General features: G+C 50.2%; 2 protein-coding genes across 2 annotated transcripts in view; one reads left to right on the top strand and one right to left on the bottom strand.

Moving 5' to 3' along the window:
- Window positions 1-13,914: 13,914 nt before the first annotated feature.
- On the top strand, window positions 13,915-19,871 carry IRX4 (iroquois homeobox 4). The gene is made up of 5 exons (XM_090276246.1): window positions 13,915-15,025; window positions 15,544-15,795; window positions 16,583-16,707; window positions 17,697-18,025; window positions 18,486-19,871. The coding sequence occupies exons 1-5, from the start codon at window positions 14,981-14,983 to the stop codon at window positions 19,316-19,318; spliced, it is 1,584 nt and encodes a 527-aa protein (XP_090132372.1). The 5' UTR covers window positions 13,915-14,980; the 3' UTR covers window positions 19,319-19,871.
- Window positions 19,872-66,979: 47,108 nt separating this feature from the next.
- NDUFS6 (NADH:ubiquinone oxidoreductase subunit S6) overlaps window positions 66,980-71,276 on the bottom strand; it is a 10,519-nt gene continuing 6,222 nt past the window's right edge. The window contains exons 3-4 of the mRNA XM_090276247.1: window positions 67,972-68,094; window positions 66,980-67,170 (exon numbers count right to left, since the gene is read on the bottom strand). Of these exons, the coding sequence (XP_090132373.1) occupies window positions 67,105-67,170; window positions 67,972-68,094 (189 nt within the window). The 3' untranslated portion in view covers window positions 66,980-67,104. The remainder of the gene's footprint in view (window positions 67,171-67,971; window positions 68,095-71,276) is intronic.

The following is a 71,276-nucleotide window of genomic DNA, read 5'->3' on the forward strand; positions in this document are numbered from 1 at the left end:
TTCTAACTGTCAATGTCCATGAAATGCAGGAATAAAGGAACACAATAACTATTTCCATGAGGGGATAAAACAAAATAGGAACACAGGAAACTTTAAAAGACAAAGCCCAGTTTCTTCTTCAACAACAAAATGGCAGACAGAAGGATAAAGTACACATGGGGAACCTAAAGACTTGAAAAGACTTAACAAATGTGTCCACTGACCACAACTTCTGACCTCCACTGAGTACTAAGCTTCAGAATAAACTGGACAAAAATAAGGAAATGGGAACATTGCCTACATATTTGAGGCTATCAAAGAATTATTGATTTTTTTTAGGTCTGACATTTATGCTGGGATTTTTTTTTATATGTCCCTGTCTTTTAGAGACACATAATGAAGTATTTATAGATATGATGCCCCAAATTAGCTCAAAGCAATTAGGTTTGGAAAATGGGTAGGATTGCACATGAGTTATTATGTGTGGAAACTGGTTGGCGGATGCCTGCTTATTCTTTATGTTCTATAAATATGTGAAATTTTCCATGAGAAATAGTCTTAAGATGTGGAGTTGGGACCAGGAGAAGCTACCATCTTCATGTTCTACACTTCTGTTTTCTAGTTTAAGTGCCAAAGTCATGGACCTAGATGAGAGGCCTGCACACCATCAAACCATATGGTGCCCTTGCTTCGGTGCAACAACCACTCCTAATAGCTTGGTCCTCTCTCATGGGTAGGATGCTGGAAATCCCCCTGCATCTCAGTGATTGGGTCCCTTGAGCCCTATGGAAAGAAGAGCAGATCTGGCCAAGCTCAGCACAACCTGAGAGCAGACTGTCACCATGACATCACAAGCCTCTGACCTCATTGAGGCTACACTGGATTCCCATGACATCAGTCTGTTGTCCACCCAAGTTCAACTAACTACGAAGAGGGGAAGAAGACAAAACTGCAATCACAGGTAAGTATCAAGATTCTCAAAGGCCACCACGGTCTGGCAGCATGCATGCTGATAGTGCCAGCAGCCATCCAGGAGCAGCTGAATGCATGCCACCCTCGGAGTGTGGGTAGAGCCAAGGGGGGATTGAACAACGCTGTTGTTGAAAGGTAAAAGCAGGCTGTCAGGTGGCAACACCAGACCCAAAAGCAAGTCAGAGGAGAACACAGACAACTGAAAAACGAGCTGCAGGGGCAGCAAGGCTGGGAAGATGTGTATTGATTTCCCGTTGAGCATGTCTTCCAATAAAGAGATCTGGTTCCTCAATCTAACAACAGTGCTTAGCCCTGCCTCACCATCCAGGACTCATGATACTGAACCAAGTGATCAGGATGAACAGAAAAACACATCAACTCATGATCAAATTGAACACAGACATCCACTCCTGAGCTTCTCATAGGAACATTCTGTCCTGTACAGCTCACCTGCTGTTTTTCAGGCAGTGTTTGAGGTGAAGGGGGGAGATTCCATCTCCTTTATGCACTTCAATGCCTCATAGGAGCTGTGAAGGGAGATTCTGGCAAAGTTCAAGTTTCTAAACTACCAATTCAATGCTTTTTGAAATGTTTAGTCCATATAAAAGTTCTCAGAGTTCATGATCCTTCAGATGAATGAGCCCGTCTTACTGGTCCTGGAGAAACTCGTTAAGAATTAAAGAAAAAAACAGCAACCTTTCCCTCATGTAGTTGCAGACCCTCACCTACATTGTGAGGATAGGAAAACCCAAAATGAGCACCCTCCGCTGCCAACTGGTGGCCAATGCCCACAGCCAGATTGCTGGTGTTTGAAGGGCTTTCATTCTGACCAAAACAACCACTCCGCCTGATCCTCCCCCTCAAAAAGAAAATCCGCAGCCTGGTGTCTAAGATCAGGCAGCAGGTCCCACCAGGACCTTGGACACCAACATGGAAGTCATCTCTCACCCACACAACACGACTCATGGGTGCAAGCTAGAATTCAGCCAGGTTTTGAGCCTGATCCTCTAGAGAGCCAAGTCTTTGATCGGGGTCTCAACAATTCAAAGGACCTGCAACTTGGAAAGCCAAATCTCTAATGACTTCATTTCTAATGTTCTTCCAATAATATAAAATCCTACAAACAAGGTATTGGGTAGTTTATTTACAAGGAAGCAAGAAAGCCCTATCTGGAAAGTTGGCAGTGTGATTTTGAGATGTGCATGTTGGCCAGGACTGGATTCCCAGGCCACAGAGTCAAGTCAAGGAGACAGGCTAGCTGAAAGCTGAGCTTTTGTTTGACTGTGAAGTAAAGCAATTCACCCAGCTCTCAGTCTCATGCAGGCTCCAGAAGTAATTTTCACAGATGATGCCTGGGCATACATGGAAGCCCATTTATCACATATAATAAAAACTGAACAAATCCTCGGAAATATGGCTGCTACACCTTATGGAATGGACAGAGTCTGCACACTCTGAGATCAAAGTTCAGGGGATAGGTAATCAGGAGCTTCTGCCATCTGAAGGCGAATCAGCTGGCTTCAAGAGGCCTTTGAAGACCACCTTTCTGATGTTTATCTGTGGTATCACAGCTACTGTGGAACTCTAGGCACAAAGATGCCAAGGTTCAGAGAAATGCTTTATAAAAGAGAAAATGGATGGAGAATAGGAACCCCCACCTCCAGAAGGTCTGACATTTTTACCATTAAATCTCGTGTTACCAGATATTAAAATGAAAAAAAAAAAATCTGCTTGGAAATATCTAATAACTTTATTGGGTTTCCATTACAAACTTTTTATTCTTTCACCAAGCAGAGTCCTCACCACCACCTTTCTATGTAAAGTTGTTGCATAAGAAATCAACATGCAGAATACATAACAGTGAAAAATGTTTGGTTAAATATACCTGAGGGCTCCCAGTGTCCTGGGGCCCTTAGAAGCACACTGCTTCAAATGATCTCCTTCTTCCTTGAACCTCAGTTACAGTGGCACCATCTCTACCCCACCGTTCAGCTGAACCCAAGAATCCTCTCTGATGCTTCCCAAATACCACATATACCCAACCAGCATGACATTCACTCCAGGCATCCTCCTTAGCACCACTTGATCAGTCCTACTGTGCTGCGTTAAGTCAAGCCTCTGTCAGTCATTAAGTACAAATATGGAAAACAGACATACAGCAGCTTAAATGACACACATGCTATTCTCTGTCATTTCAGAGACTGAAAGCAGGTGGTGGTCCAGCAGGGGCAGTCCTGCAAGCTCAAGACCTGGCTGCTATTTCTGGGTCCTGGGAAGTTGCTGTAACTTCTACCATTTCCCAAATAGTGGGGGATGGGAAACAGAAAGAAGAGGGTAGGTGTTTCTTTTAAAACTTGTCCCATGGCAGCCACATGCATCATATATATTCCAAAGGCAGAAACTTTATTCATGATTCACACTTAGCTGCAAGGGAGGCTGGAAAGGTGGCCACTGACTGGGCAGCTATTTCTTGGCTACAACACCAAGCTTAGAGGGGAAGTGTGTCACCAAAAGGAGAAATGTACAGGGGTTCATCAGCAGATCTGCCCCCATTGGACTGCCGGAAGCCCTGAGAGTACCTTCTGCCTCCAACTTTATCACATGCCCCATCAGGCATCCACTGGGCCATCTGTGCTGAATCTCATCACACCTGTCACTGAAGTCAGTATGCAATATGGAGCCTTTGATAATTCTGCTGACCAATGACAGGATTAATACTCCTATGTATGGGGCTATCATTTTACACAGTCACTTTTATTATTAGAGTTATATTCAAAGAACATAAAAATGATTTTAAATCTATGTAGTAAAAATATTTTTAATATATTTTAATATTTTTAATAGGAAGGTTGTTACCACTACAGAGAGGGGAAAAACTGCCTCATACCATATAATAACAAACAAACTTTACATGGATCAAAGGCCTAAATGTGAAAACTGAAATTATAAATATAGAACAACTATAAAACATAAATAAATAGGTAAATAAATAAAGGAAAATTGATATATTTGACTGTGTCAAAATAGAATATCTCTGTTAGACAAAAGACAAGTAAATAATATTAAGTATTAGTTAACATTAATATTAAATTAATTATTGAATTGTTAAAAATTAGATAAAATACACAATGGGTATTTATAATAATTTCAAATGTACTTATCTACTTTAAACTATAAGAAATAATGTTGAAGTTTTTTTAGAACCATACTAGAATTTCTCTCATTCTTTGTACATTTGGACTGCTAGATTAAAATACTAAGTTTCATCATTATTTTTCTATTAGTTCTTCAGAGCTATCAAATCAATCCTCTTTCCCCCACAGTATTTGTAATTCTTGGAACTGGTAGACAATGTGGTAGCCAGTTTGTCTCCCAGAACCCTGCCTTTGATAGACACCATAGTCCAAGCTACCAACTGCCACACTATGTGGATGTTCAAGCAGCCCTGTGGAGAGGCCCACAGGGCCAGAGGGTTTATCTCCTTGTGCAAGGACATAAGATACTAGAAATGTTCATAAATAGAAGATGTTCATTTGTAAGTCAAGAAACTTTCTTGAAAATATCTATTTGTTCTTGACCATGGCAGTAATGAAAGAGAACATAATTTTTACTTTCAGCTTAAGAGAGCATTTTGGTCTGGTTGTTTTCTCTGTATTGAAATTCAGATTATAACATATAATTACATGATAATAAACCATTATGATTATATAACTATTATCTAATCACATAATAATATTGTTATAACATAACATTATTAATATGACTTTTAAAACAATCACACTATATCAGTCAGATAGGATAGGTTGTGTCGCTATAACACACAATCCCAACATCTCAGTGGCTTAACGCTGTGGGTGGTTCCAGCTCCCCTGGTCTGTTCACCAGACACATCGCTGTCAAAGAGCCTCCACCATCTGACATGATGCTGTTGCCCATGGCAGGGGGAAGAGAACAGGGTGGAGTGCTCACTGCTCTGAAGGTTTCTGTTCACATCTCACTGGCTGAAGACAGTCACAGGATCACACTTGACTCCAAGGTGTCAGGAAAGTGCCATCCACCCAGTGTGCAGCGAGAAGGGGCCTCCAGCATGGGCCAGCAGCACTGACTCCCATCAGCTTGTCACCGAAACACCACAGTTCCCTGGCCAGAGACTACCAAATGGAGCAGGCTGGGAACAAGAAAAATCTAGAGAAAGCATGACCAGGGAGAGTCCAGCATGGGTACCATGGCTGTATCTACAGCCTCATGTAAAAACCTCAGGAAGATCCAAGGTCACAGAATTCAGTGGCCAAGGATCTGCTGGTTCTCAGTCATCTCAGTAGGAGGCCAGGAGTGAGAAGAATTATCTGGAAAAAATGCAATGCAGTAAATCCCTGTGAAACCCAAAGAAGGCCCCAAAGTTCTTGGAAAAGGTATTCCAGCAAAAATAATGGCAGCTCAGACCAGAAATGACAGAAAGAGAATAAAATGAAAGAAGATTGTTGGGCCCCCAGGATGTTCCAGCAGGAAGCAGGCTGAGTCTGTGGTGATTCCATTATGATGTAGTAGATACCCCACCACCACCACCACCAAATAGTGGTGATGAGGCAGAGGTGAAAGGAAGGGTCGATCTAAAGAGAAAAAACAAGGCCAATGTATGGTATTTCAGGGTACCTTGCTGGGTTGAATTGTGTCCTCCCTAAATTCATATGTTGAAACTCTTATTTGGAAACAGGGACATGGCAGGGATAATTGTTTAAGATAAGGTCATTAGGATAGTTCCTAACCAAATATGATTGGTGTCTTTATAACAAGGGGAAGTTTGGGCCTGGGGACAGATGTACACAGGAGACACCTGCATGAAGATGGAGGCAGAGGTCAGGGTGATGTGTCTACATGAGACACCAGCAATAGCTGGGAACACCAGAAGCTGGGAGAGGCCTGGAGCATGTTCTCCCTCATGGGCTCAGAGGGACCAGCCTGCTGACACCCTGATCCTGGACTTCCCACTTCCCGACCTGGGAAGAGACTAACCTACTGTGGTTTAAGCCAAACACACAATCTCAGGACACTTCTACATCCTCTTCCATTGAAAAGAGATGCCACCCGCTTCCCTGAGCCCCATGCCTGAGCCAGGACCCAAACCAAGAGCTGAGGTCTCTTTGGTAAGTGTGGGAACCGCGGTTCCTTTCCAGGCCAGGCGCTGTTGTATCACAGGCAGTGAGAGCATCTCTTTCTGTCATTTTCAAACAGAAAATGGAAAGGTTGCTAAATGTATAAGTAATTTTGACTGAGTCATTGATCTGGATACTTTTAAAGTAAAACAGTGAGTATTTCTGTCACACTTTGAAGTTGGCTCTGCACTCCCTCTGCTCCCCCAGGGCTATTTTAAAGCCATTAAGAATGTGTTCCTTTTATCTGGAGCCTTCAATTAATTGAATTTCAAAAATACTCTGAAATGGTTTTTTTATATTAAAAAAAAAAAATCAGCTAACTCCCCAGGGACATTCCTGTGTGATTTACTGCCACAGTAATTAAAAGCTGGTGGTTATGCCGGTCACTGCCCGGGCATCACTGCCTCCAGCTACATTGAGGCTTAACATGGAACATGTAACCTTCCACAGACATCCGAAGATGGGAGGAATATTCTGATTTTCAGGACTGCTTTGGATTGCCTCACACTCTCCTGAATCACCCCTTCAAGGGGACACACCAGTATTCACAGGACAACTAAATGCAAGCGTGAGTCAGCATCTCAATGGCAGACAATGAAACCGCAATCAGCCATGTTGGTCAATGTCCCACAACTTCTGTGCTCCTGCTGAGCAGAGTTTCCCACAGACCTTTGCAAACCCAACCCTTCACAATGCCCACTTGCCAAGGGCTGCTCAGCCTGAGAGCAGGTACCCAGTGGTCAGGTAAGGGTCCAAACTAACAGTTGACCTCACATGCACTCCACTCCAACCCCAATCTCTCCCATTTACTTACTGACCTATGAAGATGCCATCTGGTAGCTTGTCACCTGCTACTTATACAACAATTTTTTGCACACAATTGCAGAAGAACACATGTGAGAGAGGTCAGGAAGCAGGACCATGGGCTTCTTTTCACTATAGTGATTATATTCTTTGTGTAAATTCCAGGCCAGACACCCAGTGAGATTCCTAAGTTGAGGACCCATCCCATAGCAGCTATTTAATATTTTTGAGGTCCTTTACAGGAATACTAGCTCTTGCATTTAGGGTACATGTTTACATTTCTTTATTCCTTACTGAAGATTTCCCTTTTTAATACTATGTCAGAGAATTCAAAAGGATATTTGAACAACAGGGCAATGATGTATACTGTTACCTTTCTCTACAATTTAAAATAACTTCATCTCATTTGAATAGATTTTCTAGCCAGGACGTTTGTGATCTGAAGTTGTGCTGGATAAACATTTCAAGTTTAAACATACAGACTATAGACACTGTCTGAATTAACAACCCTTCACTTTTAATAATAAAAATCTACCTAAAATCCACTGGCACATGTCAGCATTATAGACACAACACCATATTTATTCCTGAACTAAGGAGAAAGAAAAAATTGTCTAACCATTGCTCACTCAGCCTCCTTCCAACTTCACAAGGATGAAACAGCAGCGAGGAATGAAAATGAGACTGGGAGCATGAGGCTCCCTGCCCCTCAGTCTACTCAAGGTCACCCTGTGCAGTGACCCTAAGCACCTCTGACCTGTGGCCAGGCCACATGTTGCTGTCTCTACGCCAACACAGCTCTGCTTTAGATACTTCCATGTTTGGCATTGCACTATGAAGGGAGAAAGGCCCCTCCCTGCAGCCTGATGGCCAGGTGGGCTAAGAGGTTGGGAACCGAACAAAAGCCAGGAGCCTCAGGGAAATATGCCACTTCCCACTCTACACCCCTCATATCCTGGCTCTGAAACACTATTCTGCTCCTCAGTCAAGTGAAGGAGTTCTTTCCAAAGACAGACCCTTCCAAGGTCAAGGGCATCTTCAGGACACCAGTGCCAGGGTTTCTCTGAAGCTGTCTTCACTCAGGACAAGTTCCTGCATTTTCTTCTTTGACCCAGATAAGTGCTTGTTGACCCTCTCGGGTCCCCAGGAGCGGTGAGAATGAGGCCCTGGGCCCCTTGGCCACAGCAGGCACAGGGCAGTGTCAAAGCCAGCCCAGTCAGCTTCAGCACAGCAGTTTCCACCAGCAAATGCCTCTACAAGTTGCAGCAAAGTCCAGGCCAGGGGGAGGTGCAGCAGCAGGGCCAGGCCCTGGGGCACGGAGACTCTTTTGTCAGATTGCACTCTTCAGCTCTGCCAGCAGGAGAAACAAAGGAGGGACTGAGAGAAGATGGATCCCCCAGGGGAACAAGTGCTGGCCAGAAGTGCGGCATGACAGGGAGAGGGGAGGGGGCGCTGTTGGCCTGTTACAGCACAGGCCCATGCCTGGGAGGACTGCTGTCCTTCAGAGGCAACGGAGGCTGCTGTCCTGCTTTCCGGATTAATCACTCACGGATGCCAAAGTGGGATTTTCCCTGCCAGGCCCCCTCGCCAAGACATAGGGTATTTCCATCATTGCCCCAGAGCAGCAGCTTGGGAGGGACTGTGATGACTGGTGGGAAGGATGGGGCAGTTCCCTACCAGAAGTCCAGGGCACAGGGGCAGAGGATGGCTGCAGATGCTCCTGTCACATGATTACGAATCCAGGGTAAGGTCAGGCCTTCAGGAGTGTCAGTGAAGGAGAGGCCACCCTCCCAAGGAAGGATGAGAGAGCTCCCATGATACCTGGTGTTGTTGGGTTATGGATATCCTGGAAGACAGAGACTGTGGTGCTGCTGGCTGCCCTGGGCTCCTTTCTTTCGACAGCCCTGTGGTTCGCTGTCACTGGGAGGCCTGAGTGAAGTTGCAGTTTATCTCCAAATCAAGACTGTAAGCACAAACTGCCTTGCTTATCTCCAGCTATGAAAAGAATCTAAGTCCCAGGTGAGCTCTGCAGGGAGGGAGGGTCAACCTTGTCCTCATCAGCCGGGAGTATCCTACATGGCCTGAAGTAAGAGATAAAGACAAGGAAGGAGAGCTGAGCAGCAGGATCAAGACTTAAGCAAGGCCCTCCCACCTTAGGGTGCCAGGTGCCAAGGGACATTTCCTTCACTTCCTTCCAGGCAGAATCAAATGAACCTTCCACCCCACTCCCCCCAAAGGCACCCCCTCCCAGAACCTCTTCTGTCAGCTCAGGAAGTTAACCTGTGGGCTACACTGGCATGCACCTCTGGGTGGATGTCTGTAGGTCTGTAGCCCAGACAAAGCCCACCTTTGTGTTTCCAGAGACCAAAGCTGTGTCCTTCCCAGAGAAGCCACCAGAAGCTCCAGGCTCTGCACAGGGCAGCAAGCCAAGGCAGCTGGCTCTCCTCTTCCCAGAGAAACTGGAAGGATGGGCGAAGCCTGTTAGCAAACACCTTCCTAGCCTGCTGTTGGTGAAGTAAGCAGACCTGCATTGCCTTTCCAGTGACTGGAGACAGCTTTGAGGAAGAAAGGGAGTGAAAAAAACAGCAAATGACTTTTTCCAGACATTATTCATAACAACAAGCCTCAAGTGTCACTGCACCACTGCAGAGCATGAGGAGAAAGTGTGTGGTTCTTTGAATAAAAATGATGGAGGTGCAGGGGGTGGGGGGGTGACCAGAGAAGCAAGTTCTGGAATGGCTGAGTGAGGGTCAGGGAGGCATGGACCTGTGACCTGGGACACTGTCTTCCTTCCTGGGCACTGCCACAGGCTGTCTCCATTTGGAGGTATATTCCCAGGCCAGAGGTCCAGCCCAAGAGGGCTCTGGACAGTGCTAAAAAGTTCCCCTGTCAAGCTTCCCAGTCCTGGGAAGGCCTGAGCACCCACCCCCACTCTTCCATCCCCAGCAATTTCTGTTACCTTAGTAACACCCAGACCAAGACTTCCCAGAACTGCCCTGGCTGCAGCCCCCAAGAGCCCAGTGGATGGAAACCAGCATGGATACTGCCAAGTGGACTCACCTAATGCAATGAGATTTATTGGGGGTGGGCTACTGAAGGGGAGCAGGAAAGAAAGGGAAGGGCCTGACAGCGAGGACAGGACTCCCAACCTATTCAGAGGAGAAGCAGGCCACATGAGACCTCAACCAGACCTCCAGGGCGGGAATATCACAGTCAAGGGGAACTCTGGGACACTGAGTCCAAGAAGGAAGGACGCTGTGTGGGGGTGCGGCTCCTCGGACCGAACAGCCTTTGGCCTGGCAACCAGGGCACCAGAAAGAACTTCCTGAGGGCTCTGGAGAAGCCCAAGGCCCCCTGGAGTAGTACAGCTGGCAAAGCGTTTGGCTAAGTCAAGGGGGCGCGCCTTCCTGCCGTGCTGTTCTGCTCAGTGTCCTCTCTGAGCTGGGTGTCCCTGCCACCCCATCCCCCGGGCGCCCTTCATCCCAGGTCCTACACCTCGTGTACCCGGAGCTCAGGCCGCGGAGGGGAAAGTTGGCAAGTGCGCGGCGCCCGCGGGGGAAAGCGTTAATGGGCGGCCGGGTGGGAGCAGCTCGCTCGCTCGCCCACGTCACGCCGGTGCGGGCTCGACTGACGACCGCGGCGCCTGGGGACGCCGGCGCGCTCTGCTCGCCAGGTGCTGCGCCTGGAAATGTCTCCATTAGTTGTCGCCTGCTCCCCGCCGGAGCGCGCGCGCCGAGTGGCTGCGCAGAGCTCTCTCGGGCCGCCGGTAGTGTCCGGGCGCCACCGCAGGTAGGCGAGGTCCCGGCGCCCGCCCCCGCTCCGGGGCTCCGAGACCCCTCCCCCCTAACGGGGAGGCGGAGGCTCCGACCGGCCGCCGAAGGGCGCGGGCGGCTGCGACGGTGGCGACTCCCGGGTGCGTCCCGGGCTGCGGGCTGCGCGCTGCTCCCCGTGGGCCCAGCGCCTGAGCGGTGAGGGCGGGCGCGTTCCCAGCGCAGGTAGGGAGAGGGCTCGGCAGCACAAACTTTGCGAGGATCGCTCCTGCTCTGGAGAGTACAAAGTTTGCTGCCTGCCGGTGGGGTCTCTGGAGGCAGCCGCGTTCGCTGCAAGTTGCAAAAACCGGGGCGCGGGGGGACGGCGCGGGGATAGGGAGCCAGCGCGGGCCAGCGGGGCCTGCGCCGGGACACCCAGACCGCGCGCCTTCCCGGCTCGGGCTGGCCCAGCGGGGGCGCGGCGGGGGCGCGGCAGGAGAGCAGGAGGGAGCCGGCTGGAATGGAGGGCGTTTCGGGGAGGAGGACTCAACGTGTGTGCCTGCAGCTCGCCCCATTGGCTTTGCGGGAGACCCCAGAAGATGGGCTGCGAAGGAGTGAGCTGTCAACTTCAGGGTTCGAGAGTGTGGCGCCACCGACAACCAGAACGCCTCTTAGCTCCTCACCCCGCCCGGGTGTCCGAGAACAGTGGGCGGGCACAGGCGCCCCAAGCCTTGGCCCTCAGCCTCGGAAAAGAAGGCCCTTGCCTAGTGCTGCGTGCTCCTGCCTGCGGCCTCTTCCGGGGGTCAACTTCGCTGGACTGGAGAGAGTCCCCCTCCATACACACCCACCCCACCCCCACCCCCGCTCTCGGCGCAGGAGAGGCTGGGTGGTCTCGGAGACGACTTCAGGAACCAGGAGTGCCTGGGCTCAGCTGATGACAGGGAAGAAAATCCCACCCGAGCGGAAGAAGGTCAGGGCGGGGCCTATCTCCCCAGAGGCCCTCCAAGGTTCCGACAGCCTGCATCTACCCCGGGCAAGAGCGACCGGGCCTGTAACATTTGGGACTAACCTTACACAGGCACCCTCATCCTTGGCTGCTTCGGAATACAGCAAGCCAGTGGAGGCACCTCACCCAAGCCCAGCTGCTGCCCTGACCGTGGGGAACTGCGCGTTTCCAAAGGGTCTTGTTCAGGGGTGTATTTAGAACCGGAGGTCCTTTGAGGTACATGGGCTCAGCACTCCCGCCTAGGCAGGTGCATTTAGCAGATGATACCTGAAATGCTGAGGCTCCTGTTCTGTCTGCTCTTGGAGGAAAACCCGGGTGCCTCATCTCAAGGTTTGGCCTTTTAATGAAGGGCACTTGACAGTTATTCTGGTATTATCTATGGGACAAAGATGGCACAGGAAGTACTCCAGTTTGGACAGGCAGGCCTCATTCTGACACAGGTTGTCAGGGGGATGTCATGGCGAGCGCAGGTCTGGAGACAGACTGTGCTGACCCTGCCTCCAGAATTGGTTCGTAGGACCTGGGTGAGCGGCCAGCAGCTCCAACCTTCCCCAAACAGGGTGGCAGGCAGGAAGCAGAGAATCAGTGGTCATGCCACCTGGGAAAGTAGAGCAGGAGAGCTGGGTTTAAGGATCAGGGAGTTGATTGCCCCCGAGAACAGGCCAGGCCAGTGGGGCTGGGAATGTCTATTTATACACTCATCCTGGAAAGGAAATCGGAACGCTGCAGTGATGGGCAAAGGGGGGCCCTAAAAGCCCTCCCCCAGGTCCTCCCACAGAAGGTATGTTCCTGCCAGGCTCCCAGGGTCGGCATCTAGCTCAGAAGATGAATGGTCCAGTGTTCAGAGAGCCCCCGTTTTCAGAGAGCTGGGGCCAAGTCTGGGGAAAGGAACTGCGGCTCTCAGGTCTGGATATGCTGTGCTGCCAGGCTTGGTGGCTTACTCCCCAGTCCGCTGAGCTCCCACAACCTCCAGGCTGGGGCCACGGGGCTAGGGTGACGAAAGGATGCTGAATGCCAGCCTCGCGTGGGGATTCCTGCTCCATGATCCCTCAGCCACCCTCTCCTGGTGCCCCTCCCTCGGCCAGCCTGGTCTCATTACTGGGAGAGAGCGAGTTGTTTGTAAACAATAAATAATGGAAAGTAAGAGGACGTTCAGGAAAAGCCTGAGCGGAAGCCAGAAAACTGGAAGGAGTTGGGAGGAGGGACGATGGGGGAAGGGAGGAGTGAGTGGAGGAGGAAGACGGAGATTGAGAGATTCATTTCTGCCAAGAAGCCCCGGTGGCTAGTTTCTTATTATTTACAGGAAGGTGATATTAGCAATTCAGGTGAGAAAGAAATAAACACGGCCGCCACGAATCAATACAGAATTCAAAAAACAATTATTAATGTCATTTGACTCGTGTTCTTTATATATCTCTCCCGGCTACAGACGCTAAACTGTCTGAATAATTTGCATGGAGCGGCTATTCATTATTTCCGATGTTTTCCCCTTGCAAGCAGTTCGGACGTGGCCGGATGCGGTCCAACGCGATCCGAGAATTCGTATTTTCATCTGTAAATTAAAGCAATTACGCAGCAGATATTATATGATGCGTACTGTGGTCTCTAGATAGTCATCAATCACCTTCAACCGAGCTGTCAGAGTGGGCAGATTTCGTTTCTGGGAGCCAGGCTTTGCAGCTGGGGAGAGAGTGAGAACGTCATCATTAATTAGAGGGTGACCCTGGGGCAATTCACAGGTCTGAACCCAGGAATCTCTCTCAGCAAGTCTGCACAGCGCCGCCGAGCGCGGCTTCCTCCGAGAGCTGGAGGCCTAGCGGGGCGAGAGCAGCGGGGACGAGCCGGGACCCAGAGGGCGGCGGGCGCAGGAGGCTGGGAGCGAGTTCGGAGTGGCCCGGATGCTCCCTTGCCATTTGGGTGCTGGCCTCTGCTTTGGATTCCGGCAAGGTCCTGGGGCCGGGACTGGCTGTGGAAGTCCTGGGGTGGGCACTCGGCCCCCTCCCCAAACCGTTCAGCGTGCCGCGGGCATGGAAATATGCAAAACGGGCTGGGAAGAACGCCTGTCTGACGCCCAGAACCCCTCCCTCGTGCCTATCCCGGAAGATCGCCGGGAGGAGCGAGGGCAGCCGGAGGGGCCCCAAAGTTGAATGTCGAAACCTGCTCTTCGGAGCGCGCAGGATTTTGGGCAGTCCGGGGTTTAGCCGCGAGGGTAGGGGGTGGGGGTGGCTGAGGCAGTGCACCCGCGGGAAGAGTGGGAGGAGGAAAAGGAGAGCCGTGCGTTTAGCAGGAACTCTCAGGAGAAGAGGGTGCGGGGTGGGGGTTGCCTTCCCGGGGGATACATCGGCCAAGTGTGGTGAGCCCCGCAGCCCTTGGGCGACCGAGCCCTGGAGTGGTGGGCTCTGGGGAAGGCCCCGGGACCCTCACACCTGAGGGCATTTTGACCTCCAGATGCAGACACTGTTGTTGCCGCATCTGGTTCTGGAGTCGCATCCCGGAGCGAGGTTCATACTGATGGGAGGCGTTGCGGACTCCGGGTTAAACAATAGTCGGGCTGGCGCCGCCACACGCCTGGCCCGCAGAGCCTCTCTCCCTCCACCTGGAGAGGCACGGAGAGCCGAGGCCGGGAGGCCGCCTGCGCTCGCGCGGGTCTAATTTTAACTGTTGATTACATCTTCATGAAGACTCACTCGTGTGTCCCTCATACGTCTTATTTGTAATTGAGACTAATGATTACAGTGGCGCGGGGAGGAGCAGCTGCTCATTAATTAAATTCTAATTAAAAGTGCCTCCCGTCCTCAGTGACTAAGGAGAAGCGTTGTTCGTCGGGACGATCTTGACTCCTCGGATGAAATTCATTTGTTAGAGCGGGTTGGACCCTCTGCCTGCCCCGCCCGGCCGGACCTCGGACAAGTGACCCGCGCCTTTGCGGCCAGGCCAGGCAGAGGCGGGGGCTGACGTCAGAGCCTCCGCCGCTTAAAACCGCGCACATCTGACTTGACGGGTTCGCGAGACTGTTGTTTTTTTTTTTTTCCTTTTTTGCAAAATATGTATTTGTGTCGCCGCTGTGAGGCCGGTCGGTCCCAAAGCCCCCTCGAGGCTCTGGATTGCGAAGCTAAAAGGATCGCGGCCCCTGCCGCGGCTCACTCTCCTACCGGGTTAGAAAAGTTTGCTGAGCGTGTGGATGAATTAACCAGGTATCCTGCTTCGATCCCCCCAGCGCCTAGGAGCGGGCGGCCCCGGAGCAGTGGCCGCGCCACGCCGGCCCCCAGAGCACAGGACCCCACCAGCCCGCCTGCCGGCCCCGGGCCGCGCTCGACATGTCCTACCCGCAGTTTGGATACCCCTACTCCTCGGCACCACAGGTAAGGAGTCCCTGCGAGTCTGGAAACACTGGCTGGGCGGGCAATCCGGCGATCCGATGTCACTTCTCAGCGAGCGGAGCCTGTGCCACGTGCCCCTTGTACCCAGCACCGGGAAGGGTAAGAATGCTGCGAAATCCTAGCAGGCTGGGGGGCCCCAGTTCCCGCTTAGTTTGACCTTCACACCCTACCCCACCCCCCACCCTGGGCTCTAAGGCTGAGCCTCAGGGGGCCCCCAAGGACTCCGGAGAGATCTGGCGCTTGAGGGAGTGCCTGGCCTTGGAAACCCCTCTGGGAGGGTGTGAACACTCCTGGGCAGGACTGGCTGAAACCCACGTGGCTAGAGGGGGGCCTGGGCGCGCAGGCTTCCCACGGGAAGAAGCGCGCAGTGGGGCGTGGACTGCTGTAGACCCAGAGAACATGGAGCACAGCCTCCAGGGCAGTGTGGGGCAGATGGAGACCTAGGGCCCCAGCCTTGCGCTCAGTGGCCCGCCCTTCCTCGGGGCTCTTCTCTCCCCCAGTTCCTGATGACTACCAACTCTCTGAGCACATGCTGCGAGTCAGGAGGCCGCACGCTGGCGGACTCCGGGCCCGCTGCCTCGGCCCAAGCACCAGTTTACTGCCCGGTCTATGAGAGCCGGCTGCTAGCCACTGCGCGACACGAGCTCAACTCCGCAGCGGCGCTGGGTGTCTACGGGGGCCCCTATGGCGGCTCACAGGGCTATGGCAACTACGTGACCTACGGCTCCGAGGCCTCTGCCTTCTACTCGCTGGTAAGGGTGGAGAAGGGTGTATCTCCAACCTTCCCCACCACACCAGGCCACTCCACGGGCCTACCCCTCGATTTGCCAACTTCACTTTCCCCAACTCCTGAGGAAGAGGCATGAGGCCCCTGGACTCAGGACTGTAGGGGGTGGGAGAAGCTTCCTTCAACTTCACAACTCCAAGGCTGGTCTCTGGGAATACCACCAGCTCCTCCCCCCACCCCTCACCCCCACCCCCGTTGGGGCAACCGGGCAGGTGGGCCGCAGTATTTAATGTATTGATTGTTCTCCATCGCTATTAAGTTCTGATCAGATTTCTGGTTCTGTCCGAGAGGACTCTCTACCCCCCCACACCCCAGTTCCCCTATCCTCCTCCCTTCTCCTGACCTCCTTCTACCTCTCTCCTCTCCTCCCAGCACCCCCACTGACCCCTTCCTTTCACCTCCCTCCCTCGCCCCTTTCCAAGTCCCCTTGGCTCCTCCCATTTCTTTTCTTTCTTCCCCACCTTTTATTTCTGGTCCCTCCTTGCCACCCTCTTTTCTGTTGCACCCCCAGCCTCCACTCCATTCCTTCCTCCAATGCCACTCTCCAGTCTCTGGGTCCTCTACACTCATTTCCTATTCCTGCAACAAAGCCCAGCAGTCTCCTCATTCCAAGTCTTAGGGTCCCTTTGCTGCCTAGACACTAGGGACCCTCTGGGGAAGGGAGTGAAGCATGCACACCCGGGGCCTAGGGGAGGAGCTTGAGCTGGGTGGCGTCCTGGAAGCCGCGACCCTAGGCTGCTGGGCTCCCACAGAACAGCTTCGACTCCAAGGACACCCCGGGATCTGCGCATGCGGGCCTCGCACCTGCCGCCGCTGCCGCTGCTGCTGCTGCCTACTACCCATACGAGCCAGCACTGGGCCAGTACGCTTATGACAGGTGAGGGACCGAACCTCTTCACTACCACCAGGCTTTTCACTGCCACCGGGGTCCTTGTGCTCTGATCAGCCGTCAACCCCCGCTCCCCCAGTATCCCCACACCCCCTCTGAAAGATTAGGAGGCAGGACAAACGGCATTCCTCTCTTCAAGTCCTGCCGAACTGACTAGGCCTTGGTCCCAGCCTGCCACCTGGCAAGCCCCTGCTGCCGGGGTTTTAAGTGTCTCCAGTCTCCCACCCCACCACTTAATCCCAGCTGTCTAGACTCCCAAAGTCCTCACTGTACTGTGGTTTGAGAGAGTCGCATCTTGCTGCCCAGGCATGGGATGCTTCCCTCCACCACCACAAGTGTGGCCTGTGTGGCGTGTCTGAGCCCAGCCTACTGCCCCTACAGTGGGAACCAGGGTGCAGGAAGTCCTTGCCCACTTGCAGATAGCATTCCCCATCTTCCAATGGGCAACAGTTATGTATTTAACCACAGAAAGGCCATGTAGACCCTCTGGGTGCTTTTCCTCCACTGGCACTGATGACCAGTTTTGCCCGTGGGCACTACATAGTCTGGCTCACAGCTCTGCAACATACTTACCTGGTTTGGAATCAAAACGGTAGGAGAGAGGTCCAGTAACGGAACTCACTGGAAGAGACATATATATATATATATATATATATAGAGAGAGAGAGAGAGAGAGAGAGAGAGAGAGAGAGAGAGAGAGAGAGAGAGAGAGAGAGAGAGAGAAACAGACATCTGGCTGGGCCTTGTGCCCATGCACCGCCTCTGACCTCCCTGGCTCAGGAAGAAGCCCAGGCTCATATAATCAGATATAAACATTCTCTTTGCTCTTGAGTCAAAAACAGCAGCCCCCACAGGAAGCAGCCTGAGCCAGGACCTGGGTGCAACCCAGGTCTTACCACCATAGCCACACCCCCACGATGGGGACTGAAAGCCTGCGCATGCTTTGCCCTGGTGCCCCATTGCCCATCTGTCTCCAGATACGGCACCATGGACAGCGGCACACGGCGCAAGAACGCCACGCGAGAGACCACCAGCACGCTCAAGGCCTGGCTGCAGGAGCACCGCAAGAACCCTTATCCCACTAAAGGCGAGAAGATCATGCTGGCCATCATCACCAAGATGACCCTCACGCAGGTCTCCACCTGGTTCGCCAATGCGCGCCGGCGCCTCAAAAAGGAGAACAAAATGACATGGCCACCCAGGAACAAGTGTTCGGATGAGAAGCGGCCCTATGGGGAGGGTGAGGAGGAAGAGGGAGCTGAAGAGGACTCCAGAGAGGAGCGTGTCAAGAGCACCAAGAATGAAGGTGAGTTAGAAGTTGCTGATGTTGGGGCTGGGATTTAAGGCCAGGATTCCCTGAAGTTTCTCTGTGGGTTCTAGGATGGCTAAAGGCATTGAACCCTTGGGGCCCTGGGCAGCAATGAATAAACTAACCCAAGCGAAGCTGCGGCGGGCGGGGGAGGGGGTTGCTTTGGTGGTAAGCTGAGAGCATGTTTAAAGAAATCCAACATTACATTCATACATTTAAAACATTAGACAATCCTCCACCATTGATTTGAGGCTGCAATCCACTCACAGGTGTTGCCAGTTTGAGAACTGGACGCCTCTGGAGGAGATGAGAAATAGGAAGAAAGGTGTGGTTGTATTTCCTAGCTCCAGGGTCAGGTCCCATAACCATGGACACAGAGTTAGGAAGAAGGAGGTAGGGGGCTGGTTCACCCACCACCCTTCCTCCCTACACTGGCTACTCTTTCTATCCTGGGCAGAGCCAATAGGCAAAGAAGAAAACGATCCTGAGCTCAGCGACTTGGAGGACTTCGACCCGCTTGAGGCGGAGCCCGCAGATTGCGAGCTGAAACCTCCCTTCCAGCCCCTGGACAGTGGCCTGGAACGCATCCCCACTGCACCTGATGGCCCCAGTGCCCCTGGAAAAGAGGCCTCCAATGCCCACCGGATGCCCCTGGCCGCCGATGGCCGGGCTGCCCTGGACCAGGAACTGGAGAGGGCACGGAGCTGCCTCCGAAGTGTGGTGGCAGTGGCGGGGTCGGAGCAGCAGCCGGGTGCCGGGGGCGGCCCGCAGGCCTGTGAGGCCAAGCTGGGCTTTGTGCAGGCTGGGACGACTGCGGGCCTCGAGGGCAAGCCACGCATCTGGTCCCTGGCACACACAGCTACCGCAGCCGCCGCCACCAACCTGAGCCAGACTGAGTTTCCTTCGTGCATGCTCAAGCGCCAAGGCCCCACTGCCTCTGCGGCTATCTCGCTGGTGCCCCCCTCCTCCTCACCTGCGGCCCCGGCAGCCGCTGGTGCCCTGGACAGGCACCAGGACTCCCCGGTAACCAGTCTCAGAAACTGGGTGGATGGAGTCTTCCACGATCCCGTCCTCAGGCACAGCACTTTGAACCAGGCCTGGGCCACTGCCAAGGGTGCACTCCTGGACCCGGGGCCCCTGGGCCGCTCGCTAGGGTCGGGAGCCAACGTGCTGACGTCACCCCTGGCGCGCACCTTTGCGCCCGCCGGGCCCCACGACGCTCCCGCCGCCAGCACCACGAAGGAGCTGCTGGCCGTGCCGAAGGCCAGCGGGAAGCCCTTCTGCGCTTAATTCGGTGGGTCCCCTGGGTCCAGGAGGAAACCGGTGCTCAGGCCGCAGCTTGCACGTCGAAGTCTTTTTCTAACGAGTTTCCAAAGCTAGGCAAAAGCGCAACGAAGCTCAGGCCACCTACCCACCCTGGAGGGAGGGTCTGAGCTCGATCTCCTGGAGCCACAGACAAACCTCTGGATCTGTTGCGCCAGGTCCACCGACCACCCTGGTCATTCCCAGATGCAGGAACCGGTGGGATCAGGCTGCGCCCAAAGCAGAAGGCAACTGCCCTGAAGCATAAAGTTTACGTCAAAAGTTTACATGGAGAAGACATTTTGGTTCCAGGCTTTGTTTGTGTAGCTGTCTTCTGGGTGTGAGGCATGCCGGTTTTCATACTGAGGACCCCTCAGCCTGTTGACCTTCTGACTTCATCCTCAGCACATCTCACCCGAAGCACTTCCCCGAATTAACACTATTGCACACTCTTAACTCGACAAAATTATGTTTTTTGAATGTATGTTCACACCAGTAATTGCCTGCTTCAGAGGCTGGTATAACAAAACCAATAAAACCGAGTGATGTTTGCATTGCAAAATGAACATATTTCCAAGGTAGAGATTTGAGAACTTGCTGGAGAATGGGTGCTGATCACCACAGGGAGGAGTGGGAAACCGTACTGACCCAGATTCCCCAGGAAGTTGCCTGCAGAGCCTAAGACAGGGTTTGGTAAGGCTATTTTTAAAAAGAAAGAAAAAAAAGTAAACTTTCAGGATTCTGTTGAACTCCTTAATGGAAGTGGATGAGAGACCCAAACTTTTAAACTCTCCTCCATTACCAGGCTCCAGAATTTTGAGTCAATGGGAGTTTCTTTGGCTAGATTAATTTTAGAAACTTTTGAACTTTCTAAATTCCCTGGGACTGTGCCTTGCTGGGGGAGGAACCCGGACATCACAGCCCTGAGATCTTTCTGCTACCGGTCCTTGTACCGTGCTCTGAGGGAGTGGATGGCCTTTAAGGGCCCCACCAGGCTCCTAATCCAGCCTCCCTCCTGGGACCCCAGACTTTGCTGGCCAAGATCCCCCACTGCTAGCTGCAGCTCCAGGAGGGGGAAGCACACTGTAGGCAGCAGACCAGAGGCTGGGCTAGGTAGGAATTAAGGACAGAATCCGAACAACAATTTGGGGTGGGAGGATGGGGCCCTTGCCCCACCTCCACAAGGATCCTGGGGGGTGCAGAACCTTGGCTTCGCTCAGAAACCGGGTTCTCCCACCCTACCCCCACAGGCATCTGTAACTGCGTCAGGGCCCCTGGAGAGCGTCCTTCAAGCACAGTGAGCATCAGGGCTGGCCCCTGACCTGCAAGCCCTCTGCTTAAGGCCCTACTGAGTCTCATTCCCCAACTCCCAGATGTCCGAGGAAGGACGGATCCTCAAGCCAGAGAGCCTGGAAAGGTGGAGAGGCTCTTAGATGCAGCGACAAGTAGATGGCGGCCCTTGCCTGGGACTCAGACAGATTGGCAACCGCGGAGACCCCAGGTGGAGAAGCGGGTCCTCTCGCGGCGGGGGGTGGGAGGCGGCAGGCAGCTTTTGAGGAACAAGCGAGGCCTGGGCTTTTTCTACTAGGGGCTCAGAGGGACCGACCCCGGGCCCTGTGGGGTAGGGACCAGAAGAGCAGGAAAGCTGGCCTGATTGGCGGGCAGGACACGGCCCTGGGGAAAGTTTGTGCCCTGAGAGAGGGAAACCTCGCTACCAGATGCTGGTCACCCAGGCTGCCGGGGCACCCTGAGTGGTGAGACCCTGATGGCCGGACCTCAGGCAGACCCCCAACTCTGAATAGTGTGTTCTCCAAACCCAGACCTTGAGCGGAGGGAGCAGTCCCCCGTACCCTGCATGGGGACTCACTCTGCACTGAGGCCGCCCGGGCGGTGAGCAGTAATTGGATTGTATCCGCCCGCGCGCTGTCACCGTATTGACTTTCGCTCTCTTGGATGATATTATCCAGATTCGGAAGCTCGCCGCTGATGTGCCTGTCAAAAGGCTGCGGCGAGAGCCCCCGGCCTGGCGAGCGAGCATCAGCCAAGATAATTTGAAGTGAAAATTTCATTTTGACAGTAAACCCCTCAATTTCTAAAGGCTCGGCGTTCCGAGAGCCCGCTGGCAGGGGGAGGCTTTGCGGAAAGCCACGTCTTAGACTGAAAAGGGCAAAAGAACTCGAATTAGTTGTAATAGATAAAAGGGCAAAAATAAAGAGTCAAGGGTACTTGACAGTAATAGCGAAAGTGGAGTCTCAGGGGAGACGCTGCGGCCGAGGCTGGGGCGCCAAGAATTTTAATGTGGATGCCCGAGCGCCCCCATTCCAGCCCAAGACAAAGCCAGGCATTTTTAGCGAAAACAAGGCTTCGAGGACGCGGGCGGCGCGGTGAGGCGGGACCCTGGCGGAGGATAAGGATGCAGCTGTCGCGGGCTGGACCTGCCTGGCCCCGGCTGTGGGCTCCTGGCTGCGGGGGGCGCGGGACTCGCAGCGCTGGCTTGGCGCACGGGCCGGTGGGAGCGGCGGCCCATCCCTCCCTGTACTATCGCCCAGGCTTGTGGTCCTAAGGGTCGTGGTGGCTGCGGACCCCGCGTGTCCCCGAGACCCAAGCCAGGGCGATCCCACACTGCAGGAGCACCCAGTTCTTAGTGGAACTGGCTGACTGAAAAAGGTTTATTTGATTACGCTGCAAAATTCTGTGAAATAAAGACATCAAGTGTGGAAGTGGGGTTCAGTCACATCCCAGGGCGACTAACCCAAAAGGATGCCTGAAGCTATGGCTGTCACTTCGCTCCACACCCGAATCTTTGGGGGTGCGTTCTGAAAGGTTCGCTTTGTGCACCTGACCAGCCCTCAGGCCGATTTTTTGCGGGGCTGGGGGTAGTGGGGCAGGCGGGGAAGGCCCCGCAGTGGGAGGGAGGCGGGCGGTGAATAGGAGGGGATGCTGCGGGGAAAGGTCGCTGTCCCTGGGCAGGGCCCCACTTCACTCCCATGGCGGCTGTCAGGCAAGGAGCTGGGGACCGACGCTCAGCCACTCAGGCGTGGCGAATTCAAACACACCGAGGAGGGTGCTAAATTAACGGCGCTCTTTACATAGAGCCCAAATAAAACTGCAATCAGCGGCGCGTTACTTTTCATTAAGCGAGTCTGACAGCAGCAGATCCAAAGCCGACAGGGGAACAGGCGCGGGAAATATACGGCGCCGGCGCGGATCTAAGATAATTCCTTAAGCTCCATTAACAACTCTTCGCCGCAGGAAATGGGCTCGCGGAAACCGTCTAAAAATCTAAAAGCTTTATCGACCCTCGAACCGCTGCTGATGGTTCCATTTTATTCTTTTTCCCCCTCCCTCCCCACCTTCTTTTTTTTTTTTTTTTTTTTAACTTAAGGAAGAGACGCCCAGCAAGGTAATAGAGTTTGACACGACACCTTCTTAACTAGAGAGAGAGAGGCAGGGAAGCAGGCCCTTAAATGATATTTAAAAGGCAACCAATTAAGATTTAAAGTGGTCGTCTACAGAGACTGTGAATGCGATTTATGCCACCTACTTTATCCTGGGTGTGCCTGCCTGCAGGGTGCCCCTGCAGACCTCCTGATGTCTCTCTGCCTCTCTCCCTCCTTCCTATTTCTCTCTCCTCTCTCTCTCTCTCTCTCTCTCTCTCCACTCTGTCTCAATTTCTCTCCCCACCCCCACCCACGATAAAGAGAATAACAGAAGGAGAAAGGCAGCAAGTTGTCTCAGTGCTCCATTCCTTCCCACTGGTCACTTGTTGGAATGGGAAAGTGTCTCCCAAGACAGATTAAGGGAAAGTAAGCCTGGCCCCTCCTCCAGACATCTAGCTGACCAAATGGTGTCCTCTGTGCCTGGGTGCTGAGACACAGGCTCTCTAGTGGGGTCAGGGTGCCCAGGTGACAGGGACTGGTGCAATGGAGGTGGAGGTATTCCCCACATGTCGCCTCCTCCCTACTGGATGCTGTCTTCTCTATCAGTGTTCCAGGAAGGAACCTTCTCCTTCCTGCAGCTCTATGGAAGCCCTTCATCTGGGGTCACCTGCTTTCTCTTTCACCCTCTCACCACTCTTAAGGTGATGGTGGCCACCGCATTTGTTTCCATGGGTGCCACTGAGTTGAAGAAGCCAGAAAGCCCCTTAACCAGGGTCATGTCATAGGAAGGCAGCAAAGCCCAAGAAAGGAAAAGCAGAAATCTTTCCATTTTATCCTATCTCAGGTGCTGTTGGAAGGGCACAGGAACAATGGGGCCCTGGAGTGGGGGGTGGGGTGAGAAGGGAGGGGAAACCTAGCAGAGGGTGGGAAGACCACTTTCCAACCTGTCTGGCATCAACTTTATGAGAAATACTTGTGGAAAAAGAAAAAAACCTTTTCCCCAAAGGACTGACTCCTGGGGTGAAGGCAGGGGTTGATTGGAAGTCCAGGGACAGACAGGCTCCCTTCGCATTGTGCCTGAGTGAGCCCTGTGCTCCAACTCTCTCCACTTTACCGTTGGAGGAGAGATAGGCATCTCCTCAGGGTCTCAGGCGTCAGCCAAAGCCCACTGTGGACTTTAAGAAGCGAGAGTCCTGTCCCGAAGTCTGGGCAGAGAAGGCTCCAGGACCTCCTTCTAGGATGCCTCACTCCAAGAGTAGAATTCAGGGAGCAGAAACCCGACTCACTCAGTGCCCTGTTATCTCAAACTGAACCCAAAAGTCAAGAAGATGCCCAATGCCCAAAGTGAGAATTAGACTAAGGCAGATTTTCTCAGCTCTGCAGGAACACTCGCCTGCAGAGGGTAGCTAAGACAGCTGTTCCCAGGACCCATGGTGATTTTGCTATTGTCACAGTGACTCGGTCATTCGGGGACCTCCCAGAGAAGATGAATTTCTGCATGATTGTCTAATTCCCAATGCTATTCTTGTTGACTCGACTGAGCAGAATGGCCCATGTGATTAGAGACTCCCAATCTCATGGAGAAATAATAATAATAAAGAAACAGAGAGATGGGTCCATGCAAGGGGAGGAGCAAACTGGCAGGAAGGTTATCAGCCAGTGTCTACCCCTTTGCTTCTCAAGGCATTACATTATTTGAAGTGCATAATCAGTGTGTTCATCATCTCATCAAACCAATGAAGGACACGCTGATAAAGTCATATGTACAACACTGTGTGAAACCCCATGTTCCAGGGCTTGCCGCTATCTGTGCTGGGCACAAGAGGTGCTGAGCGACTGCCTGCTCCGGGCCCCACTGATGGCACAACTGGTGAGACCAGGCTTGGGATGGGGGTGGGGGCAGAGCAAGAGAGGCCTGTGGGAGATTCTGGAAGCCTTTCCGGAAGGTTTAGCAAGTTCTCTGTCTTCATCCCTCTCCATGCTTCACTAGTTCTCTATGGAATGAACCCCACACCCTCCCACACACACCCTGCGGTGAGCAGGGAGGGCCCACAGCTGGCGCAGCTGGGATCATGGTGTGCAGATGGGAAAAGAGGAGTTGCTAGAAGCCAGGGCATTCACTGGAAAGGACAAAGCTCATTTTAACAGGGAGCACAGGGGGTGGGGGTGAGGGGTTGAAGCAGGGAGAGCAACACCAAGGGAGTCTCACAGGAGGCTGGATTGGGAAAAGCTGCGGTGACAGTGAGCAGTGGGGGTAACATCAAGTCATTTGCTGCAACTCCCTTCCCTTGGGGTGGGAAGTCCATGGTGGCCAGGTGCATGCAGGCAGGGGCTACTATCTCAAATTTTGCTTGAGTTGGCCAGGGACAGAAATAAAATACCCCAAACCTACAGGAATGAAGGCAGCGAGCACATGCCACCGGACAAGAGGAAAGGTGATTTTCATGTGATGATTTAACATCTTAGTAATCTAACTGGATGTGTCAGGAAGCAATCTTGTGTCAGGAAGACTCAGAGATAAACTAATAAAATTAAAACATTTGGGGGAACAGAAATACAGGGAACCATGAGTGTACATGACATGTGAGGGCCACAGGGTGCTCTCGCTCTGCTGCTGATTCAGTAGAATGCATGGCACAGCCTGCGGCCACATCTACCAGGCATGGACCCTTAGCTTGACTGTGTCCTGACCTTACCCTGGGCACCTTCCCTGAAGGCCTATGGGCACAGAGCTTCTTATCACAGGTAGCAAGATGGGCAGAGGCGGAACTCGAGTAGAGGAGAATGAAAGGTTCCAGAGACTTAGTCTGAGAAGCCCTCACTGAGAAGAGTGTCCCCTGGAAAATGTTTGGGCTACTGTGACTGGCTCTCATGGGAAATTTCCTGAGGAGGGGACTTCCCACTGTACATGAGCATGCATACAGTCATACCCACACACAAGTCCACATGTGCATACACAGCTCACATGTATGTACATACAGGCACATACATTCCCACATGCACCTGCATGCCTACATATATGAACACTCACACACAAGCATATTTACTCACTAAGAGGCACACGGGCACACTTGAACATGCTCACTCACATACTGTGAAGGGAGAGCTCCCGCTGCTGCAAAATTGTCCAGGTTGTGACACTCTCCCCCTGGAGCACAGGTAGCAGGACAGGTGAGGCAGAGGCAAGGGAAGAAGGGGCATACAGGGCCTCTCTTGGCACAGAGCTAGCCTAGAAGGGACCAGGACATGCAGGTAGCTAAAGAGGGTTTTGTTTGCAGTGATGATGCAGGAGAGATCTTGTGGAGTCAGGGTGCCCTTACTGACCCCCTCTAGAGTGGGATTTCACCCTCAAAGCGGAATGGGATGATTGAGGTCAGCACAGGAGGGGAAGAGGAGACAGAGGAGCAGTGACCAGTGTACCAGGGAGATGACCAGTGAGGCAGCCTGAGCCCCTGAGGGTCTGTGGCCTGGGCCATGCCCAAGTGCCAAGTGAGCCCTCTTGTGTATCCGATGGCATTGCACTGAACACTCGGACCTGGGGTGGGAGAAATGCCTTCCTGGACCTCCTGGCCCTGGACCCTCCAGCCTAAGAGTGTCTAAGTGCAACACTTGCGACCCTGCCTGACCTGGAATCGGAGAACAGATGACAGATTTCCCTGCTCTGTTCCACCCTGCGTCTTTTCATGTTCATGGAGGCCTCACCAGCAGGGAGCAGGGCCTGTCCCTCACACAAGTGACTCCCATTCACAATCAGGCTGCAAATTGAACATTAATTAATGCATTAATGATAAAGACTCTCTCTTCATGGAACATTAGTGCAAGTTCACAATAATCAGCCTTAACACCAACTCCAGATTTGCAAAAGCACTGGCCTGGGGCAAGAGCATAATTGACATTTTGCAAGTAGGTAGGTATGCCACAAGTGTGATGGTGGCTCACAGAGCCTTCAGGCAAAGGGCTGTCCTAGCATTAGGGACAGATCCTTCTGTGGTGGGTGGTCAACTCCAGTGCATGCACATGTTCTTATCTGCACTTATGGGTCATGAGAGTCCACTATCAGTGGCAGCAGTCTCACCTCCGCTTCCAGTGGTCTGTGGGCCTCTAATGGCTGCTTCCTTTCTGCTGTGGCCCCATCTCTGTGACCATGTAGTCAGAAAGGGGGAGGTAGAACACCAAGGACAGTGACAAACAACTTCGAAATTTAGGGTTCATACCTTGCCCTTTCTACCTGACATTTGCCTAGTAAAAATCAGTTGTGTGTGTGTGGGTGGTCATAGGGCAGGGCCCAGGGGATTGTTCCAGAGACAGATGTCAGGCCACCAGGGACAACTGGCCTTGGAGGGTGGGGGGCGGGGGGTGTTCTGCACTGTCAGCAGTTTGGGGGGAACAGGATCTATACATGTACACAGGACTCAGGTAAGCAACTACAGCCCTGGTGGAAAGTGGTGACCTGGCCAAGCATTTTCTCCTTCCCTCTTGCCCTCAGGACAGCTCACCGGCCATCTGCAGAGCTGGCTGCCTGGGGCATGGTGTGGTGCAGGCAGCCGAAGATCAGAGGGGAGTAAACAGGTGAGTGTGGCCACGCCAAGATGCACTGTGGAGACCTGTGAGACCCGTGCCGGCAGGATTTGGAAACCTGCCTACAGCTCTAACTTCATCCTGCTCAGGCTTTGCAGGGGTGAGGAGTGGAAGGCTGGAGACCACCTGTTAAGTACTCATACTCCTGCTCTGGCCTCCTTTGTTTTCTCAATAGTATTGTAGCCTAGAGTGTCTGCTGCAGGAGGACTTGGGAACAGAGTCCTCCGGGAAGCATCGCACAACTGCAGACGTGGGCCAGGCAGGCAGGCGCTGTGTGGTTTGAGGACACCTCCCAGCAAGATTGCACTCCACTGGAAGGGACCACAGCCCCTGGCTCAGGTATTCATGCCACCCCAAACGGAGGCCTGCAGCTCCCACTCCCAGTCCAGTTTTCTGTTCTTATCTGGTTTCATTCCTAAACTGCTCCTTCACCCACTGCTGCAGGCAGAGGAGGCTGATTGGGGGTTATCAGGAGATTTGTAACTTTTCACCTGTTTCTGCTGTTCAGACAACATCAGGCTGCCAAGAGAGATAGCACTCACGGGTGGAAGCAGGGAAGGCAGCCTTCTGACTCTTGCCCTCCATTCCAAAGTGCCCCCTCCACTTCTTCCTAATGATATAAGCCATGTTGTTACATTTCCCTTCACCTGCTTTGGGAAATGAGAGAGCATTCATTTGATTCTTCTGGTTCCAAGTACAAAATAAGTTATTATCCTTATATTTTACATTATCTTCCCTCAATTAAGGCAATACCTTTTGAATACCTTTGATATAGACATGCCTGCTTGAGGAAATCTGTGAACTAAAGAGACTGAAGAAGAGGCAAATTCTCTTGATGCCCGATGCATCCTACTTGCCATTAAGTTCATTTCAAAATGTTATTCTTGTATTTAAAATAGATTTTTGTTTCCCAAAACCTGATTCACAGAGAAATCCCCAGACGGTGGGCACATGTCATTATCCATCACTGAACAAGTACAGCAATTCATAGCCCTCATACTTCCCAGGAACCAAACCTGCTCATGGCTTTTGGTGAATCTTGGCAAGCAGGGTGATTGCAGGATGGTGAGATCATATTCCTTTGAGAAGGCATGAGATACAAATAAACAGATATTTAAAAATAAAAGCAGTGTGTCATTTAAATGTAGGGGGTACATGCAGATAAGAGAGAAGTATGGAGAACACCCCTCATTGTTTCTCCGGGGTCCCTGCCCTCTCTGGTCCCCTGTTACCCCCGCTGCCTTCCCTGATCCCTCCTGGCCTCCCACTGCCCTCGCTGACCACCTGAAGCTCCAATACCCAGGAATGGTTCATGAACCTGCATTTTCTCTTCTCCCTTCTTGGGTTTCCAGTGTCTCCCCTTCATCAAGAGTGCTGTGAAAAGGGACATAATTAATGTCCTTACTGTAAAGTGACAATAGTCTACAGCATCAGATATCACCCTCCCCAGGTCCTTAGGTTTAATGAGACAAGTGCATAAAGGAAGGGAGAACAGCAGTCAGATCAGGATGAGGGGTCCAGCCCCATGTGTTATGGTCCCACAGGGCCTGTTAAGGCCACCCTGTGTTCATGGCTGAGCAACAACAACCTCCGAGTTAGGCAGGGCTTGGCAGCAAGGCCTCATTGGGTGTTAAAGGCTTTAGGTTCTGTTCAGGTGTTAGAACCTTTAGGACAAAAGGTCCTTGTCCAGACAATGTGTCATGCAAACCACATACAGTGCTATGGTTAGATTTTGGGGGTCCACCATGCGCATGCTGCAAGGGAAAGGGGAGTGAAGGAAGCAGGGCCTCAGACGGGTGTTGGCCATGCCACCCCCTCCTCAGGGCTGGAAGGAACATTGCCCTACACACCTTCACACCCCTCGCCATAGTCCCCTGCAGGGCCCAGGTGGAGATGTCATTCCAGGGGCTCTGAGAAGCTGGGGAAGCAAAAACAGAGGAAGCCTCGTCTTTTTTTTTTTTTTAATGTTTTTTATTGATTATATTGTTACAACAGTTCCAATTTTCTCCCCCTCGCTCCCCTCCACCCAGCACCCACCTCCCCCAGCAATCCCCCCCAAGTCCATACCCCTGGTTCGTAAAAATTAACTATCCCCCCCCCCTCAAATATTAGGACCCTTTGTAATCTTGTAAGGGAGAGAGCCAGCAAGCTGCAGGACACCAAGAGAAATCAAGACCACAGTGGTCTGCAAACATCGGGCTCAGGAGCTTTTCCCTTCTGCTCTGGGACATGAGGCTGACATCCCCAGGCTGTTTCCCTGGTCCTATGACCACAGCCTTCCAGAACCCCCTGAACCTGGCTCCTCCCACTTCTGTATAAGCACAGATTCCTCTGCTATGTCCTGTGACTAAGCAATAATCAACAGCTGCTCATCTCAGGCAATAGATCCTCTAGGATAGAAATCTGGAATCAGCTTTCTTCATCTGATTAGATCAAAAGGTATTAATGACCCTGTCACCATGGTGACTGGAGCAGTGTGGTCTTTAGGCCACATAACAAAATACTTACTCACTGTCACCTGTGGTCATCCAGAACTGGTGCTCATGTAGGGCAAGGCTCTGCTGACCATGTGGTTGCTGCACACACAGGGGTGCTGACAGCTCTAGGCACTGAATTTCCAATGAGGTCATGCAATCAGAGAGCTTCTATGCTGGCCTGAAGGAAGACCTTATCCCCAGTAGCTGGAGGATTACAATTTCTGAAAACCAGATTCTCGAGCTGTATATGCCGCAAGTTGACTGGCCATGCAAGTCAATTCATAGCCTACAGGGTTGAAAACATTGGGCCCTCCAATTAATCTGGCATTTCCCACCACCCTTCCCATGTGACCCTCTTTTCATCAGAAAGAATCTGTAGCCTCTCACCTCTCATGGCTATGAAACCCAGAACCAACCTTAAGTCCCAGGGCCCCAGGCTCAGGTGCAGACCATGTCCCAAGAGGAGAGGCCATGTGCACAAAAGAAACCACAAGATCTTATAATTTTTATCAACAGAAACCTGGAGAAATTGTACAGTAGTGATCTTAAGGGCCATAGGCCAGGCCGAAAGGTGTCTCTGTTGGTTCAAGGCAAATGCATGGATTTGGCTGCCATGATGCTGGGTCCTGGCCTCTCAGTATTGGTTTGGGCAGTAAGAGCAGTTCTTGGTTTTTAATTGGTAGATGAAAACATGGACTCAATGGTTGCCGCATGAAATGAAGTCAGAATAGTGGAAGGAAAGGACACCAGCATGGAGACATGGGATTGCTGTGGTGACTGGATGCACTGGGCACAGTCTGTCCCACTACTGCCTGTGTCCCTTGGGAGGTGCAGAGCACACCCCTTTCCCAAGGCTAGAGAACTGGTGGATGAAAAGAGAAGCTCCATTCTCAATGACTCTGCCACAGCTGTGACTATGAAAGATGCTCCCTCAGCATGGCCTCAATCCAATGGGGAACAGGCTCCCAGATTGGCAGGACCAAGGCATAGGTCTTGACCACCAGAGACAAGGTGTTGGATCCAGAAGGTATCAGGGCTACCCAAGCATGGCTGGGCCTACAGAGATCCTTCAGGTGACCTGCCAATCATGACATTTCTAACACTCAAGTAGACAGGCAGTTCAAATCTTACTTTATTTGTATAATAAAAAGGACAAAAACAAACCAACAAACAAAAACACATTAAAAACAACACAGAACAACCACCGCGTCTGATAAACAGAGGTTGAACTTGAATCAGAGCCTCTTACACAGCACCCAGCTTGAGCGGTTCAGAGGACCAGATTTCCTGAGTGAAGGCACACTACACTACCAGAAACTTACATGGCAAACCTCCTTCCCTGGGCATGATTCAGGGCTTATTCAACAGGGGAACTGTGACCAATGGGAGGATATACCCAGGCCTCTGGATGACTTCTAAACAGTGGCTCAAAATTGACACTAATCCCTGGAAACCCCAAATGCCACAGTCAGTGCAGGAACTCATGGAGGCAGACAGAGGGGCACCTGGGCTATGGGGCCATCTCACAGTGGTCTTGTGTGTCCCTGGATCCAGTCTCAGTTATCTCCTTGGCTCCAGGAGGCAAGGAAGGCGTAGACTCTGGGATGAGGGCCTTGAAGACTTTCCTGCCAATTGGGAGAATTAGAGCTGCTCTTCTCACAAAATGGTACCTGAGGTTGTTCTATTTTAGAGGGACTGCATGGACTAGCCATCATCAAAATCCTGAGAGACGCAGGGGCAGTTATCACTACTCAATACTGGCACCTCCCCTGTGACCTGTGCAGAGGACAGCTGAGTCTTGAGGAAGAACAGTGAATTATCACAAATTCACAAGGGCAATGAATATTCCTCAGATGATGTCCCAGCTGTAGTTTCTTCAGCGCAAGAAGTCAGCACATTCCTTGTTACCAATATATGCTAATGACCTTGGAGCAGATTGTCCCTACATCAGTTATTAAAGACATTCCATAGGTTGTTTTACCCAGAGGAACAATGCTGTGACAAACCCCCATGGGTTACCTGATAGTCATAGACACCCACCAGCCTTTGGGTGTAACCTAGTTGGCCTGTGAGGGCCCTGGACACACAGGCTTCTCACTTGTTGACTCAGGGACACAGAATGACTAGTCTTGGTTACAAAGGGGAAAGTGGGTCGCTACCACACATGGTCTGGAAGAGAAGCCTGGAATCCAGACTCCCTTGTTCTGTGGCTGAAGAAAAGCTACAGCAACCCAAACGGGGAGTGACCTTATTTGGAGACAGAGTCTTTAAAGAAGTGATTAAGTTAAAACAAATCCTTAAAGGTGGGCCCTAATCTCATGTGACCACTGTCCTTAGAAGCAGAGAAGATTAGGCCAGACACACAGAGAGATGTCTGTATGAGGACCCAGGGAGAAGGCTGCCACCTATAAGTCAAGGAGAGAGGCCTCAGAAGGAACCAGCCCTGCTGACACCTTGAGCTGGGACTTTTGGCCTCCAGGACAGGGAAAAAATGGATTTCTAGTGTTTTAAGCCACCCAGCATGTAGCAATTTATTATGGCAGCTCTAGGAGACCGACGCCAAGGGTCCTCGACAGAACCTTGTGGATCCCACCACAGAGAGTTACAGGGCCCCAGATGTCAAGAGGGATGAAGTGAGGCACCTGGGTTCAAGCAAACCAACTAGTTGAAGTGTGGAGCTTACGAACATATTGTATTAAGAAGCAGTTAGGCATTTTGTAGGCAGGTATTTCATTTTACGACAAGATTTGTCCTAGAATTCCACTGAGGTGGGCAGCTCCCTAGGAACAGTTCAGATGATCCCATTTGGGAAGTTCTGTCTGTGCATGTGTCTCCTTGGATGCACTTGTGGAAAGCAGAGAGCTCTGAGCAAAACTGGCAAAGATGCCATAGGGCATCAGCTGACCTGCCACATGAGCTGCCCATGCCAAATCACTTTTGCATGAGCCCCAGTGAGCAGAGCTGCAACCTGTCAACAAGTGCAAGAGGCATATGGGAGAGGGAGCCCAGGCCGGCTGAGAGGTACAGTCAGGCTAGGAGGTACAGCCAGATCTCAGAGGTACAATCAGGCTGAGAAGCCCAGTCAGGCCAGAAGGTACAGTCAGATCTGGAAGGTATAGTCAGGTATGGGAGGTACCATAAGGCAGAGAAGTTCTGGGTAAATGGCATGAACAGGTGGTGGGGACCCACTAACACCTGCTGCAGAACTGCCTCCTCACACCCAGAAGATGCCTTGAAACCACCTCCGAACAACCTGTGTCATTGTTTCACTGAAATGTAATCAGGTCAAGGGGTTCCTTCACAAGTGCGCAGGCAATTCTCTGATCATGAGGCTCACCATGGGGACAGGGTTTCTGCACAAGTGGAAGGTGTTTGTCAATGTTTACAACCCCATGTGGTCATTTGGAACCCACAACTTCCTGAAGTTCTTGCTCTTCCTGTTGTGTACATATGGACCTGACCATGGGGTTTAGTGGGGAGAGGCATGACCCACATCCATCCCACTCTCTGAATCCTGGGTTCAACACTCATGTACCTGAGAAATCAGGACAACAGCACAGAGGAGCACATAAGGAAACTGCACCTTTGGGACACAGTGCAGATCTGGCAGTAACTTCACTCTCCAGCTGTCAAGTTCAGGGGCGAATGTGTCCCTTTTCCAAGAATTCTGACACAAGCATGGCTCTGTGTCCTTTCAGCAAACAATGGAAGCAGGGATTGGAGAGGACGTTCTTCCTAAATTAGTCAAGGCAGAGAATAACCCAGACAATTCCTGGGCATGTTCTCTTCAGACCTGCAAGGCTATAAACTGACATCACGATTTTGCATTCACATGTCTGACTGGGCAACAAAGTCTGGCACATATGCATCCCTCTGCTCACCTTGCTCAGAGGTGTCCTGTTAGGTGGCATTGCCTCAACAGGGGCGGCATAACAATGCCTTTCCAAGGGTCCTCACCACTGGGGACACGGCGTCCACACACACAGTTATTAAGGCCAAGCCCAGAGGGGCTAGTTAACTTTGCATCTCGCCCAGAAACACTAGGGAAATGTCACCAGAAGGGAGACACTGTTCAATGAAGCAGCAGTGATGAATTGTCTAGTTATTACAGTGGGAAGTGACCCTGGGACCAGAGGGGATGAGACACAGGTTCCTGTGACTTGTGAACATTAGACAAGTCATGCAGAGTCTTTCAGTCAGGGTCAGTGGTCCCCCAAGTCTCCTCCAGAACACAGCACTGTCCCCCCAGACAACAGCAGAGTTCCAAGGTCATAGGATTCAGGTGGCATAACCAATATCAAAGGCTCTAAATAAAAGGCATGACCTTGGAAGGGAAGTCTTAGCAAAAGCAGCTCCTCATGAGAGAAGCAAGTGTGCAGTGCGGGCTCTGCATCTAGGGTTCCACGGAGAGAGGCGGTGAATTCTTCCTCTGAGGTTAGTCCCCGGATGGACGAACTCATAGTCCCACCATGGGCAAGCCCCCTTTCTGCCTGTCTGAGACACCCCTGCCTTTAGCCATGCCAGCTGTGCACAGAGCCGACCTGTGTGGTGCCCCTGGTCTGGGAGGTGGGGGCTCTTATCAGTAAGGCAACCCCCTTCTTCCTTCAATCTGCACTGAAGCTCATCAGTTCCACCAAGGACAGATGGCCCACTAAGTCATTCTGCACAAGTCAAATTGTCCTTTGACTTTGCCCACAGGACCACCTCTATACTTTTTTGTGTGAAAAAAGAAATAGTGAATGAATTCCCCCACTCCATGTTCTTCCCCATTACTAGCTATGAGGGAAGGACCTATGAAACTGATGTGTGACCCATGTCCAACAATCACTGCGGGCCGTGTCCTTCTGGTGACTGCCAGCCCTCTCCTTCCTTTATATCCTTCTACAGAGAATTTGGAAAGCACAAAGGAGTTGAAGAAAAAATAAAAGTCATGTCTGATGCCTCACTCGAAGCATAATCTTGATGGATTTTCCCTAATTGTTCTCTTTACCTATGTCTTTGCAATTACCTCTTGTGTGACGCTCTACTGACAATGGAGGGTTTTCCAGAAGCACTGAATTCAAGAGACCTTGAAGTACTGGATTAGAACTATGAGAATTCTTGTGAAGTCTGAGTAGAGATTGTGGAGGTGGGGGTCCTTGCTTGCCTCATCCCACCCACTCTCTTCCAGGAACCTGGGTGGCTGAGTGCCACGAGGGCCTCACTTCCCAGGCCCTCTGGCTGTCTGTGGATTTCAGACCATTTCAGGTGCTCCTCAGTGCTAGGAACTGTTAACACTATGGTGGCGAGAGGCCCAGGTGGGAGCTGCTCTTCACAAGGGGTCTCAGTGGCCAGACCACTCAAGGGAGTGACAAGAGGAGTGGGTTCCATCCAGCCAACTGCTTGTCTCTCAGGTTACCTTCCAAGCTTCCAGGAGCCTTCTCACCTCCCTAGACTCTTTTCAGGTGCCGTAGGCATGAGCTGCCTCCTGGGTGGTTCCTTGAGACTGCGAGATTGCAAGGGCTCCCGAGGGTGTCCCTGTCTCAGCAAGCCACAGGCGAGAAGGAGAGGACGTTCCAGTGTCCCCTGGGGAAGCTGGTCCACACAACACAGACTGGTTACCCCCACTGCAAATGGAGCAAGGGAGCAGGCTGTGAGGGCTGTGTGGGACCCAGGGGTCTCTGTCTCCCCCTTGACCTCCTTGTGCCTCAGTTTCTTCTTGTGTCAAATAAGCAACATCATCTGCACCCCACAGGACTGCTGAGTGAGGGTTGAGCTCACCAACCTTAGTGAACACGGTCCTGCCCGCACGTGGGCCCCAGCGCCGCCAACCCCCACCAGCCTTTCCCATAGTCACTGAGGTTGATGGGGCACCTGCTCTAGCTCTTGTCAAGAAAGCACTGCTGTCTGTCCTCCTGCCCTGACTGTGGAAATGGGACAAATTGTATGGGAAGCAGAGGTTGGCTGTCTTCCTCTGTGGATACTCTCCTGGTTATGCCGTGTAATAAAATAAGGCAAATTCATATTCCAACCTAAACACCAAACTCTGCTTTCCCTCTTGTCCTGCTGAAGGCCAGGTGGTGTCGGTGACTGCTGACCTGTGTTGGAGACACTGTGCTTTGCTAAGAACCTCTAACACTGTGAATCCTACCTGCTGCAATGTGCTTGTCAGATGGCAGAATGGGATAGAAAGCTATAGGAGAGGAGACCCTATCTAGACAGTGGTGGGCACTACGGACAGACACATCTGTATAAGCTGAGATGCTGTATTAATGTCTTGTCAGGGAAGCTGGTTCAGCCCTGGAAGATCAAAGCCATACCCAGGAAGGAGGTTCTTAGCAGGTCCAAGTGACTTCACAGAAAGAATTGAACTCAACCGCCCTCTGAGGTGCTCAGAATAAACCCCATTAGGGCTGGCTGCTCTGAGGCAGTCCTCCAAAAATCTTCCAGGCACAAGACTGCAGTCTGGTTGGACTTGGCTTCAGGGTCCCAAGTACCTCAATCATGTCCTTCACAGGGCCTGGGCACTGCTGTCCTGAGCCTGCCCACCCCAGGAGGCAGCCTTGGTACAGAGGAGGAAGGCATCAGGTCAGTAGTGCTGGCAGGCCCCGACCTCGACTGTAAGCCAGTGAGCCCATCCCTGATGGCGATGGTTTTTCCCCCTGGCCAGCCCTTGGGTCCTGGGACTGCGCTGGGCATCCCCCAGCTGGGACCTTGTCTCCAGCGGCCTTCCCCACACCGTCCCCAGCAGGAGCTTGTGGCTGCCTCCCTGACCATCAACCCCTGATGGCACACAAGGAGATGTCTCTTGCTTTTTACAGCCTGGGGGGCATGCTTGGCACTGTGCCCTTCCCCCAGAATGAGGGTTCAGCTGGGTTATGAGGGAGCAGCATCCACATTGAGCCCTGCCCCTTCTGCCCTCAAGAGGATACCCTGATAAACCCAGAAGGGCTGAGGACTCTGTCCCAGATGTTCTAGAGTCTCCTTTCATTCCTAAGTCTTGAGTCACTACAGTCACAGGACTCAAAGACCTAGTTGGGGACATGTTAATCCTTTAGAGAATTGTGCTCATCATGAGAGAAAACTCCAGGCTTCTCTTTGCTGGGCCTGTCAGGTGGAAGCCAGACCTCTGTTGCTTATAGTTCAGTTTGAGGATGATTGTCAACACTCTGATGTAACGACCGACCTTCAGAATAAGTGTGGAGGTCACAACTGCACTGATATGTCTTCTTTTCCCTTCCCGAGTAAGAAACCTCGCTGTCCAAATAGCTGTTTCCGCAGACTTTCGTTTTTATATCAGAAGAAAATTAACTTCATCTTTATCAGTCCTTTTGTTTCCATCTCTCTTCAGCCCACTGGTTCTGGCCACCTCTCCTCACCTTAGTTCAGGGAGGTTCTCAGGGGCCTCATCTTTCCAGACGGTTCCATTTTCAAACCCACTCCACCTGTCCACTGGTGTGTACCGTCAGAACTGCACCCTCCTGAGATGGCTCAGCTCTCAAGTTTTCCCAGTCTGGAGGAAGCTTGTGGGTCAAGCAAAATTTCTAATTCAAACTTTATTATGTAATTACAGTGTGAAACATATTATTTTTCTCTTTATTTTCCTCTCACAGTTAACTGTAAATTTTATTGCCTGAATAAATTACACATGCCAAAATGCACGCCTTGCAGCCTACACACCAATTAAACCTGAAGCTGACACAGTCCGAGCACAATTACATGTAACTGCAAAGTGAAATCGCCATTCATTTTCTCTGCAGTAATAGTCGGTGCCATTAGCTACGCAGTGGCTGTAAGTCCTGGGTGGCAGGGCCCTCGTGGGAGTGATCTACAGGCTCTGCCGAAAGGGTGCTGGCAACACATTACCTCACTCACCCCTGGGCTGGGCAGACTGTGCTGTGACTACACGGTGACCCCAGAGAGGCCCCAGGTACGAGTGTGCCCCAAGGAGAGGCAGCTACCCTTATTCACTCCAGAAAGACCCCAAAGTCATGGATCACCTACAAGTGGCTATTGAAGCTGCTGGCTTCTACTTCCCAGAAAACTCCCCTTCAGCCCTACCAGAGTGCCAGCTTCGGAAGAAAGGACTCATCCTTGACTCAAGCAGCAGCATTAGGGGACTGTCACCAGAATGTTCTGAGGAGGAAAATGGGGGCCACACTCTGCGAACAGGCTCCATCCTCCCCTTTGTCTCTCTGAAGACATCTCTGGGCACAGAGAATATACACGTCCTGATAGCTCAACAAAGGTCCCGGCCCCTTTCCCTGCCTGGGTGCCTCATGCACCCACCTCATGAGCCACGTCCTCTCCCTGAAGGTCATCACTGGGGGTTGGTGCCGGTAAGGAGAGAATGACCAGAGATGGAACCAATTAGGGCAGGAAAATAGTGGGAAATAGGAGAGGCAGTGCTAAGAGGTGACTTCCAACAAGGTGAATTCATGACCCTCAGGCAAATACAAAGGGAATGAATCATCACTCTAATTAAATGATAAGAGACCTGGACAAGAAGCCACAGAACCACAGATTTCCATGCAGCACAGGAATGGTGAACAAATTTGAAAAACCCAGTCTGTCCACAGCACAATACCAGTTGCATCCCACCGGACACAACAAGCACTCATTCTGTGGCTCTCTGCTGTCCTTGGGTCCACATCTATCTCTGAAGAGTCACATAGGCTGGAGACACGGCAGAGGAGCACACCTCACAGGGTCAAATGGGCCCAGAGAGCCCAGCATTCTACTGCCAGGATTTTCTGCCGCCCCTTCTGCCCATTCTGTAGTCTTGAGCGTTTCCTTCCACGAGTAAAAAGAAAGACAGCTAAGAATTTCAAGGAGAAAATTATAATGAGACCACCAGTGCATTTCTCCAGGTCCCACGGAGCAGAATTAGAGACTCAGGCTGCCTCTCACTTAAGAATACGTCAGCCACATCCAGGTGGGTGACTCCAGAAAATGCCTGGGTGACCCTCCCACTGTGTAGCTTGAGCTTTTTAAAAGAGGTTTTTAGTCATTTGCACTCAAGAGCAATCAAGTGTGTCCAACAAGGTTGTTTCGGGGTGGGGGGGGAACAGACCCATGGTGGGCAAGGTCAGGACAGTACCTGCCTCTGCACAGACCACTGTATGGATAGTTCTGGCTCTGTGTCCAGGCCCACAGGAGGCTGGGTGGATGGGCAGCATCCAGACCCACTGGGCACTGTAGGAGAAGGACTAGCTTCAGCCCCTCCCACGGTGCCCCTCCGTAGGCAGGAAGCACCCCCAATGTCTGACTACAGGACTCATTCACTAAAAGGCTGTGAGAACCACCCCTGTCCTTACAGCTCTCACTATCTAAGTTCTGAAATCTGATTGCAGCCAATAATTCAACTTAAAAATGTGATTTAAACTAAATGCACACCCGTTGCTTCTTTTGAACAATCCATTTAAACTTATTGCAGCCAAAAGGTCTGAGAGTCGCTGCAAGTTTCCACCCTGTCTTCAGTTATGAGGATATTACCATGAATCCAGTTTTGGCTTCACTTATAAATCCAGTTATGACTCCAGATATGAACATATGTGAATCCATATGTGAAAATATCCTCATGCCAATTAACTAAACAAGCCTTGTTGAGAGGAAGTTTTACTTCCTACTCCAAGTAAAAAGGATCCAGCCAGCAAGGATGCAATGAGTGTCCCTCACATCACCATCCCTAAGGGAAGGGGCTATACTCTGCCCAGGCCAGAGGAGTTAGCAAAAGAATATTGGAAGATTGTGGCTTGAAATCCCCCAAATTTGATGAAAGACATGAATATTAACATTGAAGAAGCTCAACAAATTCCCACTAGGAGGAACTCAATGCCATCCATCCCAAGACACATGAAAGAGAAAAACTTGAATTATGAACAAATTCATAGCTGAAGTATAATTTTTAGCTTATGGTCTACAAACAATGCTCCCTCTGATAGAGCAACATTGTTATCACTGACCTATCGTCCCTCTACATACTCATCACACACAGCGAGGAAAGCACACACACCATAGGGACCACATTAAACCATCCTCTACGTGAAAAAACTCCTCCATAACAAGACCTTACCTGTCTATCCTACTCCTACCCACCAAAAAACTGAAAATCATTGGGGAACTCTGTATAGAAAATGTAGTTTAATAAAAACATTAGATTGTGCATCTAATAACAGAAAGTAAAAATTATTTATCAGAAAACTGTGCAAAAACTGCTAATCAATGCCTTCATATGTATTTTTTTAACTTTTAAAAATGCTATTGTCCTTGTAACATGATAAAACAGTGTTTCTGTTGTGTACAAATGTAAAGTTTAGAAATGTGGACATAGGCAATGGAACTCCTAGCTGCCCCTGGCCCCGAGGAGCCCTGCGGACCCTCTGGGCATCTTCCCGAGACCTCTTCCCTGCCCATCCAGAGCTGTGGCCTAACCTCACCCCACCGAATGGGGAGCCTCAGGGCCTGAACTCACAGGGTGGGCTGTGAAGGGTTAAAGTTCTGAGCGTGATCTCAGTCCCTCTATGCTGGCAGGTAGGTGATGTGCACCTGAGCCAGGTGCGAAGGAGGGGAGAGGCCAGCAGGCCTGGACAGGCCTTGACAGGCCCTGTGGCCCTCTGCCCTCAGCAGAGAGACTCACATTCCTGCTCCCAGGTAGAGGGAGGTGTCAGGCTTTTCCACATTCAGTCCTGGTCAGCTGGTGGCTGGTGAACGAATGAATGCTCAGGACCTTTCTCCGGCCTGGTTCTCCTTGGAGGGAGAAACTGCCTTCAGATGAGGCAATGTGTCACCTGTCACCCCCCCCCCCAAGTCACCAGAGCCTCTGGAATGTGCCAGATGGCTGCTGAGTGCTGCACAGCCCCCACCCCCATGTGTGGACACCCCCCAGCGCATGCCTGTGAGGGCAAGCACTGCTCTGGCCAGCTGACATGTGTCATCTGGCGGCCACTGGCTCACATTCTGAAGCAGAGCCCATGGTGGGGCGGGGGAAGGGCTTCCAAATACCACAGTGGCAGAGGTCAGACGTGACAGGGAGAGGTGAGGAAAGGTTACTGTGCTGACACTTTCCCGGCCTCCCAGCTGTCACTGCCAGCACGTCTGAGTCCCAGGGTAACCCAGGAAAGAAATGCAGGTCCAGACGAACCAAGCATCCCTTGGGAACTCAGAGCTTCCAGGGACTGTCACGTCATACCTTCCACATAGTTCCAGAAAGTCCCAGGAAAACCAAGGAGTTATAAACGCAGGCTGCAGAAAATGTGGGTGTTGTGTGTGTGTGGGTGTTGTGTGTGTATGGTGGGAGGCAGCTCTTCGAGGCACCGTGAGGCGAGTCTTTGTAAGCACATGAAATACCTTGTGATGTGGGTGATCCCACCCTGCTCATCCACTTCACACAGCATGGTGCCCACATTCACAATAAGGTGCATGCGCTTCCTGGGTAACACGGTGACCGCTCAGCACCACACAGATTGCAGACTCACATCCTCTTTACCTTGGGAAGAAACTGAGGCCCAAGGGTCATTTAAGCAGCAGAGCCAGGACCAGGGGAGGGGAAAGAAGTGGAGGGGAAGGGGGAGAGGAGAAGAGGAAGGAAGAGGAAGAAAGAACCATTAGCTCCTGATGTCCTGGGCACCCCTTTTCACCCCTTTCCTGCTGTGGCAGCTCAGCAAAGCAGCCCTGAGGCTTGGGTGTGGCTGAACCCCAGGCCATGGCCCTGCCCAGGTATGTGCCCAAGCTGATGACAGACATTCCTTCCCTCCAAGTCCCTTGGGGTTGGGCCCCCTGCAAGGCTGGGATGAGGCCAGGCCACCCTGGAAAATCCAACCTGGGTATCAACGGCAGCAGTGGACAGTGGGAAAGGTGGAGTCAGTGTCACTTGGGAGCTAGCTGCGTGGCCTCCTCAGGGCCCTGCTGGCTCCTGGAAGTGACAGACCAGCACAAGAGCAACAGCAGGATATTCTAGCACACCCATTGTGTCCACACTTCAAATCCTCTCTGGCCTTTAGTCCACAGCCTCTAAATGAACTCAAGAATCAAACACCTGGTCAGCCATCGACACAGAGTTTGTGCACACACAAACACATCCACATGTACATGTCCACACATGCACACACTTTCATGTGCCACATGTGTGCACACATTCATGGGACACACACTTGTATGCATGCACTCACATGCACAGTCATATTTGCACACACTCACAGACATGCTCATAGCACAAACACCATACATGCATTCGCATATGCACACACGCACTCTTGCACTCTTACCCCATGGTCCAGCTGGGCAATGGAAGAGCTGGTGACTCAAGTGTTAAAGTTATTCTGTGTCCAGACACCACTGGAGTCAGTGCTGGCTAACACCTGCTGAACAGTACATCCAGCTCATACCCTTTACCACCCCAAGAAAACCATCTCTTCTATAAAAACAATTATGTTTGTTCACAAATTAGCAAGAGCACTGTCTGCTTTTCACAGACCTGCCCCTTTTGCCCTCCAGCACCATCATCTGAGTCACTTTTCCTCTGAGTCACTGAGAATGACAAGACCGTCTGAATGGCATCAGACAATGCACAGACCAGAAAGTGGACCTGTCCAAGTTGGGACTGTCTGTGCACACCACTGCACTTCCCACACATGGAGACAGTGCACGCTTCCTCCTTATACAAGTTTTCTATGGCCGGGACCCTGAGTCACACACGCACATCCCACGTCAGCAGAAAGAGGCCATCATGCGCACAGTGAAGAGCCAGGTGTGGGCCCGCTAGGGAATAGGAAAACCCTGGGAAGCACTGGAGGGGTTTGGCTGTCCATTTTCCTGAACACTTCATGTATTTCACAAACAGCAATTCCAAATGTTAAGTTTGGGGAATGGCCTTCAACCTGACACCTGCGTCCATCACTGAGCTCCTTGTTGGGAAACAGACCCCACAAAGGAAATCCCTGTGGTCACAGACTGGAGCACTCCAGGTCTTCTCTCCCAGAGCACCTTAGAATTTTGATGAGCGTGGTTCCATTGGTTTAGCCAATGACCTTAAAGCTGTGTGCTTTAGAAATGACTGCAAAAAGCTAAGTTGGGAAAGAGAGATTTTATATGTATGGAAAATGGGATAATTATAAATAACCTAGAGCAATGTTACCATTCTGCCAAGCACCCTATTACCAGGGTAGTTGTCTTCTTTGAACTTAGAAAACCAACAATGATATAAAGCAAATAGCAGCCACAAAAAGGGACATTCCCTGTCACTTATTTGTTTCCTGAATTTCCAGAATGTGCTCAGAACTGGCATAGCACCTGGGCAATGATAGGAACACTGAGTGGATGAAGAAGTGAAGGTCATGGGTGCCTACCCCTTTCAGGGTTGAACCAGATTTGCATGTGCTCCAGTATGAGACATGGTCATCTGTGCACCTGAACCTGCAGCTGCCGATTGAATCTCATGCCCTTTGGGTCCTCCTGAAAAAGACATTGCCATCTTACTGCTTCCATACATAGAAACCCAAAAGGCACTTCGTTTGGGGAAGAAGGAAAAAGAGAAAGTCGCTAGAGGGACGCAGCCAGAAGGGGCCAGAGAAAGTTCCCAGAGGCCTAACATTTCCATTCAGCTGCCCTAATGTCTTGTTTCTCTACTGAGATATCATTACAAAAGCAAGGATTCACAGGAAAAAAGGGTCAAACACAAAATACCACTTTAAGGGTACAGGTAACCCCCATATAACATGGTTGCTAGGTTCCTAACAAATGCCGTGTTATGTGAATCTGTGTTATACGAAACAAAGAACTAGTACAAAAAGGGGGTTAGTCTCCAAAAATTAAAAAACATACTATTATATTTTTATAATTAAGAGAAACATCTTCATTAAAGCAATTTTCATCAAAAGTATTACATATTAGTATGAATTAAGTAATGTTTTCTTCATCATCACTACTAAGTTCCATTAACCAAACACGTTTTCTTTTTGACAAGATATCCTCATCCTCTGAACTTTCTTCAGCATTATCTTGATTTCTATGCTCTACTTTTTGCAAAAAAATCTGTTATTTTAGATTGCTTACTTTTAGCTGAGAGATCTTTATACATTTCTTTGTATGGTGCTAAGCACTTTTGAAATTCTCTCTTACACTGTATGCGCCTTTCAATGCAAGAATCTTCATTTAAGAAATATAACTCTAATACTCCATGAACAACATGGGTTTAAAATTATGATCAATTTTAAAATTCTACAGGCAAATCTGACATGATATACGTGCTCAAATGAAAAATTTTAAATGAGTTTTCTTTTGCTCTTAAAAGCTTTTATCACATTTAGTCCCGTCGTCGGCAGCCGTCCGTCTCGAGAGACGATGGTGTAGCTTCTTAAGAGTCTATCTGCACCGCCGAGAATGGCTGTGCAGTCCAACTCGGGAGTGACACGGTATCTGTCTCCTCCCGTGTTGAATCGACATCTTGTGATGACGCTGGAGTGTCCTCTCCAGAGGAGCTGAAGCTACAGAGCCTGGGCAGGGTGATATGGAGGGTCTGCTGTTGCCCATGCAGCAGACCCCCCCTCTCTTCGCAGCTGAAGGGTCCAAGGGAAAGACGGAGTCAATACAGCTTGGCTTCAGGTGCGCCGCAGGAGTTGCCGGTGTTGACTACAACGTCAAACCGCCTTAGGGACTCCGGCTCCGGATTTTCTGTCGGGGTTTACTCCCTTAGCCTTTCCCCTGAAGAGGTATGCCGCAAGGCAGCGGAGGTTTTTTGGAATCAGAGTTTTCCTTCTCTGATGTGCCCTGACTGGAAGATCGAACCAGCGACACTTAGCTCGCTGGCCGACGCTCAATCCACTGAGCCAAACCAGCCAGGGTATTATCACATTTAGTAATGTACAGGGATTTCCCTAATTTCGTGTGATACAGGAGTTTTCCCAGATTCTCTAACTGCGTTAGAGCAAAACCCTGTTATAGAAGTACCATGTTATATGGGGGATACCTGTACATAGCACTGAATTGTCATGGGTCACCTTCAGGGAAAAGAAGTAAAGCATTTCAGGTTGAACTGCACACAAGCTCACTTCTTGGCATCCATGGTTGGTCCACTCCAGCTTGCATCTGAGTTGGCAACGTTTGGGTCTATTTTTTTTCTCACTTGTTTACTTCCCCACCTCACAACAGAAACTAAAGTGTTTTCTTGTGTTTTTTTTTTAATTTATCAATTTTCCTACAATGGTTAAGAATTTAAGCCGTGGTCCACACCATTCCAGGACTTGGCTGACAGAACTGCTCTTACGTGCAAATAGCGAATACATTTCTCGGTTCAGTGAAATTCTGTCATTTTTTTTAGCGGAGTTTACAGAACGTAATTTAAAGATTTGTATTAGTTAAAAACATTTTCTCCCTCAGTTGTCTGAGTATTACAGTTTTTTTTTATTAGTTTGATAAATTTCTTAAGCTAGAGTGGAATATATAATCTAGAAAAGGTCTCTTTAAAAGATTGTAAATCACACTCTTCAACCCTGAAATATGGTTTTCACTTTGGGAACACATAATGTAAGATATGAACACTAAAATGTACCTTATAAAATATCATCAAAGCACCTTTATAATGATATTAAAAGCCAGTTTTAATCTCAATGAGTAACCTAAGTCATTTTTATTAAGTGGTATTCAAGAATCAGTTATGCCACACAAGTGTAGGTTGCTTAATAAAATACAATGCATTTTAGGGTGCTTCCAAAATACTTAGAATTCTAGAGAGGAGGAAGTTTTTCCACCCACCCCTGCAGCCCCCTGAATGCACACTAAGTGTGACTGTGACCATGTGGAAATTCTCTTGCACAGAAGTCAGTTTTGAAAAGCACTATTTAAAGCTGTCCATTGCACTGAATTTTCCTCTCTTGACTGTGAAATCAGCTACAAGAACTTAGAAAGCAATGACTGTTTGGGGAAAGCCTGCCATCTGAATCTCCTGTACGGTCAAATGAAACCAGCACCTGATGTTTCTGGGACTAGGGTGTGTTCGGGTTGCATGGAGATTATTCTGAAGTCTTTCCAGACAAGTAGCCTGTTTACTTACAAATGAATGCAGAATTCACAGAAAGTGAGCTCCATCTGTTTTTAAATACAGAAGCCGCATCTGCTCTTTCAATATTCTTGGTGTTGCCTGGAAAATGAGAGCACGTGGATTTGACTAAAGCCAAGAAGCCTATTTGTGCACTACCCTGCAACATGGTTCCCCCTCTCTGTTATTATTTGGGACTCCATATCTACAAAAACAACTTCCCCGCTTCTGTTTCCTGCGACCCTCCCTCCAGCCTCTGCCAGCCCCAGGCTGTGCTTAGTGTGTGGCTGCGTCACTGCTCAGAGCTCCTTTCAGAGGCAAATTCATGCAGGCGCTCATGCATGCCCTGTAGCGTGTCTGGGTGTCTGGGAGCCTCCGTGGTGCTGACAGCGTGCTGACAGCGGGTCAGGCCCCATTGGGCTGTCTTTTTTGGGCCCTGCCTGCTCCCCGCCCAGCAACCCCTCTATGCCCTCAGGATGACAACACTCCTGTTTCAGCCTCTCCAAGGGTCAGCCAGATAACCCTCAGCAAGAGGCCTTATCTTTGTCCTTCCTTCCCTGCTGTCCCCTGAGAAGGGACAGAACCCAGAGGGCCAACAAATGAGAGCCCAGAGAGCTGGGTCAAAGAGGGGCCCACGTAGGAGCCAAGGTGCCAGCAGCCCCAGGCCAGTCTCCATGGATCGTCCATACCCACTGAGCCTGTGGCCTGGCCCCATCCTTCTTCCCACATGGGGCCATCATATCATTAACTCACTTCACCCTGGCCTTGGATCTGGCAGGATGACAAGCACGGGGGGTCATTTCCCTGGAAATGGCAAATGACCTGCTCAAGGGACCTCAGCCTCCCCCAGGGGTGAGGAGGATCCGAAAGGAGCAGCCACCCCACCCATCCCCAACGGCTGCATGGCTCCCAGGCTGCACTGTGCAGGACTCTGACCCTCCACTGCACAGGGCAGCAGATGGTGACAGGGCCTTGCACACCAGGCCGAACCTGGAGCGTATGCCCACCTGGTAATAGGTCACCTGGTGACTGACAAGATTCTCATCTCCTGCGTGTGTAACCTATGACCTCCAGGAGAACTCACAGTGCTATACATATGGCCACTGGGGAGCTTGAGGGACACAGAGGGAGGGAGCTGCCCTAACCCCTCATTTCCATGGAGACAGCCTCAGTGCCATGTCTGTTCTCAAAGAGGGCCCTGTATTAGATTTCACAAACTAGGGGGCTTAAAATGACAGAACTATGTCCTCTCACAGTTCCAGGGGCCAGGAGTCAAAGATCAAGGTGCAGGCGGGGCTGGTTTCTTCTGGAGGCCGTGGGGATCTCATCCAGGCCTCTCTTGGTGTCATGTGGCTCCCGGCATCTTTGGTGATCCTTGTTTGTGGCTACCTCACTCCATTCTCTGCCTCTGTCTTCACGTATCATCTCCATGTATCTTTACGTGGCTTCTCTTTGCGTGTCTCTTGTGTTTAAATTCCCCTCTAAAAGTACAGTAGTCATATTGGCTTTAGAGCCCACCCTAACCCACTAAGTCTTCATCCTAACTTGATAATATCTGCAGACTCCACTTGTAAATAAGGTCGCATTCACAGGCTCCTTATGGACATGAATTTTAGGAAACGCTGTTTAACCCAGTACAGGCCCCTGACATCCTGACCTCTGCCACTTTCAGGTCTCAGACCATCCTCTCGAACCCCATCATGAACACCTCTCCTGCCCACTCCGTAGGCCTCCACAGGGATGGGTGCACATTACCACCTGACACGTGGAGTAGTGTGATCCTTGGGCTTCAGTAGGAATATAATCTGAAGCCGCCATGTGATGGGGGTACAACACTGGGGACCCTCATAGGGTTTATATACTACATTCGAGGAGCCCCTCAGAGTGTTTAACACACCCTGTAGCAGGGTGGGCACCAGGTCTGTGTTTCGGCATGGGATAGCGCCGTCTCTTGTGGCCCAGGCCTACACTCTGAGTTTACATCAAGGAACACATTACTGCCTTATTGGTCCCTCAGAGGAAGCTACTCGAGATCTCCCATGAGATTTTTGTCCCCAGCACACCTAGCCAGCCTCTCCACAGGACCTCACCCACACAGGACCAACAACCAGCAAGAAGACAGAGGTTTCAAGTGCCCATTGGTGGGATTCTGCATCAGTTTCAGTGGCAGAGAAAATACCAAGCAAGGACAATGGTCCAACAAGAAACCAAGGAGATGTCTTGTTGCCACATTAGAGAGAGAGAGTAGAGACAACCATGTACTAATTAAATAGAAGACTAAACAGGACAAACCTTTTGAAAAGGAGACATAACATTTAAGCGTAAAATCAACATGGTGGGGGAAAGGTCGCAGAAGATCAAGTGAGCCCTCACACTTGAGCTTCTCCATTTTCTTATGGATCAATATTACATTTTTTCCAAGCTAAAATGCAACAGCAGAGTTATTGCTGACCTTTCTCTCACCCTTGTGCTGTGAATACAATCACAGCAAAAGAACAAATGACTTTATAAGCCATAGAATTTTGATCCAAACCCCCAGGTGGGCTGAAATCTTCCTTAAAATGTAGTCCACTGGAAAATAGGAAGAATGAGCTTCTCATCTAATCAGATACTGGAGAATGCCATCGTCCTGAAAAATAAATCACCCATCCAAGAAGGTTTGTAATTGCTGCAGTGGCATAGGTAGGACTGTTGTGCCAGACTTCCTAAAAGTGAACGGAGTGGTTTTATGAAGCCAGCTGCTCTCACACATGCAAGTGTCACATGTGAGATCAATGCCTTTGTGGGCCAGGCTGCGGTTGCCACAGGGACCCAATGATGCCTTCTTCATCAGAGAAATTATTTAGGTCACTGTCCAAATTACTTCTTATGAACCAAGAGTAAGTGCCCACCTGGAAAGGAAAATCCAACAGTTCCTTTGAGAAAGCCACCTTCAGGATGGGGATCTTGCCCTGGGCTCCATGGGAGAGAATACAAACCCAACTGGTTTCGATTCAGACAAATTTGGTTTCAAAAAATTGAAGCTGGACTTTGACAGTTCCCATATAAGATGAACTCCAGGACCTGGTGGGCTGCCAGCCCCTGTTTTTCAGAGCCTCCTCATTTCACCAAGTGTTTGCACATGTTGGTTTTACAGGTTCTGAGTCCTGGGGTCTCAGGACTCAGAGTTCATGGAGGCTCACTCAGTTTCCATATTGCCTGTCCCCAAAATTTCCCTGGTAAAATGCCAGGAAATGATTTTACTAGGCTTTTTGATTCACAGTAAAATAAAAATAATTTCCCTAATATTAAAAGCACATGGATTTTCTTTAGATCTTATGAGTGACAACAGTTGACCTAATACAGAAACTCTATGGTCATGTTACAGGGAAACTCACCTAGACATGAGTGGTTGGCTTAGCATAATCCATAATTCATGTCAGGCTCATGGAGACTGTGAAGTATCATGCCAGTGTTGGGTAATATGATAGTTATTATGCACTGAGTATTATATTCATAAGCAGCAAATTACCTTGATTCTGCATCTTATTAACAGAGACTTTTTCCTATTTTGAAATGATCAATACAATATTCTTAGGAAAGGTGAACTAATTTTTTATACTATTCTCTATTTGTTTGGTTCTCCTTCAAACTAATGGAGTTTCAGTGGTGGCTGATCTTAAATAATTTTTTAAAAGTATGTGCATGTGGGCATAACTTACCAAGTAGATGTGCCTGTTCATTGAAATTTATCTTCTCTTTTATTTACACTTCAAAATTTAAGATTGTGTTAAAAGGAACATTTTCCTAATTAAAATGACTTAACTGTATTTATTGAGGAGGATTTTAAGACTATGGCCAAGCCCTTGGTATGTTAAATCACCCCACAGAAATGTGAGTGACCATGCAGCACGTGGGACAGTGGACAGTTCATATAGTTCATGAGGAGCAGCAGGCAAACCTCCGACCAGGTCAGAGAGGTAAAGGGCAATAGGAAGCAGGTCTTGGGATTGAGTCAGGCTCCACCAGAAGCCCCACATCTGGGACGGCATGGTAGTCCAGGGCTGCAGGAGAAGGTCGGGCAGGTGCTAGAATGCGGGGGCCAGGGGCCACCAGGACCCTGAGCTCTTTCAAGCATACTTCCCTCCCACCTTCTCCTGGCATTTTACCCAGGATCACCTGAACAGGGGATGTGAAAATCTAAGCCAGGTGGGGACCCGCACACGGGCTCCCAGGGTGGCTGCCTGCTCATTTGGCTCCTGTGGGTGAATTTGAAAGGGCACCCCTTACTTCCGGGGGTCAGAACCCTTAGGCCCATGTACCAGTGGGCAGACAGCCCCTACTGGGCCAGAATCCCATGAGCCAGACAGAGCAAACAGCACAACCAAATGCCTTGGCCCCTACTGAGTCTCTGTCACTCTGTGGCCTGGGCCTCAGTCTCTCTGTGGAAAAGTGATATGCAGGCCATGAACCAGACTGTGAGGCTATGAGGGGGCAGTGCCTACTACCCTAAATGCCTGGCCCTCTGATAAAGCAGGACAGTGAGCAGGAGACATGGGTCCACAAAATAGCAGCTTGAGGTGACTATGTTAGAGTGGAGCTTGCATGACAGGGAGGCCAGGCCAGAAAGGGGTGGTCGCCGAGGTTTGTCTGGATGGAGTTCTAGTAGCCAGTGACTCTGGCAAACCAGTATTTTTAGTGCAAACTCCAAGGTTCAGTGGAATCATTGACTCACTCTAGGGCAAAGGAAATACTTGGGAAGTTGTGATTCATTTGTGTGCCGTTTTTAATGACAAAAAATACTCTGCAGAGTTTTCCATCTTCTTCAAACTTGGAAGCTAATTTCACCCACTGGTTAAAGAAGACATCTTATAAATAAAAGGAGAAAACTTTAAATATGATGTTTCTTGTTTTCAATTAAAAAATAAAACTGAATGCTGAAAATTCAAATAATGAAAAGAAATGTACAGGGAAATAACCACAAGTTCTTTGGCATAGCATTTTATTTACATAGAATTGGGATTCAGCTGATAAGTATTTTTGTTAAGGCCAAAAAAAAAAAAAAAAAAAAATCTACTTCAGTATTTCTATTTTTTAATCCTAAAATCCAGGTGGAAACTAATTGACCTATTTACAAACTAAATGTGTCTCATGAAGAATTATGTTTACCAAGAAACTGTGCCATAAAGGATAAAGACCTGATATATCATAATTTTTCTTCTTTTAAGCCAAAAAAAAAAAAGAAAAAGAATATTCCATATGAAAGATGTATGTAGCTCCTGAGTCTTTGTGAGGGCCATTTACATGGGAGACGCATTCCAGGTCTTTAGGACGCAGGCAGGACCTAAGGTTCAAAGGGGACCGAGGCCATCAGAGCATGAACGGACCATGAAGCAAAGCCAGTACAGTAGCCAACCAGCATTGGGACCTTTATTCGCAATTATGGGAACCTTAAAGCAATACTAAACTCCATACACTAATTCAACCACAATTGACCTCCCGCCTGCCTTCCACAAGGCAGGCATATCAGGGTTTGAAAAAAGGAAAAAATAATTACACAAAAAAATGTGATTCAAAGAATGTCTGTATTTTTTTAGATCTTGTTTTTTTTTTTTTTCACCTTGGTTTTTATAAACAATGAGATTTCATGACACATGGGGACCTGTTGTGACACTGGAGAGTGTGCAGCATCATCTATTTAAGGCCTGTGGACTCAGCCACACCAGTACCAGTGTAGAACGAGTCGCAAACGTCACTGCTGCGCAGTCAGAAGCCAGGACCACTCTTGTCTGCGGAAGGCCAGCTGAGGCGGAAGGAGGGGGACCTCCTATTTCCCTTCCCTTTTCCTTGTAATCAGGTCTGTGAATAATCTCTTGTGTTGGATAAAGAGGCAGCTCGCGAGCTGTTTCAAGTCCCATCTGCCAATTTCCTTCCAGATTCCATGGCAGGGTCTCACTCTGCAGCTACACCTGACCTGGTGGTAGTCCCACCATCCTGCTGAGCTCCCTCTTCCCCAGCCAGGAGGGTGTGGGGGACCTATGGGTCTCGTTGCCTTACGTTTATTCACAAACCCAAGTGCCTGCCTTGCTGGATTTACTTTTCTCTCTTGATAACATTATAGGACCTGAGAAAACAGCTCGTGTGCCCTCATTTTTAATGATATAATGAAATCTCATTTTTAATTACCTGAACAAAAAGGTTTCAAGTCCATCAGATTGCCTCTCAGGGCCTGCAGAGGTATTAACGGGCTCCAGAACCAATTACCTACATTTCCTTTTTACTTATTGCAAATGTGACCTTTTGTTAGAATTTGATTGCGAGTTTCCTGCTGTGAGTGGGTAACCATCGGCATCTCAGGCAGGCTCCCCTCATGTCAGGGCGGCTGTTCATTTTAATTCCCTCTGATGGCTGGAGGACAAGTAAGTGTCCGGGACCCGATGCCATAATGAGAGGAACCCAGGGCTGTGTGGCCCGTTCAGTGACAGACCCAACATCCATGACATGAATGGAGGAAAATCATCTGCCTGGAGGAAAGCAAGACCGTGTTCTGCATGTGGTGTGAGAGCCATTGCGACCACTGTAAAGATATGGCTGGGGCTGGGGCAGGAGCTGTGGATGATGGAAGGAAGAGAAGCGGGGCCTGTGAAGGAGGGGGAGGCTGCCTGAGAGGATCACAACTGTCAGTGCCCAAGACACAAGAGTCTGGATGGAGCCAGCGGGGTTGAGACAGCCCTAGGAATGGAGGATCCCCCAAAAGGACATGCTATGTGTCACCTTCCTGCAAGCCATTTCCTCAACATGCTAAGGCATCTGTACCTGCCACTGGGTTCATGGGCTATCATAGCTCCTCCCACCCACCTCTCTTACTTCTGACTGCATACGGTGAGGGGAGGGTTTGGGGCACCTCAAGTTGGGTCAGCTCCCTAGGGAGAATACTGGAAACTGAAGACCAGGAGTGACCGTGGGCTCAGGGAGCAATGCTTTCTGATTTCACACCACCAGAGCCTGGTCCAGGGCAAGATCAGCCAGACCAGCAAGGATGCATGGACCAGCCCCAGGGCAGGGTGGTGGGCAAGGGCCTTCAAGAGACAGAGAGCAGCGACTCCAAGCCAAGAGGGTGATCATCGTCAGCTGCAGTCCTGGACCAGCCTGCCTGTAGCTACTTAGGGAGCCCCGCTGTCTCCATAACATCCTCAGATGGCTGAGCAGAAAATGGGAAAGGGCCACACAACTCGGTCCCAGACTCTGACCTTGGGCCGGGGGACACCGGGGACTCCTGACTCTTGAGAGGCTAGGGTGAGCCATAGGCTGCAGCTCCTGGGCTCCATGTGTGGTCATCTCCCGAAGTGGAAGGGAGAGGCCAGGGCTGCCAGGCTGCCTCCCCCACCAGCTTCCTCGCCTGCCACCCATCTCAAGCTGTGAGAGGACAGAGGAGGAGCAGTGGACTCCTGGTGTCTGAAGGGAGACTCAGCTGTGTGCCAGGGGTCCTGATGAGCCCAGGACCCCAGACCCCTCAGAGGGGATTGGTTTGCCTGCCCCATGTTAGACAGGCCCAGGTGATGGCACTTTCACAAGCTCTAATCTGAAGACAGACTTGGGGTAGCCTCCTGGCTCACTTCTGAGCTGTCTTCTGAGCCTGTGGCTCCAATGCGAACAGTGTTATTGGACAGCTCATGGGAAGTGGAGGTGCTCCACGTTAAGGGGGCATTTGAGCCACTTAATCTAAACTGGAACAAGTGACACCAGTTGAGCTTGGTTTTACTCTTAGGAATATATTTTAAGTGTTTGCAGTCAGAGCTTTTTTAGGATATTTTTTCTTTTTCTAACAGAAATCACTGATTTTGTGATTCAGACAGTACAGTTTGGTTACAGACGAGTCCCTCAGAGCAGCAGGTGCCGTGTAAGGGAAAGGATTGGGGAAAGCAGTGACAAACTTCTTTGTTACAGAGTCACACCTGCTCAGGATGTACAAAACCCAAAGTGCCTCCTTCAGAGGGAGACATGCTGACAAAGTCGCAGCCAGGCCGAAGTTCATGCTGGTTCCAGGACAGGAACGTTTCAGTCTACTTCCTGACACAGCTCCTCCGAGAGACCCCTGGCAGCTTCAGGACCTGCAGGAATAAGTTGTCAGGACAGAAGACTGAGGACGCTAGTCAGAGAGCCAGTCCCTAACCCATACTGATGGGGACACAAGCCCTTAAGAGGAAGTGACTGCGGTGGCCAGGAGACCCAGGAGGCCCCAAGGGCCCAAGAGATGGGCTGTCAGTGCTGGAGAAAGCAACCTAGGTGTAGTCAGTCCCCAGTTGGCGGTCATAGTGAGCACAGGGACAGGTACCAGTGGCAGGAGCAGAAGGCATAGACAGAAGGTGAATGACAAACTCACACTCAGGGAGGGACGCATGTACCTTGGGAAACAAATGGATGAGAAGGAAAGGCAAGGCCCATGTGTGGGGGGTGTGAGCTCCTACTTAATCCTCAGGCTGTTTCCTAAGGTAGTTTGATGCTAGACATCTCAGGAAAGTATCCTGATAGGAGACCACTGGGCCACAACTGCGGGGCCAGGGGCTTCCCGGGGGAGCAGGGGGAGAGAACAGACAGATCTCAGGAGCTCCAGGATAGAGGACTAGGCTGGAGGGCAGCAGGGAAAAAGGAGCATGGGATGAGCCCTGAAGAGGATCTCCCCTCTACAGCCCTTTCTAGAATACATGCTTCTTTCTGTGTTTCAGAGTAGCTGACTAGCTGACCCTATCAAGTACCCCCAGTCCACACATGCTGGCCTCACACCCCTGCTAGGACACTCGTCACCCTCCTGAGGGAGCCTTGAGGCACATGGTCATGGCCAGATTAGGAAGGGATGCATTTCCAGCATTTTCAGCTGGACCTGGGCGTGAATTTTACCCAGAATATCCTTTCTGTGAGGTTTTCTGCAGAATCCCTGGACTTGCAGGGCTCAGACCTCAGTGGCATTGTCTCCTGATGAGAACGCTTGGGAGCTACATGCTGACGTGGCAGATAGAGTTTGGGAGTCATCCCACTTGCAGATGGGGAGCCATCGGGGCACATGATGGCCATTCCAAAGGCAAAACAAGCTCCATTCATTAACAAGCCGCCATAACTCACACAGATCATGAAGAGGGCGTGCAAAGGAATGCAGCCCACTGACAGTTTATAATGCAACTAAATTAAAGGAGCATCAGCACCATCAGTGCTGTGAGCCCGTGCCTCCCGAAGTCTGGGGGAGAGACGGGGAGTGATGGAAACGCAGCACCATGGCTCATAGCCTGTCACACACACTGAAATAAAGAGCCTCTCAAGATGAAGACAGGAAGACAGGAGCGCTGTGTTTGCATGATGGCTTTGTTGCAAAGTTAACTGTTTTGAAAGTAAGAGGACATGATGAAGTAAGAAGAGGAGCAGATGACTGTCGAGGGCGACAGCTGTGAGTCATCACCTGGAATGGAGAAGGGTGGGCATCCTGGGAGCTGAGAGTCCTGAACAGGAGAGGGCTGCAGAAAAAAGGCCCACATTGCATTAGTCGAATACCAGCGTCCCCCTTGTGCTTTGCACGGGCCACCCCATGCTGCTGCCAGCTCTCCAAACTCAGGCCATCAGCTTTAAGAGGGGCCCCAGGAGGGAAAAGCAGCATAGGTATCTGCACACTGAGAGCTTGGAGTGTATTCTGAGTGCCACCAGCACTGAGTGGAAGTGGGGGACAGGAGCTCCCACCCTCTCGCCTGGGTCTCTATTGCTGTCCTAGGGAGAGCCCCACCCACCCCTGTTCCAGGCCAGGCCAGGTATTTGGATGGAGAAGCGGCTGTGTCAAATCAGATCCTGGCCCCTGCCCCATCCTGCTCCTGATGGGGAGGGGCCACCCTGGCCACCCTGGCCAGTGCTTTCCTACTGAAGGATGGGGAGTGGGAGCTTCCTCCCAGGCTGCTGCTTCCCCCAAACATGCTCAGGCTGGTGGATGGGCCTGGGCTGAGCATGCCCCTCCTTCCTGTCTTGTGTCTCAGCCCTCATGTGGCCTGCATGATCAGTTCCTCACCTTGACTTTCTACCTTTGGAATCTCAGGGTGGGTGGGTTTTCACTGGACCCTGACTAGGACACCATCTAAGAAAATAGCACTTGAGTTATGGCCTCCTGCAGCTAACCACCTGGCTACCCTGCCAATGCAGAAGGGGAACTTTAATCAAGAGAGATGATGCAGGTAGGCTGGCCTCAGGAGTCCACCCTGGATTACCCAACAGCCAGCTGGGCACCCCAGATCCAGCCACAGCCGAGAGGACGGCTCACTGAGCCCAGCCAACTGCTACCCTGGCCACTAATAAGCAAATTAGACTCTCACCTCCCAAGACACTGAGGTTGGGTGTTTGTTATGAAGCATGATGGTCAGAACTGAAAACTGACACATCATTTCAGAGAATTCTGTCTTTAGCAGAAGGAGGTGCTGGCTCCACTCACGCTCCAGGTGAGAAGGACAAGGCTGCTCAGTATGAGGAAGGAGCATTAACAGCAGCACAAAAGCTGCAGGACATGGCACTGACACCCGGTCGGCCCCATGTGGAGATTTACACCAGGTAATCCTTACCTTGCACTTCAACTGCTCTCCCCTTGTTAAATTCTGTGTAAGTATTATTATACAAATGCAAATTTTGGCATAAGTATAGTGTTCCCACATCAAGCAGAATAACTCAGAATCTTGTACCAGACTCAAAAAATCACAGCCAAAATGCTTATGAGGAAATAAATGATAAGCTTTATTACAATAATGCATTGCTAAGTATTAACCAAATAACCACAACGTTGGTAGAAATGTATGAAAAGTCAGTAGAAGGCATTGATTGATAGCATAATGGCTCTCCTCTGGTTTTGTAGATGGACATCGAGTGGAGATGTCCTCTTTGTTTCTGTCACATACAATGGCCTTTCAATGTGCTTCGTGGGTCTATTTTTAAAGAACTTTATGGAGTAAAAAGGCATTTGCTATTGAACACAGTGAAATCCCACCATCGCCCTGAATTCAGAGGACAGAGCGACATTCTTTTTCTGAGGACATCATGGCATGCCAGGTTGTCACCGCACACTTGCTTGTAGAGTGTATTTATTTTCCAGAGCCCCTCAAAGCACTCTTTGAGAAAGGGAATTATTCCTAAATGAACAAAACAAGAACTCTTTAAGAGGACAAGCAGATTTCACAGTTGTTGCTCTCAAAGATTTTGGCCTCAGGACCAAATATTATTATTTGGGGACTCCGAAGACCTTTGATTTGAGTGGGTTCTGTCTATTAGCATTCACCATATTGGAAGTTAAGACAAATCACTTAAATATATTTATTGTTATTTTAAAATAACCATAAACCCATTACATGGTGACATAAACCGCACATTTTATTAAAATTATTCCTCAAGAAAAACTGTGAAAAGAGTGGCATTGTTTTACATTTTTAAATCTCTTTGCTGTCTGACTGAGAAGAAGGCAGTTGAGTTCTCACGTCTGCTTCTGCCTTCAATCTGCTGTGATGTGTTGCCGGGTTGAAGAACACAAAGAAACCAAGCTCCACACAGACTGGTGGCTGGAGAAGAGAGGTGAATGGGAAGGACTTTCAGAATTGAGAGTTTTGCTTGTTTTTGTTTATTTTGGGTTTTAATGGCAACTTAAACTGACAAAGTCATTTCTAAAAGACATTTTTTCCTTCTGATCTTGTGAAGTTTATGTTATTTTCTCCTGGTCTTACTACTACATCATGGTGAGTTTCAGGACGTGGCACCATTTTCTAAGCCACACTAATGCAACGTGAACATGCAAGGCAGCTGCCTTACGGGGCGGCCACCTTGTGAGCGTGTGTCAGCTGGAGCGATTCACCAGGTATTCATGAGGCCAGACCGCCCCTAGTGCGTTGAAACAAATACCTGTCCATCATGAGCTCTGGGGGGAGAACTTGGCAGAATAGCACCTCAGGTACCAGTGACATCAACCCCAAGAGACAGCAAATGCTGGGCACTGCTGAGGCATCCCTGGATCCCAGCTGCTATTGGCCCACAGGTCTTCCGGCATCTTCCATGGCGCATCACCAACTCTACTGACCGCTGGGGCCAGGCCCCATGGGCTCTGGAACCCTCAGTCAGAGCTGCCCCTCACTTACTGGCCTGGTGGTCAGTGAGGTCAGCCAGAAGGTACAATTCCCAGAAAGCCTTCCAGATCTTAGGAAGTGGCTTGTTCTCACGGGGCTCTCAGCTCAGGTTGTAAAGGTGTTTTTGGTGTCAGCCGAGGAAGGCAACACAAAGCACAAAGCCCTAGCCTGGAGACTGTTGTGGTATGTGCATGTACCTCTCTGTGAGTGACCCTGTGGTATGTGTGAGACAGGAAGAAACAGAGAAGAGAGAAAGAAAAACATATTAAGTCATCCCTGAAGCTGGCAAAAACTATCCTAAGTAAAATATTTACCGTATTTACAATCTGGCTAATCCTACATGAGCCTCACACACACTCAGGCAAATGAGGCCCCAGAATCCACAGCTGGCTGTGTGGGGCAGGCAGGGGGATGCCAGCCCGAGGACAACCACTCCTGAGACCACAGATGCTCCCAGCTAACAGCTCAAAGGACACCCCATAACTCTGGACACCTTGGTGATTCTTTCAGCACTGCAGCCCTCTTTGTAAAATGAAGATACTCACCTAAGTGATCTCTCCAGTCATGCAGACCTTTATAAAAGTTACACTTGCCTAAAAACCTGAGAAAAATACAGCTAACAAAAATTATAGGGGACATCATTTGGGTTTTCAAGGCCAGTGGCTATGATGGAAAGTGTTGGCTTCTTTTGTTTTTTGTGCAACTCAAGTAAAATAAAAAGTTATTAATTAACAGTGCCCTCAGATCTGCTTAACACCACAGCTGAGCATTTTGTGAATGAGAAACCACCCTGAGGTCACATAGCAACATCTTCCCAGCGTGTGAAGCCCCAGAGACAGGGAGGCAGAGCTCCCTTCCCCACGTTCCCCACCTCAGCGCTGCAGGTTTCGTCCACAAGCACACTCCCTCTTCTCCATATCGAGAATTTTCTCTGAAGCACACAGGAGTGCCCCCATCACAGAGGGTGGAAGATGGTCTCCAGTCTATCAGAGTCTCCAGGGGACAGGACCAGGACAAGAGGCTGTTTCTCTATTTAAACCAAAACATGTCACCCAAAATTCAGGTGCCAGGTGACCCAATTTTCTTAGGTGTTTGTGCAATGACTTGTCCAATCTCTGCTCTTCTCACTGACTTCAATCCCCATTGGGAGGAGACACCTCCCCACGTGTTCTAGGACCTAGTACCACGGTCAGGGCTTTCCAGATATTTGGCAAGTGAGTTCATTTGTGTCTCCCTGTTGTTCAGGCCAACATGTGTCCACAGAGATTGGCTGAGGATAATGTCCCACTGTCTGGCTTGGCTTAGTCACCTTTTTCATCACAAGGTTGAGTTCAAGATTGACACACTGACGATCACTAATGTCAACAATTTTTTGTTTAGTTGTATAAATAATCAAGCCAAAATGAAATGTAGAATGCAGTTTTCAACTGCCTTCTAGCAGAGAACTGTTTCATCAAACTGGATCTTACCAAAGATTCAGCATGTCTGAGAAGACAAACAAGGGCTCTAGCCCCAGTGGGGTGCAGTACCCAACCCCCAAGGTAGCTGCAAGGGTGAGGGACCACAGGGTACTGGGACACCAGGACAGAAAGAAGTATGTCCACTGCTGGGCAGGTGGAGGTGGCAGCTTGGGACCCCAGTATTAGGCAGGCAGCTACACTTCCCCATGGATACCATTGCCACACCTGGAAGGTGACCTTGGGTTGACGACATGTTGTGCAAAAGCACAGCTATTACAAGTGAGCTCTCAGGACTCCAGTCTGGGCACTCTGCCCTCTGATCCTGGCACCTCTGCTCCAGCCAGAGCCAGACCACTGCTTCCCAGGACCTGCCTATAAAATCAGAGAACCACAATAACATCACGGTTAACTAAAATATCAATTAAATGTCAACTATATCACTCTCTGATTCTCCAAATAAGCCCCAAAGTAAAAGACCAGAAGCAATGGAGAACTGGCATGGTCCTGGAACTCAGGCAGGGCGACTGACTTCATGGCCCGTCATGGCTTTCTCCTGACCTGTGACTCATTTCCCAACCTTTCACTGACTGCAGAAATTCCTTGAGTGTTTTGAGCAAATCACCATCCAGATAGAGTGGGCCAACTACTTCTAACTCTGCTACAGTAGTCCCTCTCTATATCGCAGGCCTCACTGTATCGTGGAATCTTTTTAAATATTATATTTAATTATTTATCGCGGATTTTTCACTATATTGCAGGATTTTGCAGTATGGTATACATATATTGTTAAAGTTACGTAGGTTTAAGAGTGTAGAATATGTTTAAGAACATAAGTAGTGTTTATAAAAGTGTGGAAAAGGTTAGTAAGGGAGTGGGAAAGATTAATAAGGGATTAGAAACAGTTTATAAGTCTGTGGGAAGTATTTATAAAGCCTTAAAATATATATAAATACTAAAATAAATGTAAGGTTCCTACTTCGTGGATTTTCGCCTATCGCGGGGGGGGCGGGGCGGTTCGAATGTAATACCCATGATAAGTGAGGGAATACTGTATTTCTGACTTCGCAGTTGAGATTATTCCTATTGCCCATCAGGTAACCTAAACTCATCGGCCTTCCCCACATCCTGCTGCAGATATGATGAGCAAAGGTACCGAGGTCCTGCCCCTCTGAGAGCAAGGCTGGGATCCCCTTGCCCACACTCACCAGCACTGGACTCTGAGCTTGCAAGACAATGTCATGCCCACAGCCACCCTCAGAGGAGGTAGTTATGATCTGCACATTACGGATGATGCAAAGGGACTCCCAGAAATGGTGACTTTCCCACTGGTGGTCAGCAAGCTGGGATCTGAGTTTAGTTTGGACCATCTGCAAGAGCCAAGCTCTGCCAGGCTGGTGTGTCTCACTGAGCGGCCCCGTCAGGAGCTAGAGCTGCGCTCCTGAGCTGACCTCCCTGCCTGATTGCACGGTCTGACCAGGAGCCACGTGTGCTGAGAGTGTTTCTGGAAAAGGAAACGTGCTGTCATCTGTTAGCCAGTTGTCAGTGAGCACTAAAAATTAGCATGACGACAGCAATGAGGAAGAAGATGCCAGGATGTGGGCCGCACACCCACAAAGCCCCCCCCCGTGACGTGTCACGCCTTCCAAGCCTAATCACAGGCTCTCTCCAGTGGAGTCACTAAATTATAAAAATGCATAAAATCCCCAAAGAGAGAAGTCAAATAAAAACATAATCATTACAAAACAGGAGAAAGAATTTAATGTGCATGAAATAGTCCCAGAACTTGAAGGCAGACAGTTGAGATAATTTTCAGTATTGGATCTGCCCAGTGTCTGTCTTCCCTTTTTTATTTCCTAAGGTCTATGCTGTGACATGACAGCCCCCAAAGCAGATCATCTACATGGAGATTAAGTTGTTATAAGAGTTCTTAAGACTCCTAATTCATATTTTATAACACTTTGTGCATTTGGTGAGTGATCAACTGAAATTTAATTGGGTTAGACGTTATCATTTTAATTTTTAAATAACTGCACAAAAATGAAATTTAAAATCTCCCCATGTCTAATAAATTAGTACCGCAATACTGATATTAGCCTCTGAGGAACCGAGCACAGTTCAGCGTGAGGAAAGAGGGGCAGCCAGCAGGAGCGTCTGGCCATCAGGCACGCAGGGAGCTGAGGGATGTGAGGCCTCTCCCAGAGGAGCACCACCCTCCCATTCACAGCCAGACACTCCAACGGCTCAGCACGTCAGCAGCTCCGTTTTATGAGAAATGCCAAGAGAAAATGCTGAATAGCCATGAAAGTCAGGCACAGCAAGCTCCCTGCCTCCTCACCCAACCGGAAGGAGGGTCTCCCTCATTTCAGGGGCTCCTGACCTGGCAAGGTTGTTTCTAGGCCAGGCCAACCTTCTTCCACATAAGGAGGTGCTTCCTGAGAGTCTGCCAGAGGCCATGTCCACACAGAACCCAGCATCACTGGGTTCGCAGGGCCACACAGGCTTTGCAGGGAGTAGCAGGGGTCTCTGCAGTCACCTCCTCTGCAGAGACCTCCCATGCCAGGATCAGCCTGGCCAGAGGAAACCGCCGTGGATGGGGGGAGGGGGGTGTCAGCAAGTGCTGCCAGACAGCACCTGGCAGGGTATCCGAGAGAAGGACACTTATAGAAGGGGGCTCCTGAGAGGCTCCAGGCCTCCCTGGGGTCAAGGCCAGGGCTAGCCTCCCACATTGACCCCATTGTCCAATTCTTGAAATGGAGCTAGGACTCCAGAGTCTCCCAAACACCCCTCCCTTTCCTGGGGCAGGTTTGAGTGGCAGCACCATTTCCATATGGTCATGGCCTCCCTGCCATCGACTCAGCAGGGTGTCAGACACTCAAAGGGCAGCCACAGCCCAGAGGTGACTGGCTGGGACCCAGCAGACACCGTTATGCACCACTGCCCTCTGGTGGACAGGTCAGGGCTCACGACATTCGGGTATGGGCTCACAGTGCCCACGCTAGGACTGAGACCCAAGGAGCACATGCTGGCCCTCAGGCCTGGGCCATGCAGTTGGTGTCCACACACATTGGCGCCTCCCTGCACTTGCCTTTCAGGGAAGGGTCGGCTTGCATTGCTCCTCCTACATTATACAGAACCACTCTGGCTGGTGGTGGGATGGGGCTCATCTGGGGCCTGAGACCAGGCCAAGGTCCCAGCGGGTGTGCAGCCCTGTCCACTGCCTGCTGCATCGTGCTGAGCATCTCACCTGATATGATGTGACTTGCTTCCCTCTAATCAATCCTCAGAGAATCATTTCAGCCCCAGGGCCACAGAGGCTTCCACCCCGAGTGGGTCCCATTTCTTCCAGGTGGGCTGTAAGAGTAGCTGTGAACACATCACTGCGCTGTTTATGAATGATCACCCAGCAGCTTCCAGGTTCTCTGCAGCCTCTGCAGAAACCATCAAACCACAAATGGTTTCCACGTTTATTAAGTTATTGCAATGAAGTTAAATCCTTTTCACACACTCTAAAGCATTATAGCAGAAGTCAGAACGTTCCCAGTGTTACAGACTCTCAGGGGATAAGAAGCCAAAGGGTTGCACAACATGGATCGAGTAAAAATCTGAAATTAAAGTTTCTCCATCTACAAAGTTCAAGAAAATGTAGTGTGTGTGTGTGTGTGTGTGTGTGTGTGTGTGTGTGTGTGTGTTTCCTGGTCTTTCTCATTTCTGGATCATCAAATGAGAGGACGTGGAGAAGCAGAGACTCCACGGGGTAGTGGGGGAGGGGAGGTGGGACCACACAGGGTGAGGTCTAGCCACACCATGCAGATTTCACCAGCCCACTCCAAGCAGAGAAACATCTGGAGTGGGGACCAGACCTATCCCTTCTGTGCCCCCACTGCCATGACCCTCTAGGGTTGGCCAGAGAGGGGGAGCCCCAAGATCCAGCTTCCCCAGTCCTTCTCACCCCTCAATGACCACCTGCCTCACTGACATCGAAGATTCCTCCTCAAAGGAGCCTTCCTTCCCCTTAACTCCGACGCCTTTTCCCACTTGGTGACTTCCCCCTCTGTATCTATCCCTGAAACAACTTTGATGGCCTTTGTCCCTCTCTCCTGGACTTGAGGGAGGTTCCAGTGCAGATGCCCTTGGCACTCCACTGGGTGGAGAGGTCCTGATGGGGACAGGTGTGACCTCACAGGCTAGCCTTCCCCATGCACACCCACATATCTCTTGTCCACTCCCATGTCTCACAGGGACTTGGCCTCTGAACCCTGTCGATCTGTGGGCCTTAACAATGTCTGTACTCGATGCCCTAAGGAGAAAGAAGACACAGTGCAGGCCCCAGACAGGCTGCCAGGCCAAAGCTGGCCATCCCAGTACTGATACCTGGTAAAGACTCCAAAGCGATGAGTGGTGGCCCAGGCACTCTGGAGATCTGGAGCCAGGGCCGCCAAGTTGAGAGGTATGCAGGGTCCCCAACGGCTCTGCCCCACTCCCCACGTGCTGCTGTGGGTGAGACCAGAGACACGTGTGCCCAGGGCCAGCCACCCAGACAAGAACCTTCATTCTACACTGAGACTTCCTTGGGGTGATGTTAAGTGCTTGTTTCCCCCAGACACTGCGTCTCTCATGACACCTTCCCCAGCTTCAGGAGTCGGCAGCCGAGAGCATAGTGCTCCTCCCTACGCTGGCCCCTGATGTCCAAAAGCCTGAAAACCACGAGCATCTACATCTGGACATCCACGGAGAACGGTGACACTGGTGGCCCATTAGTTCACTCCTGAATGACATCACTTCCCCTGCTCTCCTCATCAGCATGGATTAGATTTCCTGGAGGTTCACGTCACTAAAAGAACTCGCTACAAAAGTGATCCTTCGGCAGCACCCATTGGGTTAGAAACATTCTCATGCATGTGTGCATGTTTTGTTAAAACACAGCATCACTGAATAGTGGGGAGACAAGCAGTCCCATCTGAGCATCCCATCTGAGCATTGCTGCTTCCTGCAGGAAACCCAAGTGACCTGCGGGAAACTTCAAGTGGCTCTTCCGGCACAATTACTCTCTTCATTTCAGCTGTTACTTGACTTTTGTAAAAACATTTGTAATGGAAAAATAGGCCTTTGACTTAGGGCACATTTCCATGTAAGTCACTAGGACCTGTGGTGGAATTCATAGCCAGCCTGGCTTCTGCAAGTTCAGCCCCAGTAAAGGCGTCCTTCCCCGACAGGGTCTGGGGACACAGGCGCCAGGTACAAGGGTCAGAGGTGAGGAGGGTGCCTGACCTCCACTGTGGAGTCCATTGACAATGCCACTTCTGGCTGCAGGGAGGCTCCCTGGTGTGACCTCACTGTTGGGACATCTGTGCAGAGCACACAGACTTATTTGTGCAAAACTGGTTACTTTAATACAAGTAATACATTTTCTCTTCATAAAACTCAAGGGGTTATTTTTACTTTTCTTTTCTGAACCCAAAAGAGGAAAGTTAGTCCATGTGGCTAGGGAGGGCAAGGGCATAGGTTTGTGTTCAGACCAATCCAGATGAGGTCTCGGAGGGGCCAGGACAAGGCTGTGACCTTAACAGAGGCCACAGAGCTGCACCTGGCTAGCCCTCCTCTATTTGCTCACCTGTAAACCAGGAAATAACAGGCTCTGGGGACAGACAGTGGGATGGACAAAACGTGCCTGCTCTGCAATCAGAGCCCTTCACTGGACTCACAGGTACTAACTGGCCCTTATTACTGCATGATTGCATGAGCACCAATACGCCTAGAGTGGGGGCTTCTCATCAGAGCTGGAAGTGCGACCGCCTTCGAGTGCAGAGCCAGGCCTTGCACTGCGGGGCCTCCATCTCTCCTCTGGGGCATCTGGTCCAGCTGACGAAATGCTGCATTTGAATGCTCCCATTCTAATAGGTTTCCATTTGCTTCCATTTTTATGTCTTAAGATTAACTGGTAAGTGTAATTTTCTACCTTCTTGTACAAATTACTCTAGTTTTTGTGTTTATTCAGGTTTTTTTCATAGAGGACGGATCCCCAATTATACTTCCTCGCTGAGGGAAGCTGTCCCACTGTGCATACTTTGCCAAGTCCCAGCAGAGAAGGTGGGCAGTGACACTCCATCTTAATGTCAGACTTGCCCAAGGGCGAGTAGTAACGGGGTGAATGTGTTCCGTTGCCCTGTTCTAGGAGGAAGTATCCCCCAAACTCACGTCCACCCAGAACCCCAGAATGGGACCTTATTTGAAAATCAGGTCTTTGCAGGTGTAATAAGGTCAGGTCATACTGGCTTAGGGTGGGCCCCAAATCCAATGACTGGTGTCCCTACAAGGCCATGTGAAGACAGGAAAACAGGAAGAAGCCATGTGAAGATGGAGGCAGAGGTCGGAGTGATGCATCTACGAGGAAAGCCAGCAGCCACCAGGAGCTGGAGAGGCCTGGAAGATCCTTCCTTAGTGTCTTCGGAGGGAGGGAAGCCCATGAGGCCCTGGGGCACCTTGAGTTAAGACTTCTGGCCCCTGTGACAGTAATTTCTGAAAGCAGCCCCAGAAAACAGCACACCTCTCCCTGGACTACCAGGCGTCTGCGGGTCCCAGTAAATCACCAACCTCTTTGGGATAGAAAAATGCATGCACCACCTGCTGCCATCAAACCAGGTAACTAGTGCACACACACACAGTCATAGCTCAGAGCCCCGGCCCCAAGTGTCCAGACCAGTGGGACCCCTGGCATGGCCAGGCAGAGGAGAGGGGGCTCAGGGCATCCCACCTGGGGACTGGGGTGCCCTTCAGGACAGCATTGAACATAGGCCGTGATCCAGCCATGACATGAGCGCCCTCAGTGAGGCCTAGCCCTGCCCCTCGGGCTCATGCTGTGACATCTGGAACTCTCATCACTTGTCTGTCTACACACCCACAGCGTGGAGGGCAGGCAGCTGCAGAACTGTGACCTGGGGAAGCTGCTCTTTGATGTGGGGGTGAATCAATGACAAAGGTCAGGCAAGGTGTCTGATGACAGCCTATGAGTAGTTCCCTGACCTCAGGCTCCCCGCTGCCCCACAAGGCCCCAGAGCCCTCTCCAGCCCCCAGGACTCCTGCTGTCCAAGCACAGAGCGGGAATGAGGGAGATGGTAAGGGACGGAGCCCTGTTTCTGAGGGAGAGTACATTTGCTTTCCTAACAGCCTCAGGACTGAAGATGCTCAGTGCAGGGAAGCCCAGGGCTCACCCTAACTGGATGGTGTCTTTGCAGACCCCATGTCCCCTGCTTGGAGTGGGGAGGCTGGAGTTCAACTGCACTGTGGAAACCCAACATTGGTCACAGGCAGCCGCTGCCTGGTCAGTTAAACACTATATCTGGATATGTTCCTATAAGGAGATCTAATGCTGGAGGTTAGAACGGTGGGTTAGGGGCACCATGTCTGATCACAGCACCTCTAGGTTTTGTAAAGAACAGGAAGCTGAAACTGTAGCTGAAGAGATAACAGTAGTTTTCTTTCATTTCTCTCAGTGGTTGCCCAGTATAAAAACATGGATTAAAGCCCATGTCCAGAAGCACCTGGCAAGAAGGGTCCCCGTTCCAGTCCACACTTCTAGGTGACATTCGTTTTCACAAGTCCCTTCTGTGAAAGAAACACACTTGAGAAACGCCATCGTGGACAACGCCCTTTATTGTCAGTAGGGACGTCCCACATACAGCACAAAAACCTTCCCCGTTTTACTTTAACACAAAATGCTCACGTGCATAGCCTCCCAAGACCCAGGTGCATGGTCTGCTCTAGTGACGGTGCTGTCTGAACTGGAGGCCACAGTAACCGCATGTCCCAGTTTTTGTTTCTTTGTCCTGAAAAAAATTCAAGAGGGAAGATCTCATATTTCCATACTCTACTTCAAATCTAATAGTTAAGAGATTAGACACAAAGGACACACAAAACCTGAATGCACTGTTAGCTGGTAACACCTGTAAAACCTGAATCATCACTGAGCAAAGAACTGTAATGGTGCCCAAGACCCAAGGTCCAGCTCTGGCCCCTACGTCCAGCTCTGGCCCCTACGTCCAGCTCTGGCTCCTCCCCCAGCCTCAGGTCCTGCACTGGAACACATGGTTCTCAAAGGACGACTGCAAGGACAGAAAGTGTCAGCACAGCAGCCACTTCTTGCCCTTGGCTCCATCCCTCCAGGAGAGCCAGAATCTCATCCTGGGCACACACTTCAACTGATTCGAATGGGTGGGGTTGCCACAGGGATGGGGTCCCAGCTCCCACACCACCAGCAGAAGAGGCGGTGGCAGGCCCTGCCAGCTCCCTTCCCTTTCCTACGCACCATATGCACATCTGAGCTTTAGCCTGTGGCTTCCTTCTCGGCTCTAATGTCCCAAGTCCTCCGCTTCTCTAGCTTCAAGAGCATATGTATCAACAAACACAGCTCCAAACGTGTCTGAGAGGAAGCTGGGAAGTCGGGGCTGGTAACACTAAGTAGTACACTGCACAGCACGTCACATCTGAAAAGATGCCACGGCATTCAGCCCCTGCCGTTTGGTTTTCTAGGCAACATCAATGGGACAGTGTGCGGTCAAAGGAACACTGCAAGGGCCCACTTGAGAGCAGGGACAGGACAGAACAGAAAGGCAGACAGGTCACGTTACCAAGTTTATGTAGACTCTCGGGTGGCCCAGAGCCCCCCCACCGCCGTCACACGCCATGATGCGACTCTCCACTTCACTCACAGGCTGTTCAGCTATTAAATCAATGGCAAAGTTCTCATTCACCTGGACAAGAAGAAAAAACCTTGTACAATTACAAAAACTTCATTTCCTAAAATTTAATTTATGTAGGAACCAGCCCCACAGACATTCAAGTACTATCAGCACAGGCAGAATTATATTCTGTACATTTTCATTTAAATATAATTATAGACTTTCAAAATACACAATTTATTAAATGTATATACACACATTTAATTTTTCATTGGATATAATTTCCAATTTACAGAAATGCTGCAAGAATTCCAGTAGTACAAAGCATTTTTTATTTTTTAATTATATTTTATTGATTATATTATTATAGTTGTCCTGATTTTTCCCCCTTTGTCCTCCTACACCCAGCAACCCCCCCACTCCCTCAGGCAATCCCCCACCATTGCTCATGTCCATGGGTCATTGTATAAGTTCTTGGCTACTCCATTTCCTATACTGTACTTACGTCCCCCTGGCTATTCTGAGACTACCTATTTGTATTTGTACTTCTTAATCCCCTCACACCTTCACCCATTCCTCCACATACCCCTCCCATCTGGCAACCATCAAAATGCTCTCCAATCCATGTCTCTGTTCTTGTTTGCTTAGATTGATTTTTAGATTCAATTGTTGATAGACATGTATCTATTGCCATATTATCATTCATAGTTTTGCTCTTCTTCTTTCTCTTAAATAAGTCCCTTTAACATTTAATGTAATAATGGCTTGGTGATGATGAACTTCTTTAGTTTTTTCTTTTCTGGGAGGCTCTTTATCTGCCATTCTATTCTAAATGATAGCTTTGCTGGGTAGAGCAATCTTGGCTGTAAGTCTCTGCTTTTTATGACTTTGAATATGTCTTGCCAATCCCTTCTAGCCTGCAGAGTTTCTTTTGAGAAATCAGATGACAGTCTTATGGGAAGTAGGTAAATAACTGTTTTTCTCTTGTTGCTTTTAAGACCCTCTCTTTATCTTTAACTTTTCGCATTTTAATTATGATGTGTTTTGAAGTGGGCCTCTTTGTATCCATCTTGTGGGGGCTCTGTGCTTCCTGGACTTGCGTGTCTATTTCCTTCACCAAATTAGGGAAGTTTTCTTTCATTATTTTTTCAAATAGATTTCCAATTTCTTGCTCTTTCTCTTCTCCTTCTGACATCCCTATGGTACAAATGTTGGACCTCTTGAAGTTGTCCCAGAGGCTGCTTAAACTATCCTCATTTTTCTCGGCTTTTTTTCTTCTTGTTGTTCTGACTGGTTGGTTTTTTTTCCTTCCTTATGTTCCAAATCATTGATTTGATTCTCGGTTTCATCCACTCGACTGTTGTTTCCCTGTAAATTGTTCTTTATTTCAATTAGTGTATCCTTCATTTCTGACCAGATCTTTTTATGTTGCTGAGGTCCTCGTTGAGTTCTCCGAGCATCCTTATAACCAGTGTTTTAAGCTCTGCATCAGATAGATTGCTTATCTCCATTTCGTTTAGCTCTTTTTCTGGAGTTTTGATCTGTTCTTTCATCTGGGCCATGTTTCTTTGTCTCCTTGTTTTAGTGGCCTCCCTGTGTTTGCTTCTATGTATTAGCTAGAGCTACTTTGACTCCGTGTCTTGGTCGTGTGGCCTAATGTAGCAGGTGTCTGTAGGGTCCAGTGGCATAGCCTTCCTTATCACCCAAACTGGGTATTCAAGGTGTGCTCTTTGGGTAGGCTGAGTACACTCTCCCCTTGTAGTTGAGCCTTGGTTGCTTTTGGAAGGTCAATAGGAGGGACTGCAATGGTTGGTTGTGACCACTGACCACCAACCTCTATGTTCCATAGAGAATCTGCTGTGCAGGGGCAGAGTGGTGGTGCTCCAGCATGGTCTATAGCTGTCCACTGAGTGCACTGGCATTGGGGTTTCCCAGGTGGTGCAGGCCAAGGTCAGCCTCCTCCTGTGTATTTCCCGGGGCCACCTTGCCTGAAATACAAAGCAATCTGAGATGGCTGCTACTTGTGCTGGGCTTGGAGATTCCCAGGCAAAGCCAAGTTGTGAATCTAGGCTGGCTTCTGCTAGTGCCAGGCTTGGGGATCAGAGGCCAGCTGTTGCTTGTTTCATAGGAAGTCACGCAGCATGAGCCAAGACCAGCCATTCATATGGAAAAGCATCTTGGGTGGGCCCATAAGTTGGGTGGGGTTGAGTCTCTGGGGCTCTCCAAGGCAAATCAAATAGTGTTAGCCAGGTTGATGGAGTTTCAGATATGGCACCAGCTTGCCGGTTCTGTGGCTCTGTGGGGAAGAGTTTAGAAAAGGGACTATGGCCTCTGCTTGCCTTGATGCCAGACACTTGAATTCCTTCCTCCCTTTATGCCACTGGTGCCTTTCAAGCTGTTACCCCAGTGCTGGAGCTCAGAAGTGAATATCAGAAGGTGAGTCCATGTGTGGGTTCTTTAAGAGGAACCGTTTGGGATTCCAGAAGTTTCTTTCACTGACTCAATCTCTGCTGGTTTTTGCAGCCAGAAGTTGTGGGACTTATCTTCCTGGCGCTGGAACCCTGGGTTGGGGGCCTGGTGTGGGGCTGGGACGCCTCCCAGATTTTTATGCACGAGATGTTCCACATCTGCACCCCTCCTACCAGTCTGGATGGATGTGGTTTATTTAATTCCATAGTTGTCAGACTTCCATCCAACTCGATTTCTGATCATTCTGAGTGATGGTTATTCTATATTTTAGTTGTAATTTTGATGTGGTTATAAGAAGAGGTGAGCCATATCTGCCTACACCGCCATCTTGACCAGAAGATATAAAGAATTCTAATTTTGTCCTTACCTGGACTCAGATTATTAACATTCTGCCCATTTATCATTTGTTCTCTCTTCTCTCCAATCCCCCTTTCTCTATACACACACACACACAGTTTCACAGTTCTGACCACTGGGAACAATGATGACCCAGTGGCAATGACTCCACATTGTCTCTGTCACCATTTCATACTAAAGAAACCAGGGCTCTGAAAATAGCTGGTTCCAGGCCCAGGCAGATGTTACAGATGAATTGCAGACATGTGTTTGTGACAGAGAGACTGGAAGCCAGCAAAGACAACTACTGTTGTGTCAAAATGGTAGCCCTTGGGGACACTCCCAATCTGGAATAAACTGGATATGGGAAATTTGAGGAACAATGGGATTATAACTGTAAAGGACTGGAAACAAATACACTAAAATCCATGATTCCATAATGATATTTT

Source organism: Furipterus horrens, unplaced genomic scaffold (genome assembly GCF_987537825.1).
Source record: "Furipterus horrens unplaced genomic scaffold, mFurHor1.1.pri manual_scaffold_5, whole genome shotgun sequence".
NCBI classification, from domain to species: Eukaryota; Metazoa; Chordata; class Mammalia; order Chiroptera; family Furipteridae; genus Furipterus; species Furipterus horrens.

Bases quoted from the DNA above. Each gene is read 5' to 3' on its own strand.
- IRX4 (XM_090276246.1), top strand. From the start codon at position 14,981: ATGTCCTACCCGCAGTTTGGATACCCCTACTCCTCGGCACCACAG. The intron at 15,796-16,582 runs GTAAGGGTGGAG...GGGCTCCCACAG, and splicing joins CCTCTGCCTTCTACTCGCTG to AACAGCTTCGACTCCAAGGA. The intron at 16,708-17,696 runs GTGAGGGACCGA...ATCTGTCTCCAG, and splicing joins GGCCAGTACGCTTATGACAG to ATACGGCACCATGGACAGCG.